General features: G+C 39.5%; 3 protein-coding genes and 1 pseudogene across 6 annotated transcripts; 2 read left to right on the top strand and 2 right to left on the bottom strand.

Moving 5' to 3' along the window:
* The first annotated feature begins 8,661 nt into the window (after positions 1 to 8,661).
* Positions 8,662 to 26,476, top strand: mfrp (membrane frizzled-related protein). The gene is made up of 13 exons (XM_026283051.1): positions 8,662 to 9,139; positions 9,245 to 9,350; positions 9,504 to 9,635; positions 10,799 to 10,939; positions 12,322 to 12,541; positions 14,062 to 14,192; positions 15,417 to 15,542; positions 21,758 to 21,834; positions 22,045 to 22,193; positions 23,959 to 24,089; positions 24,176 to 24,310; positions 25,847 to 25,974; positions 26,045 to 26,476. Exons 1-13 carry the CDS (start codon positions 9,074 to 9,076, stop codon positions 26,267 to 26,269), a joined length of 1,767 nt encoding a protein of 588 aa, XP_026138836.1. The 5' UTR covers positions 8,662 to 9,073; the 3' UTR covers positions 26,270 to 26,476.
* A 793-nt stretch (positions 26,477 to 27,269) lies between these two features.
* On the top strand, positions 27,270 to 29,846 carry LOC113115466 (transmembrane 4 L6 family member 1). Of its 4 annotated transcripts, none has more exons than XM_026283047.1 (6): positions 27,270 to 27,440; positions 27,994 to 28,181; positions 28,285 to 28,353; positions 28,806 to 28,951; positions 29,186 to 29,372; positions 29,487 to 29,846. In XM_026283047.1, the coding sequence occupies exons 2-6, from the start codon at positions 28,011 to 28,013 to the stop codon at positions 29,502 to 29,504; spliced, it is 591 nt and encodes a 196-aa protein (XP_026138832.1). In that variant the 5' UTR covers positions 27,270 to 27,440; positions 27,994 to 28,010; the 3' UTR covers positions 29,505 to 29,846. The 4 variants fall into 4 exon arrangements, with proteins under 4 accessions (XP_026138832.1, XP_026138834.1, XP_026138835.1 ...); XM_026283049.1 differs by having other exon boundaries at positions 27,270 to 27,527; positions 28,005 to 28,181; XM_026283050.1 differs by having other exon boundaries at positions 27,271 to 27,440; positions 28,005 to 28,181; positions 29,490 to 29,846.
* An 11,625-nt stretch (positions 29,847 to 41,471) lies between these two features.
* LOC113115464 (uncharacterized) lies at positions 41,472 to 42,588 on the bottom strand. The gene has a single exon (XM_026283045.1). The coding sequence runs from the start codon at positions 42,570 to 42,572 to the stop codon at positions 41,892 to 41,894; it is 681 nt and encodes a 226-aa protein (XP_026138830.1). The 5' UTR covers positions 42,573 to 42,588; the 3' UTR covers positions 41,472 to 41,891.
* Positions 42,589 to 44,337: 1,749 nt separating this feature from the next.
* On the bottom strand, positions 44,338 to 45,074 carry LOC113115465 (uncharacterized; annotated as a pseudogene).
* Positions 45,075 to 53,270: the final 8,196 nt, after the last annotated feature.

The following is a 53,270-nucleotide window of genomic DNA, read 5'->3' as shown; positions in this document are numbered from 1 at the left end:
TTAGATGGAGCAGAATTTCCTTATATGGGTCCTGAGGCACTTCTGCCGGAAGAGCGCGCTCCCGTATAGCAGAGCACTGAGAGCACAACAGACTTCACTGATCAGAGCGAGAGCGTCGCCTAATGTCACAAAAGAAGTGTGTTTTTGGTTGCCAGGGCAAGACAACCCTGCACAGATTACCAAAAGAGAAACAGCATTAAGGGACCAGTGGATGGAGTTTATTTTTACAGAGCATCAACGGAGTTGTGCAAGTGTTTGTGTTTGTTCCCTGCATTTCGAAGATGTTTGTTTTACAAACAAGGCCCAGTTTGACGACGGATTTGCACATCGTTTATTTCTTAAGGATAATGCAATCCCAACGAACAAGGTTCACGATTGTGTGTTGGAACCGCAGGCGGTGAGTAAAACTGCTTCAAATATCTCTGCCTCCTTGTTAGTGCGTCTGCCTCCGATGCCGGAGACCCGGGTTCGAGCCCCGCTCGGAGCGAGTCGTTGCTGCTGCTGCTCTCATTCAGTTTCAGCCTCTGGATCTGATTCTGGATCATAAATATACGCTGAATCTGACTGTTAGCCATGGTTTGTTTTGGTTGGTTTTTTCCTCAAGGTAATGTCACAGCTTCCAAACACTCTCAACGCAAAAGCTTACTCACGCTCGTGATTCTTTAGCTCCGCCCACACGTCACGCCTCCAGCCGGTCGTGTTTTTCCGGGAAAAATCGGTACAGACTATCTTTCTCTTATGATTATAATAAAACTAAATACTTTTTGGAGTTATGAAGGATGCAGTACTACTCTATAGGTACTCAAGATTAACAGGAGATTGAGTGAAAACGAGCATTTCACCCCCCCCCCCCTTTAAATGATTCTGAAAGAGTAAAAAGATACTCAATTTTTATGATTTATACAATAAACAAATGCAAATATTAAATGTTTTCGTAATCATTTGTCGTAGCACAAAGAGTAGAAAAATTCAGATTTCTGGAGCAGTGTAGACAAAAAATTAATTTTGAGAAAATGCCCTTTTTAAATGTTTTGTAATTGAAATCTATTGACACAAATATATAAAGTGCTATAAACAAAACACTTAACAGTGTGGAAAAACACAGGTCCCAGGGACTCAAAAATTCAGGTGGAGAAGGTAAATGTTAAGAAGCCTTTATTGTGGTATAGCCATTATCAAAATTAAAATGCTGACATGTTTCGACCGCATTGGTCTTCCTCAGGGCAAAGTGTCTTGGAAGGTTTTTTTCTTTTTATAATTCACTAGTCTGAAGAAGAAAAAAAAAACACTTTTATGATGAGTCTAAAGGCCCAAAATCTCAAACTTGACAGGTGCATGAAAATACTGTGTTTTTGCCTGCAGTGTCTCCTCTTTATGCTACAATTACGATTCAAGGGACTGATGAAACGTGGGACATGTTCTCGGTCTGCGGCGTGTGCTCCAGTGGTCACTGTACCTGGACACAGTAGATGCTGACCGGCAGTGTGTCCAGGCCACTGGCAGACGCAGACGACATCAGATGGAGAAACTGACGGAGGCCTGCAGGAGCTGTCTGCAGAGCGTGCTACACCTCAGTCAGTTACTCCATCTAGCGTCTCCTGCGTCTGCCAGTGTACGAGCAGGACAGAGAAGAGACAGAAGCACACCCAACACATTGGATCATCCATCACGGGACAAACAGCCCGAGGTCTGCCCTGCAGAGAGATATTCAGATGGAAATCAGTTATAAAGTGCCAGTGGTTTATATTCAGAAAGAGTGGATCAAGTGCCCATGAATCATTCAGAAAGGTTTTGCTCATGTTCATCTTCAAAACCGTTATTTTTAAAGATACCTAAGACTTTCCTCCATAGAAAGTTCATTAGCCAGATGTTTGTCACTTCAAACTTGGTAAAGCAGAAGTGTTTCACATTCATCAAAGCACATCACACGGTCAAAAGATGCTTTACACTCGCTTTCATTAAAAAATAATGAAGTCTTGTGGGTTTGAAACAACACAAGGATGAGTTATTGATGGCAGAACTTTTTTATTTTGGGTGAACTATCCCTTTTACTGATTTCTGTCCGTCAGGAAAGCACCATATTTAATTTTTGAAAGTAATGAAAATGAGGACTAAAGAGATGGTTTCGAAAATTCAACCAAAAAATGAGGTTGAGTAATTGTTCATTTCTGAGTGAACTACGCCTTTTGAGTACAGTGCCTTCAATGGATTTAACAAACTGATTATTCAGCTGACAAAAATAAATAGAATAAAAATATAGCTGCAAGTAGCGATGACGGGCCCAAGCCCTCAGTGCAGTCGACACCCGGGTTTCATCAGGAGAACGCTGCACAGCGGGCACATGCATTTACAGTAACCCTCTGATAGGATGGATGTCAGGGAAACCACAATCAAATACTGTAACATCACACACACACAGAGAAAACAACATTTAAAACTTTGAACATTTAAAAACTTAGTTTCCTTTGATAACATTAAATATATTTGTTAACATGAGCAATAATTATATGGTATTTATTAATATTAGTTAATATTAAGCTAAAAAATTAAAATCTAACGTATCTGTACATTAGTTAATATACTGCAAATTAGCATGAACATTTTTATTAAATAACATTTAAAAAGATTAATAAATGCTGTAAAAAAATATATTGTTTACTGTTATTTCATGTTACTTATTGAATTAACAAATTTAGAAAAATTAGACATTATTGGAAATTATTAACCAAAACTTGTAATTATCTATAAGCATTTGTGAAATAATTATATAAAATATATTACCAGTACATATACATAAGTATTTGTTTTTCATTCTAATTGAACTGAGCAAGGATCATGCTTAAAAGATTTCTTATCATGAGTAAAGGGTAGGATATATAAAACTTTAAATTATTTACACAAAAAAAAAAAATGCTCCATAAGCATTTCTAAAATAATTTAAAAGTAACCTATGCAATTGTTTTGTCAATATAACAGATGAACTGAGGAGAGAAAGAATTAGGCTTAGATGGAGACTGAGCTGAACAAGGTTATGCTTAATTAAAAAGATTTCTTATCCTTTGATAATACTAACAACATTAGTATTAAAGCCTGAAATGTGAGCTGAAAAGTCTAATAGTTTTTAATTTTCTTTTAGCCATGGACCATTGTAAATTCATGAAACTATGCATTTTTCCTAAGAATGACTTGTTCTCCATATTGTAGTGTTAAGGGATTTTATAGGACACATGATGTAACGTGGCCCCCTTGTGGTTAGGTGGAGGCATTGGTCAACCAAACGCTGTAATAAAGTCATGCTTTGAGAGCACACGTTGGACATGCGTCTCTGTGTTTATTTAAGTTACAGCCACTTAACTCTACATGGGGTAAACATGAGATGTGGTTTTGTCGATTTAACTGGAGAGAACTCACATTAACTTTAGTTAGTAAGTCTGAAGTTTAGCTAGCTTGCAAAACTAACGTTACTTGTAATTAACGTTCGCGGCGGACTAGAGGGAAAGAAAATGAGCGATTCCAGATTCCCCCACCACCGAAGTTTGACTTCACAAAGCCAGAAGTGTGGCCCAAGTGGATTCGAAGGTTTGAGAGATTCCGGATAGCATCGGGTCTAGAGCTACAGCCGGAGGAAAACCAGGTGAACACTTTAATCTTTACTATGGGGGACGAGACGGAAGAAATCATGGCTTCACTTCGTATGACGGAGGAGGAGGCAAGCGTGTACAACACTGTCATAGAGAAGTTAGAGGGACATTTCATGGTGAACAGAAATGTTATTTTTGTGCGAGCCAAATTCAACCCGAGACAGCAGGAACAAGGAGAGACTGGACAGTTTTATCACTGCACTCCACTGCTTGTCAGAGCACTGCGGCCATGGACAGCTTCACCACGAAATGGTCCGTGACAGACTTGTTGTAGGCTTGCGTGATAAAAAGCTGTCAGAGCAACTGCAGATGGACTCGGAGCTAACGCTGGAGAGAGCTGTGATGCGCTTGTGTCAGAGCGAAAGTGTGAGAAAACAACAGGATCTGTTGAAGAGTAACTTTAAGGCAGAGGCCACAGACATGGACAGCATTCAAACAAAACACAAGTTTGACAAAGGCAAAGGAAGACTGCAGAAGTGCAGAAATTGCAGACTCACTGGAACAGATGATAAAAGCAGTTATAGGCACACAGGCAGGTAACCAGACACGATGCATGTGGCGTAGTAGAACATCAGCACACAGTAAAAATCAGTGCCCAGCTAGAGAAGTAGCATGTAACCGCTGTCAGAAAAAGAGTCACTACGCAAAAGTGTGCAGGTCAGGGGCTCTTAATGAAGTTAACACAGCAGAGTCAGATGAGGAAGAAATGGCTTTCCAAAGCACAGTCTCATTCAGGTTGATTAGCCAGGTTTCACTATCTGAACTGACTGAGCACAAAGCTGTATTCAAAATAGATGTAGGAGCAGATATAACCCTCCTATCTGAAGATGTATTTCAGAAAGGGCAGTTTCCAGAGCTAGAGAGATTAAAGAAAATGCTGCAGGGTCCAGGTCTGACGCCTATCACGGGGAAGAGGAAGTTCACGGCCACTATAGGAACAGAGAGTAAAAGCACAACACAGGAAGTGTATGTAGACCCGGGACTGAAGTTTAGTCTACTGGGACGTGCAGCTATCCAGGCATTAGGGCTAGTGGCTAGAGTAGACACAGTTGCACTGTATTCAGTCGAGAGATTCAAGGAGCAGTTCCCCACACTGGCTAGGCAAGGCAAGATGGAGGGTGAATACTGGATCGATCTTAAAGCAGAAGCCAAACCATTCTCCATATCAACCCCACAACAAATCCTGCTGCCTCTCATGTCAAAAGTAATAAAAAGAACTCACGTGCATGGAAGAGATGGGGGTGATCTCGAGGGCTGAAAAACCCACAGACTGGTGCGCCGTTATGGTCACTGTCCCAAAACCAGGCAAAGACGAGCTGCGCATCTGCGTGAATTTGACCAAATTGAACAAGTCAGTCAAGAGGGACAGACATATGCTCCCAGTATGCTCTCATATGGTCTCAGTCGAACACACACTTGGACAGCTAGAGGGTGCAAAAGTATTCTCAAAAATGTATGCAAACTCAGGGTTTTGGCAAATTCCCCGTGCCAAGGAGTCTCCTCACAACGTTCTTCACTCCCTTTGGTTTTGCTTCAACGAGGCTGGGGAGGCTGCAGGAGGCAGGCGTCACGCTGAGAGGTGAGAAATGTGAATTCTCAAAAGGCCATGTCAATTTCTAACTTGTGAATCACCAGGGAAAGTACTTACCTCATCTTGCAGAAAAGACACAGCCACTCTGGAACCTGTTAAAGAAGCAAAACGTGTTTAGGTGGGGGCATGATCAACAAAGGCATTCAACAGCATCAAAGAGGATCTGATCACGCCACCTGGGCTGGTGCTCTACAACGCAAAAGTGGAGACGGTCATCTCAGCTGACACATCATCATTTGGACTTAGAGCTGTGCTACTCCAGAGACAAGAGGATGGCCACCTCAAGCCAGTCGCGTATAGCAGAAGAGCACTCACTGACACTGAGAAAAGGTACGCACAGATTGAAAAAGAGGCTTTGGCTATCACACGGGCGTGCAAGCGTTTCTCAGACAGGAGCCTGGATGAGCTCCCGCCACGCATTCAGAGACTCAGAATGAGACTGATGGCTTTCAGTTTCTCCATCTCCCATGTGGTTGGTAAGAAGTTTGGGCAAGGGCACCATTGCGAGACAGAGGGCAGCAGGAGCAGGAAGAGGAAGTCAACCTGTATGTGAACATGATCATGTCAACCCCTTCCAGCTACAGAAAAGAGGCTACAAGAAATAAGGGAACATCAAGATCATGATGAAATACTGAGCCTACCCTTACAAAAAAGAAGTTTATTCAAGTGTGCTATTAGTATACTTCTTTTAAACTAAAAATAGGAAAGTATACTTTTAGTTTACTTTTTATGTACTTCTCAAAAAGGCTCTTTATGTACTTCTCAGAAATATAATTAAAATTACGTTTAAGTATACTTGACTTGTACTTACAAAAAGTCTAAATATATTTGAGCTATACTCCTAGAATCTGTGTTTTCATTGTTTTATGGTAGACGGTGCTAGTATGCATCTTCTGTACAAAAGTTTCAGAAATACACAAGTGAAGAAGAAAAAGAAACACCACCCAGCAGGCACAGTACATCAATGTGACGTCAGGAAGACGTTGGACTCCAACTAATCTAACGTCAGTCAGACGTCATATTTTGGTTGAAAATGAAAGTCGGGTTGACGTCTAAACCCAACTTTGTTTGACGTCAAACTCTGACATCAGACAGACGTTGAATTTTGGTTGGAATAAGCACCACACTGCAACAAAGGGTGAAATGCATAGCAGCACATTAAATATCTCAAGATCTCAGCAGAGGAGGATTAAACAACTCCACAAACAGCATTATCAGCTTCACTTATTACTAACCAGACTGACTTTATTTCTGTCAGACGTCTACAAAAGCTCTTATTGAAAATTAACAGGGGTTTGACTCTAATGTTTTTAATTTCCATAAAAGCATATCAGTTAAACACCATAACAGTGATTAGTGTTTCCATGAGCAATGCATGCTGGGAGCCATGCGTTTTATACTATCCCAGCATGCATTGCTGCATGAAACGTCACCATTGTTGAGATTCATATACTGATTATTGATGTCTATGTGTCTCGAAAGCTTTTTCTCCCAAAATGTATTTAAAAATAAAAATTCAGAATGTCTGATCTGAGTGAAGAAAGTATTGTCTGTTGAATATTGTTCATTAATAGTAAATAACCACTTTCGGTCAATGACAATAAAAATAATTTTCTCAATCACTTTTCCTCCTGATGATGAAAACTATATCACCTTATCTTTGTTTGTGGCTCTTTTTATAACAAATAATGTGTTTTGGTAAACACTATTACAGGAACCACAAACTTACTAAGCCAAGAGTCAAACCACCCAACTAAAGCAAACACTGATCACAATAATGGTGACCAAACATTTTCAAATAAAACATCAACATCTAAACCTCTGTAAATTCTCAAACAGAAGTTCTGTAGACGTCTGACAGAAATTAATGTTTTTTGGGGTGGGGGGTGTTTATTCCAGCCAAAAATCAGCATCTGCCCAACATTGGAGCTTTATGGAGGGTTGTGGATAATTTCCTTCACCCTCGCCAGTCCTCTTCCTCGGGGGCGACAGGGGGCGCTCCTCAGGGGAGGGGTACTGTCATGAGCCAGGTTTGATTACTCTCATTTCTGGGTGTTTTTCCTCCCGTATTGTTAATCTCTCATTGGTTTCAGCTGTTCCCTGTTACCGCTGGTGTTCACGCACCTGTTCTGTGTCTTCATGCTGATCGCGCTGCCTACTTCTCCCTGTTCTCTGTTCTTGTCTGTGTCTGGGAATTGTTTAATGTGAGTGTGACGTGCTTCTCGCCCTCTCGCTTGATGCAGCTTGTGTGTGTGTGTGTGTGTGTGTGTGTGTGTGTGTGTGTGTGTATGTGTGTGTGTTAGCAGCTATTATTCTGAATCTGAGTCCCAGTCCAGAGCCCGACCGTGTTCCTGCGGTCCTGATCTGCTGTGCTGGGTTACCTGTCTGCAGGTGTGGTTGCCTCTATCTGCCTGCCTGACCATCTCCACCGGTCTATGCTTCACTCCAGTTGGACGGCACTTCAGTCGAGGATCTGAGACTCGGAAGACTGCTCTACAATCCTTAGTTCTCCAGCTGCAGCGTGTTTTCCTTATCATGCCTGAAATTCAGTTTGTGTGTGTTTTGGGACTGAATAAACTGTGCAAACTTCTTTCTTCTTTCTTCTGGGTCATCTTGTGTAACCTGACATATACATTTAAAAGTAGAACAAATAACATTTTAAAATTCTATCAACAATATATAATTCTGTGTGTGTGTGTGTGTGTGTGTGTGTGTGTGTGTAGGCGCATCAATGATTTGTTGACTCCTCCCTCTTTTTGTGACAGTCATCAATGTATCGTGCATTTAACATTTTGAAGTCTTGCAAATTTGGGATAGAATGTCTTTCTAATTTCTTCATAGTTAGAGCAGCTGGTGAGGAAGTGTGTGTCTGTGATCACAGTAAGGTCAGATACGGTCAGTGCTGTGGATATCTGTCCGTCTCTATAGTCAGAGTATGACTGCTCAGTCTGGACCTCGTCATCTGTCGTCTTCATTTACAGTCTTTCACTGTACTCAGATATTCTGCAGGTGTGTAGTCTCTATTTAGGGCCAAATAACATTCAAGTTTACGTTGTTTTTCTGTTGTTTCTGTCCTGTAGGTTAGATAATTTTCTTTTTGTGCTTTTATAATTTGGTACTTTTAAGATGTTGAGTCTGTGTGTGTGTGTGTTTGTGTGTGAGAGAGAGAGAGAAAGTGAGAGAGTGTGTGTGTGTGTGTGTGTGTGTTTGTGTGTGAGAGAGAGAGAAAGTGAGAGAGAGTGTGTGTGTGTGAGAGAGAGAGAGAGAGAGAGCTTGTGTGAGTGTGTGTGTGTGTAAGAGGGAGAGAGAGAGTGTGTGTGAGAGAGTGTGTGTGTGTGTGTGTGTGTGTGTGTGAGAGAGAGAGAGAGAGAGAGAGAGAGAGAGCTTGTGTGAGTGTGTGTGTGTAAGAGAGAGAGAGAGGGGGGTTGGGAATGTGTGTGTGACTCAGGATCATTAAGGAGCTCAATCCTCTCAGCTGACTTGGCTTTGGGAATATTGGGATGAAAGTTCTGTTCCACACAGCCAATATCAGACACTTTCTTTCAGCTGCACAACATGCTGGACCATAATATCATAGCACTAATAAGAGACAAAAATACATACATTTAATTAACAAATATTCTACCGAATCTAATATTCTATTAAAATTTTCTAATATTTAATGCATACACTTTAATGGATTTTAAAACAGCTTTTTATTTATTTATATATGTATTTGTTTTATTATTATTACCATTATGTCTAGGCATTTCCTTTTATGGATAACAATAATTCATTATCACAACCAAAGGACTGAATCAATAGCGTTCCTCTTGATTTTCAGACAACTAAACATATGTGAATGGTTTCGCAAGACGCAAAGATGATGGACCCTGCCCTTTCAGCTGAGAGCCCAGATGCATATGAGGTAAATTATTATTATTATTATTATTATTATTATATATTCATTGATGGCACTAAACCAATCATCTGTCTTTATATATAAATTAATCATTTGTCTTAATATTCACAGAATGTTTTCTGCAACCCAGTCTTCCAGTTTGATGAAGAAAATGAGGAAAGCAAAGGACATTTAAAAATAGAGATCTACCTTGAGCCTGCTAAAGCACCAGCTGCAGGTAAGTGTGCAGGCTGTTTGATACAGGATATTCCTAGCATAAATGCTGCATTGTATAAGCTATTTGTGTTATGTACAGAATTAGGTGCCTTTGCAGTGCATCTGATCTCTATCTTACATGCTCTGTATCTTTGGCTTGATGTGATCTGTAAAGGCTCCGGTGTGGTCAGGGACTGTGTGATGACTGTAAGAGGTCAGCTGGCTGGTCATGGAGCAGTAATCGTGTCGGCCGGTGTGCTGTTGACCGCAGCTGTGCTTTGCCTCATTCTGCTCCTCGTTCTCAGACGTGAGTCAGCAAAACACTTTTACTCCATCTGTCTGCTGTTGCTGTTTTGTTTTGGTGAAATTGTTGTAAAATGAGAATTTGACTGTTTCAGTAGTTTCTGCTGCTACAGGCCTGTATTTCTAACTTTTTTATGGGTCTGACAAAGTCTGATATTTCTGTTTGCACACAAATCCTTTAGTAGCATACTCCTTGCATTTTTAAATGTTATCCTCATTCTCTGATTATTATACATTTTTCTTCACATTGACAATAGAATCATGTTAAATAACATAAGCATGCAATACAACCTCACTGTTTGCTCTGATGAATTATTAAAGGCTTACCTGATAGCTTTGGTAGTGTAACAAAGCATTTATAAGAACAACCCTAAACAAGTTTGAGGTAGGCTTAAGAAGAAACCGTAGAGGGACATCTTGCCTCAACCTCTGGGAAAGAGAAGGTTTTATCAAAAGAAAATGTTCTTGATGGTTACCATCTATGATAAAGGAACTGTTCAAGTAGGGAACCTGAAAGAGCGGCTCAACCTATACATACCAGAGGAGAACTGCCTACTTAAAAACCCCTAAAGACAGAGAGCAGCTCAATCTCAGAAGATCACCTAACTTGAGAAACCTTAACCATAGACGAGGCCATCCAACCCGGCTTCTAACTAGAGAAACGGGAGAGACATCTCAGTCTCTGTCCTTAAAGCAGATACAGGGCTGAAGGACAGGTGGATGTTTTTCTTTCTCTAGTTTAATAAAACTTTCCACAAAAGAGTTGTTAAGTGTGGCACAAGTCAACACAATTAAAAGCATGTAAAGATGATTTCCAGCTGCTGTACCTTTATTTAATGCCAGAAAGGTAACACAAGTGTTTTTTGCTAGCCAGATATAGCTTCATACAGGTCCCAGAACATTCCTAAAAGTCTGTTTTATTTACATAAGTTTATTTGCCGTTGAGCCTGCAGCACATTTACCTCCGCTCAAAAACAAAAAAAAACTTCAAAACTTTGCAGCTATTAGCCTCATTGAGAGACCTGACAAGTATTATTATTGTTGCTTTAATTAGTTATGACATTTATCTCGTAGCTGTTATGTACCACATTTAGAAATGATTTAGCAGTAGAGCAAAAAGAGAAAAGTTTCTTTGTCACTGTTCTACTCTTTTTTTTTTTTCCACAGATAATACAGGAGAGATTTTCCCTTTAGACTCTCGGTTTGGAGACAGATCTTCACAGAATCTTTCTCTGAGTCCCACTTCCCCTCTTCCCATGAACACTACCACACTCTCACCGCCCGGAAAAAAGCCCACCTTCTTTACAAGTCAGTTCGTGCTCTTCTAACCGCATGCAACATTTCATGTCAAGGTGACCCCAAATGACTTAGCCTTTGCATTTCATTGCAAAAAAAATGAAATTGGGACATTTTAAGTGTGACTCAAATGTTTAAATACAGTCAAACCAAAATTATTCAGACATATACACTGTAAAAAATAAGTGTAATTTTAACTGTAAAATTTTGTAAAAACGCTACGGAAAAAAACGGATAATAGGTTAACAGTAAGTTCCCGTACTATATACAGGGAAAAACTGTAAAAGATCTAACAAAGCATTTAATGTAAATTTACAGTAAAATTCTGTTAATGATACAGCTTTTAGAAGTAAAAAAAGAACAAATCAATGTATAATTTACAGTCTAAAACTGTAAACTGATATTCCCAGAATTCCCTGCGTGACACTCCACGTTTGAAAGTATTTTGTTTAAATAATCATGTTTTTAAATAGTTCTTGTTATCAGTTATGTACATTTGAGCTTTATGTTACATCTTCTGTTGCTTAATGAAAGTTTTTTGCATTATTTAAGTATCACGTGTGTTACCATGATGGTGTTTTGTGTTTCCATAAATGTGCACCTTCTATATGTTAATATATACTTCTGCTTGTGGTGAAGCTACTTGTGATGAGCTTTGATACTTCATGTGGCTTTCTCTTATACAGTACCATCTTTATTATTATGGTGGTTGTCAGTATTTTCAAGGTACAAAACAGATTTAATTTTGTGTGTTGTTGAATTTACTGGTTTATATTCACATTTTCTTGTTTGTAAATTACAGCTTTATATTGTAAAATTAACAGTTTTTGTCGTAAATGTGTTTACAGTTTCTGTATTTTTACAAAATTATTCTGGCAACCACAGCTGCCAAAAAGTTTTTGTAAAAACAACAAGAAATTTTTTACAGTGTATATATATATACACACTACTGGGTGGAGGACACTATAGTTCATTAATGTAAGTGAGAATATCATAATAAACTGTGACATAATACACCCAAAATATCTTTAAAAAGTGTGGCCTGCCGGTAAAACAAAATCAAGCATTGTTTGGTAAATTGTTGTGCTTACATTGAACAGCTGACAGCTATTCAGCCAAATTCATTACATACCTTTCTATCAAAGTTATCTGACATTATCAAGATCAGTTTGTTCTGACACAGTTTAACTCTGAGTTCTTGTCATATTTCATTACCATTTTTTAACTATAGCGACTAAACTGTCCAATGTTGAAGGTATCTGAATACATTTTGGTTTGCGTTCACAGTCAAATGCATGCTACTGTAAATTAAAATTGCACTAAAACTATTTTAGATGCATATGTTTTTTTCACCTGTCTGTTCAATATAACTGGCTTTCCATCTGTTTTTCCAGGCTGTGGCGGTGAGCTGACAGACTCCTGGGGGACGCTCAGCTCTCCCAATCACCCCGGCCCGTATCCTCCAGACTCTCACTGTGTGTGGGTGATCAGGGTGTCTCCACCGCTCCTCCTGCAGATACACGTGTCTTCTCTGGCCCTCGAGGGACCCTCTCCTTGCTTATTTGACTGGCTAGAAATCAGAGAAGAGACAGAGAAGACATCTGCTGTCACAAGGTTTGCTCACCGTTTAATCACAAACGACTATCAGAGCTGACATAGGGCTGCATTTAAGTTTAAAAAGCCCCCAAAAATTCTTTTTAATAGTGGTTTTATTTAGTTTTTAATGCAGTTAAACAACCTCTGTGTCACATGTTCCCTATTTTCTGTGTTGTTTTGCACTCTTTTGGTAAAGTCTTGGTTGTTTGATTTTCCTGTTCTCATTTTGTAGTCCTTTTCTTCAGTGATTCTGCTCGTTAACAGCAGCTGTTGATCAGTGTCTGAATTCACTCATTAGTGTTCATTCTCTCTGTCAGGTGGACTATATTAGTAAACTCATGTAGGGAATAGTGAATGAGGGTGTAGGGTGTGATTTGAGACACAGCCGCTGAGTGTCGACTTTGAACGTTGTTAATTTACGAAATATAGCAGCAGGCTACCTTCTCGAAAATGATGAATTTTATCCAGAATGCAATGTTTTAATGAAAAAAAGTTTGTTACTGTCGAAATTTGGCCATTTTTACAGCGATTTTTAACAGTGTACACATTGTTAATTTACATAACTACTGACAAATACTAAAAACATCAAGACAATAACCAACAAAACCAAAGGGAGAACCACAGGAGTAAACGAGACACTAAACAAGACACAGGTGAACATAATCAAAAACAAATACTGGAACTTCCACAAGAAGTGGAAACACTGAAACAAATATGAAGCAAAATAAGAGTCTTTGGGCTGGAGTATAGGAAAGGAGGGTGGAGCAAAACTCGTTCAAGTGAATAATTCATTCTGAATATTCTGTCATCATTTATTTGTCCTTAAAATTGCTTGTTTTATTCTTGTTATTATTTTTCTTCATTATTATTTTACTTTCTTTGATGTAAAGCACTTTGAATTACCATTGTGTACGAAATGTGCTATATAAATAAACTTGCCTTGCCTTATGTGATACTTTGGTTAATCTTCGAAACACAAATAAAGATAATTTTTTAGGTTTTTGTCCCTCCAGCGAAACTCCAGGTAACTGAAAGTTAAAAGAATATGAAGGTGCTGTATCCATATGAATATGTGATTAAAGCCTAAAGGGATCATATCTCTCACAATAATTAAACCACTCGTTTAATATTTATTCATTCATAACATAATGACAGAAATATTTTTTTTTTGGGTGAACTATCCCTTTAAGTATATTGGCTTTAAATATTTTTTTGTTATGCTAGAAAGTCTTGCGAAATCTTTTCTCTTTTTTCAAAGAAAACTAAACAGATAAAAAACAACTGTTACATACTCCAGATCAATGGTTCTCAAGTATCAATACATATAGTTTCAAAACAATAGTAATAGCTCTGTGAGCAAACCATCAATGGTTAACATCTCATGTGTGTCTTGGCTTGTAAAAATACACAACCTAACCTCTTAAATAGGTATCTCATGAAGTTTTTGTGAAACTGAGTTATTGAATAATTTTGCTACACATGGCTGTTCTTGGGACTCGCTCTCAAGCTGTGAATAATTAAGACTGATTTCTTCCTAGATTCTGTGGCAGCGTCGCTCCACCTACACTGAACACAAACAGCAGCACTGTGCTGGTGTCCTTTCATTCTGATGGGAGTATCAGCGGCAATGGCTTCACTGTACAATATCATTCTGTGTTACCGGGACAGAGTAAGTAAAACTTTGGTTACACTTTAGAATCCTGTTCCATCGTTAATGAATAACTACGCAGGAACAAATGAGTAATGCACTATTAACATTCCAACTACTATTAACTAACAAGAAACTCTGATTATTGATTTATTAAGTAATAGCGCTCAGTTGAAACTGGAAGTTCAATCAATAACTTTTTTTTTTTCATATATCCTGGAGTACTACTAAGAACCACTGTATGCTGGTTCATAATTATTGTGAATTATGCATAATGTATAATTAATTCTAAACTGAAGATCATGGTAACCCAGAAGTAATGACTCAAGCATTTCCAAATCTTCTAAAGGAACTTATGATTTACGTGTTACTACCTCCTTCTTAAAAGAAAAATACTAATTATTTGAAACAGTATTCTCAAATGAAGATCACGGTAACTCACTAGTAATGTCTTAAGAGTTACCATATCTAGCCAAATTAGTTACTAACCAAAAACAATAAAAAACTCAAAAGCTTACAATGATTTCAGTAATTTCTAAGGAGTAGTAACACTTAAGTCATTAATATAGAAAATCTTAGACGTATCTCAAAAACTTACAGTGACGTCAGCCAATATTAGAGAGTTGTCGCGCTCTTCACTTTAGAATACTGATCCAAAATATTAATTATTCCTTTAGAAGAATTTGGTTATACTTGAGTCCTTACTAGTGGGTTACCATGACCTTCACTTTAGAATTAATTATATATTATGCATTATTCATATTAATTATGAACCTGTATACAGTAGTTCTTAGTAGTTCTTGGAGAGGTATGAAAGAATAATAGTTACTGATTAGTTAATAGTAAGCTATCACATTAGACTAAGCACTATTACGTAATAATGCAATAATCATAGTTTATTGATACACAATAGTATTAATTAGAGTGCTGATATTGTCATATAACTCATGTGTTCTTGTGTAGTTATTCATTAATGATGGAACAGTGTTCTAAAGTGCTACTGACATGTTTATATTTGTGTATAGTAGTCTGTATTGTAGGGTGACAATAATAAAATAGACTTCATTTTAAATGTGGTTTAGCCACGTAGTACTATTTTTTTCCCATAGAATTTATAAATATGATGCAAATCCAAGCGGTGAATATATCTATGACATTCTGATCAGAGATTATAATAATGTCACATGGTGTGTTTTTTTCTGCTTGTATGTACTGTACTAAAGGTTTCTTTCTGTCTGCGATCAGAAAGCTGTTCCAGAGAAGAGTTCATGTGTGATGGTGGTCGTTGTTTGCTACCCGTTTCTGTTTGTGATGGCCAGCCAAACTGTCAGGACAGGTCAGATGAAGCCAACTGCAGCCAGAAACACAAGGGTAAATATAGCTGCAAGAAGTGATGACGGGCCCAAGCCATCAGTGCAAACGCCTCCCCAGTGGCATCCGGTGCAAATAGTGCATTTACAGTAACCCTCTGGTAGTCTGGATTTACAGCAATGAAAGAGTTACACTATAAAATCAAGAATGTGAAACACACACACACAAAGTTAGATTAGCGAGAGAGAGAGAACAATATTTAAAACTATTAATAGTTTACAATACTGTTTCATTTGTTAACATTAACTTTAATAGCTATATAATTATTGTTTATGTTAACTGATAATGTTAATTAAAATTAATTTTGAAATGTATTAATACATTATTAAAATTTAAAGTTATATCTTTTAACATTAGTTTATGTTCTGTGAATTAACATGAACATGAATATTTTTATTAAATAACATGAAAAAGATTAATAAATGCTGTAAAAATATTTTGTTCATTGTTGGATCATGTTAGTGTCAATGCATTATCAATTAACAATTCATTTCTTAATAAACTGAACTGAGCAGTAAAGGTTCAGACTTAAAAGATTTCTTATCCTATCTGTAAGCCCATGTATGAGCTTTTGCCAGTGTCTAACTATTATTAATGCTGTTGTGTGTGTCGAGTTTCATGAAATTCCAAGCCTGCCTGAAAAGCAGAGGAAAACATTTTTTTACATTTGAAATGTAGCTGTGGAAACATTAAGTTATCAATAATCCTTTCACAGTTTTACATCTGCTATGTTTTGTCATTATTCTGATTAAGTTTGAAACAAACTGATTAAAAATAAAATGCAGAATTCAAAGCATTTTGAAAATGACACACTTCCTCCTGCTAGTTATCATTCCAGTGATAATTTTCCATCATGTCAGGAAAACTATTCCTATTCCTGAACGGTAAACGTCAAAGTGTTAGCGTTAGCTTGTGGACAAATGTTGATCATGGATCTAGTCAGAAAGAATCATGAACAGAAACATCTTTATTTTGGGTATGTAATTTCTGTCTCCATGCCAAAAATGGGGGGTGTCTGGTAAGGGGTTAACGTTACTGCTATAATCATGTCTTTCGGTACAACGTCTTACAAGACTAAACATGCTCAATCGTTTCCAAAAGCCTCTGTTTCCACAGTCCATAATACAACGTGAAAACAGCGTTCCAAACGTATCCGCTCGGGAGACCGTCTAAAGAGCCCGGGGACCACATGAGAGGAAATATGCTTTTCCAACAGGAACATAATAAGGGGAACAAGGCTTGAGGAACTGTCAAATCAGGCAACCAATTGCTAAGCTGGTAACACAGTAGGCTACCCATTCATTTTTAGCTTGCCCCATCAAATGTTACTAACCCTTTTTACTCTTCCCACAGCCAAAATCTACAGCAGCCGAAGCAAGTAGCCTTTCATGTACCTCCTCACTGCCACGCAGTGTCTGCTCCCGCAGGAGCCTTTCCCACTCATCACCTCCGCTTAAAGGCATGCCATGCATCCAAGGTTGCGGTGATAGCATCATGTATCGACAATTGCCAAGATGATATTAGGCCCATTCTCCAACCAACGTTTTTTATAATAATCATTAGGCGGCTTACCATAATTCGGCTATCAAACCGCTCCGTTATCCCATCTCAGCACTGCATTTCCTGCTCGCCCGTGCTCTCAAAGGATGACGTAAGCCTGTAGGTGGCAAAAAAGTCTCCATCCACAAATAGACATACATCGTTGGCAGATATAAGGTATTCCATCATACTTGACAGGTAATCCGATACGTGCCATTTTTTTTTAAAGGAGCTCTCACTAACGTAGTTAATGCCACAGTTACGTTAGAACACATCTCATTCTGGTTTCAGGGGTGGCGCGTCGGTCCCATCATGAGGCATGTGGTCCAGAGCGCGTACGACCAAGGCATCATTCAACCGAACTCAAGGCATTAGTTACGTCCATATTAGGGTTAAATCGGACTTTAAATGGAATCTACTATCGTATATAAAAAATAAAAAATTCACAGGACAAGCGAGATGACAGTCGTGCCGACTACATGAACTAGCAGTATTTAAATATAGTATTTTATACTTAATGCCAGTGTATCAGTATGTCCGAAAGTATATTTTTCGATTATTGGTGATTCCATAGGCTCTTTTCGTGCACCTGCATGGTCAAAATGGCAAATAGTAAGCTCAGACAAGTATAAAGAATCTTTCTCTTACTCCACAGATGCACGATTACATCATCGATATGTACCATCGATCTCACGTGCTGACAATGACCACATCGCCGATACATGGCACCTATGTGGGGTACACTGGCACAGGAAATCCAATTTATTTTTGCACACTTAATTTCGGATACTATGACTGCATCAAGATTTTTCGGACTCATTATCGGAAGCAGCTCATTGGATTTGCTAAACAATTATTCAAGTAAGCCTCACAGCGTCTACCCTCGTAGACAAACAAATCATCCTTAGTATCGAACTCCCTGCCAGGCGCTGCAAGAGGGCTCCCGGTTGAACCAACCTTTGCCTTCTCCGTTCAACTATCAGCAAAGCTTACTCGTATGACATCGCAAGTATTAAAATCCTGTCAGATGCTTTCCCACTTAATCAATCTTGGACTTTCCATCCGACCACCAGCGAAGCTTACCCGATTAAAAAGGCCGATTAACCCCCCCAAAAAAAAGAAAAGAAAATTTAAGCCAGCGACATTTACCTATCGAACACCTACGAGTACATCGCAGCCAAAACAAATTTTCCCTCCGATGGCAAGATGTACCCATCCAATACCGCAAGTTACGCTTTTGCCGAACACTAACGGGTGCTTCGCAGATAAAACAATCTCAATTTTCCCTCCGATGGCTGGAGAGACTACCCATCTGGTGTCGCAAATTTTAATAAATAATAATAATAATAAATAAAAATAACCCCCCCCCCCCGACCAGATAACCTTATAAAAGCCTCCCGACCAGATAACCTTACCTTTTTCAATCCTATGGCTGGCAAGGCTTCTCTCTTCGATGTCAAGAGCTTGAGCTCCCATCGGATGCTGACGAGAGCCTCCCGGCCAGACAACCTCACCTTTTCCATTCTTCGGCCAGCAAGGCTTACCCGTTCGTTGCCAGGAGCTCAAACTCCCTTCGGACGTAGGTGAAAGCCCCCGGCTACCTGCTTTGCCATTCTGTCTTACGTACGGAGAGGTTTACCCATCCAATGCATGGAGTCAGGGCTCCCATTGAATGTAGGTGAGAGCTTCCCAGCTAGACAACCTTACCTTTTCCGTCCTTTGGCCAGCGAGGCTTAACCGTTTGATCCGGGAGCTAAGCTCCTGTCGGACGAAGGTAAGAGCCTCCCGGCTGGACAACCTTTCCCGTCCTTCAGCCAGAGAGGTTTACCCGTTCGATTCCTGGAGCTAAGCTCCTATCAGACGTCGGTCCGAGCCTCCCGGCTAGACAACCTGTCCTTTACCATCCTTGGCCAGCTAGGCTCAACCGTTCGAGAGCCTCCTGGCCAGCCAACCACGACCTTACCACGTGGTTTAGGTTACAAACCTACAAGCAAGCTGTTCGATGCCGCAAGTACCAAACACACAAATAAACCCTCCCTCCTTCCTATGGTCGCCAAGGCTTACCCATCTCTTGCCGGGAGTAGCAAACTCCCATAAAACGCTGACGACAGCCTAACGACCACACAAACTTACCTTTTCCATCCTACGGCCTGCGAGGCTCACCCAGTTTTGGGGAACAGGAAGTCCCCGCTGGACGCTGGCAAGAGCCTCCTGGCCACCTATCGTTACCTTTTCTGTCCGCCATCCGGAGAAGCTTACCCGTTCGATGCGTGTGCTCCCTTTGGACGTCGGCGAGAGTCTCCCGGTTAGACAACCTTACCTTTTCCTTTTCTATGGTCAGCGAGGCTTACCCATTCGATGCGTGTGCTCCCTTCGGACACTGGCGAGAGCCTCCTGGACAGACTTGCTTTACGTTTCCACTCTATGGTCGGCGAGGCTTACCCGTTCGATGCGTGTGCTCCCTTCGGACGCTGGCGAGAGCCTCCTGGACAGACTTGCTTTACGTTTCCACTCTATGGTCGGCGAGGCTTACCCGTTCGATGCGTGTGCTCCCTTCGGACGCTGGCGAGAGCCTCCTGGACAGACTTGCTTTACGTTTCCACTCTATGGTCGGCGAGGCTTACCCGTTCGATCTGTGTGCTCCCTTCGGACGTCGATAACAGTCTCTTGGCCACACAACTTACCTTTCCATTTGACGGTAGGCGAGGCTTAACCGTCTGACGCTACGAGTCTCGTTCTCTCGCCAAATCCTGAAAAAAAAAAAAAAAACTTTTAACCCCGTCTGGCGAGGCTTACCCGTTCGATGTTCTGAGTTAGAGGCCCCATCGGATGCCGTGAGAGTCCTCCCAGTCGGGTTTTCCTTTCCAACTCTCCCCGTCTGCCGAGGCTTACCCGCCTGTCGCGTGTGCTCCCTTCAGACGTCTTGCGAGAGTCTCCCGGACGGGCCTATGCTTGCCGGCCGCAAGGGAGTCTCATCCATCCGATGCCGTGAGTCGGGATCTCCCTTCGGATGTCCCCAGAGTCCTCCTTGTCGGCCAGCCCAAAGCTTTTTGTCTGCCAAACTGAGAGGACCCAGACGTCCGTCATCCTGAGTCTCAATCTCCTGTCGGAGGCTTCATGGGCCCTCTCGGTCAGCGTTAGGCCCTTCACCCACTGAATAGTAGGGAATATCAGCCAGTAGGGCCCGTACGCCGACACCGTGACCTATTCCGGTCGAGGCAACTCGGGTCCTCCCGGTCGGGCACCACAACCACGCTGCTCCTCCTCATCGGCCAACAACCACGTAGTTCAATAGCTGCAGCCAGTAGGGCCTACTCTCCCAATGCCCAAGTCGCTTCCTCCGGAGTATGTAGGCCCTTCCAGCCTGCCAACGAGATGACTTCTCAGAAACCAAATCAGCCTCCGCCAGTACTCTGCTTTTTGGGGGGGCATTCTTTAAACTGGCGGCTGTCCTCTTGTACATTTTCCTTTTTGGGGGGTACTCTAGGTTCGGGCCATTCCCGAGCTCGGATCCCTTCCTTGGACAGCATGCCAAATACGCATACCATACCTTAGCTAATTATATGTAAGCGTGAACTAGTGAAATTTAATTATTAATAAGATTCGGGAGGAGCGCGTCAGATACTGTGCCTAATCAACACAGGTGGACAGGTGGACTCAAGATCACAAATCCCTTCGCAATTTAGCATCCCCAATGTTTTGAGGTCATGCTGACCAAGTTTGGTGGCAATTCATTGGAAAGCTTGGAAGGAGTACATAAAAATCCAGAGCATGCACTTATTACACAGCCCTAAGTAGCCAACTTCCTGTTGGGTGGAGCCTATTACATGCAGTGCAAAAGTTGTTCAGCTGAGATATATATGTACAAAAAATTGTACAGGAAATAAAAAATTACATACTTCCTGTTGGGCTTATGTGTAACGCAGTACAAAGGTCATAATCATCGGGAAGAAGGAGGCGGGAATCGGCGGACAATCAAAGAACTTTAATAATAAAATAAAGATAAAACAGCGCGGCAGCCCCTCACGGACGACTGCCGTGCACAAACAAAAACCTAAAACAATTAAAACCCAGGCCTGGTCCTCTCTCGTCATTCACTGTCGTCGCTCCTCTTTTATATCCTTTCATCTCTTTCGTGGGACTCGAGACCGGTGAGTGGAGCAGGTGTCGCTCATTTCCAATCACTCCACCGGCCTCGCTCTGTTCGCATGGCTCTCGGCCCCGCCCCACTCGCCACAGTAGGTATTGGTGTGTTACATGTGTCTACCAAGTTTCATACATGTATGTGAAACATAGCTTGAGGCGCAGTCCGTTGAAATTTTATATGTGGCGCTATCAAGCCATTTTGCCACTTCTAATTCTGAAACCCATATCAGACGTACATTTTTGCCACCTGTGTGTGTAGTTTTGTGAGTTTTTAAGCATGTTCAGATCCTCAAAAATGTGATTCATTTTGGAGAAGAAGAAGAAGAAAAAATGGAGCAATTCCAATAGGGTCCTCACACCATTGGTGCTCGGGCCCTAATAATCCTAGGAAGAACAAGAGGGCCCTGCACCTTTGTGGCTTGGGCCCTAATTACACTACACAAAGTTTGACACTTCAGTCTTTGATCTCGCTTGAAAGTATAGACTATAATCGATATCATTATGCTGTCTTTCAATCTTCTGATTCTTAGAGTGTGGAGGAAAAATAACAGGAGAGTATGGATCGTTGTCCAGTCCAAACCATCCAAAGCCTTACCCACATAAACAGGTGAATGGTTTTGTCAGCTGCTATTTCTGTCAATCACTTCCTGAATCTAAATGCTAAATTGCATAAATTTACATACAGTTTTATATAAATTGTCTATGCACTGATCTATTAATGTATTAGGCAAGCTGTTAAAAACTAGTATTTATTTTTGCTATCGTTACTGTTTCTATCATACTGTATTAATTGTAGTTATCTCTACCGCTCTCATAGCTGTGTTCCTGGCAAATCTCTGTGGAAGATGGACAAGTGATTAGACTGAGTTTTCAGAACTTTAGTCTGGAAACACAGGATGTGTGTGAGTTTGACTATGTGGAGGTGTATGACGGCGCAGACACAGATGCAAACACTCTGCTGGGCAGGTGAGAATACTGCACTGCTGTCTCTACAACACTAATGAGATTTAAAGGCAAGGCAAGGCATGTTTATTTACATAGCACATTTTAGATACTTAAAGGGGTCATAAGATGCTGCTTAAAATAATATTATTTTGTGTATTTGGTGTAATGAAATGTGTTTATGCGGTTTAAGGTAGGAAAATCACATTATTTTCCACATACTGTACATTATTCTGAAACGCATCGATTTTTACAAAGCTCATTGTTCTGAAAAGTGAAGTGTGCTGTGATTGGCCAGCTGTCCAGTGCATCGTGATTGGCTGAATACCTCAAGTGTGTGAAGTAAATGTTACACCCCTTAATATTGTGAAGCCTTGTCCGGCCGGAGCAGTGAAACATAAACATTAAACCCCATTATAAATGTGATATAAACATGATTTCTAGTCGTGTCCTCTTTTGGAAGGCCAAACAAAGTAGTTTAGCTTGGGGGCATGTTAGAAAAAGCCGTCTTAAGGCGGTGTACATGGTGCAATTTTTTCTGTCGTATGAGTTTGCATGCAATTTTTTTCAATCGTGTGGAAATCATGTATGCTCGTATACTCGCAGCTGGTATCATTTGCGAGGAATTACGAGCCGAGCAGAGTGGCTTACGAGCACTTCCCGACCTCCCAATCATTTTTAAACATGTCTAAAAAGTTTGTGAGCTATTGGTTTGAATTCGTGACATGTGTGCGGTTGAATGAGCCGATTTGTTGATTTATCTGAAGCCGACCAATCACGAACTAGGAAAACCACAGAAGAAGAAACACGAAGACGGCAGCGCCACAGCGAATGTGGACTATTGACAAGGAGGATAAACTCGCTGAAGTCTGACAGGAACAGCGAGCGCTGTATGATGTTTCTAGCAACGTGTACCATGCTTTTTAATTAACCCGCTCTCTCTCACACACGCATATGTAGTCTACAGGGACTCTCCATAGACGTAATGGTTTTCTATTATGTATAGTCTATCCCCACACACTACGTCTATCCATGTTTAAAATTTCAAGTAAACATGGTTTAGTATTTTTTTTAAAGCCATTTGGTTTACGAGGGCACAGGAATTGTCCTCATAAACCATGTTTACATTGTAATACATATGTCAGATAGTTATAAACCATATACAAGAACACACACACACACACACTAGGGGACCAGACCAGAGAACCTGTGTGTAGGAAACATTCACGGCTTGTATCAATATTTTATATGCAGTTATGAGAGAGGGAGCGCAGTTATATTAGGCGCGTTTGACTTGAAGCAGCGCTGCACAGAATGATCACTTGTATGACATCAAAGTATCGTGAGAGCAAGTCGAATGCATTTGATCCGTGTGCTCTCTTATCGCTCTCGCTGTACTTTAATGTCATACAGTGATCCTTCTGTGCAGCGCTGCTTCAAGTCAAACGCATCTATCAACTTCGTGCAATTGTTTCGGAAATTGGCAGGTCAAAAAATCGTGTCGTATATCACCTCGTCATTCCGATTTTCAGATAAACTCACTCGTGACATATGCGTGGACAAACGATCTTCCGACCATCCGAATTTACACCGTGTATGGCCGCCTTTAGCGGGTTGTGGACTAGTCTTAACTTTTATAAAGAATACATCTTCGGATTTGAGACTCTAAGTCTTTGCAACTTTACAGATCTTCTTTAAATCCTATCATATGACCCCTTTAAAGAGAACTATTGCTTTAAAATTACAGAAAGCTTTCTGCTGTTCTTCATCCCACTGTCTCTCTGAGCAGATTTTGTGGGCCAGCTCTGCCTCCTGATCTCACCTCCTCTGGTCCTGTGATGACCGTGCTGTTTGTGGCAGATGAAGGTGTTGCAGACAGTGGCTTTTATGCATCGTTTATGGCCATATCTCTTTCAGAAAGTGAGTGCTGAATGATTCATGTGGTGGATTGTGTGAGTCTCTGTGAGATTGTGACTCTTCCCTGCATCACTGCTTTCTGCCTTCAGGAACATGCGGTCCAGCAGAGTTTGCGTGCGGCTCCGGGGAATGTCTGCACCAGGACTGGCTGTGTGATGGATGGAGCGACTGCGCAGACGCTGCAGACGAGCACCACTGCATTAACTCCACCTATCCTCCTTTCAGTGAGAACACGCTGCAGTTTGAACAGGACTTCCCGGCTATTTTGATTCCTTTCAATCCCTTCCTGAATAAATTATTCAGCCAGTTAAATCTATAAATCTATTGCACTAATAACCTCATGCATAATCATTTATCAAATTATATATTATAAAGTGGTCATGAACTGAGAAAACAAAATTCCCTTGATCTTTTGACATAAGAGTTCATTCTAAACTTTCTAAAAACAGCTTATACTGTATTCCAATTTTACTTTATGATGTAATAGTGTGGATAAGCATCGCCTCCTAAGAAGATCAACACCTGAATCTACATCACTGTTTAGCCCCGCCCATCGATTCCACATCACTGCCTGTTTAGCCACACCCACCAATTCTACAGCACAGTCTGTTTAGCCACACCCACCAATTCTACAGCACAGTCTGTTTAGCACCACCCTCCAATTCTACAGCACAGTCTGTTTAGCCACACCCACCAATTCTACAGCACAGTCTGTTTAGCACCACCCTCCAATTCTAAAGCGTTGTCTGTTTAGCCCCACCCACCGAGTCCATATCACTGCCTGTTTAGCCCCGCCCACTGACTCTACAGCTCTGTCTGTGTAGCCCCACCCACCAATCCTACAGCACTGTGTATTTAACCCTGCCCACCGATTCTACATTAGTGTCTGTTTAGTCCTGCCCACCAATTCCACATCAACCACCCACTGATTTCCCATCACTGCCAGTTTAGCCCCGCCCACCGATTATACAGCTCTCCTTATTTAGCCCCGCCCACTGACTCTACAGCACTGTTTAGCCCCACCAACTGATTCTACATCTCTCCCTACAGTGGTGTCTGTGTAGCCCCGCCCAGCAATTCTCACTTGTAGTGTTTGTGAGAGAGGTGAATATAGAAACCAAATGATAAAGATGCTCCGAAGACCACAAGACAATGTTCAGTGCCAAGCTGTGGAAAAACAGTGTTTGCATTGTCTTAGGAAAGAGTGAATGAACTTTATTTTTAATGAAGATCTAGACTGCGTTAGTAAGAACTCATTCCTCAGATTAGTTTACAAACAATTCATTATTCGGCATGGGCTTTTCAAAAAGATAGAAACTAAAAGATGCTGCTGTGTGACTGTATTGGATCTATTTTCCTTCCACAATCACTGTTGCTTTGTCTCTTCTTACAGATTGTTTGCATTTTCAGCCTAAATCACAGCAGTGTCCATTTGTATTGAATGTACTCTAACTGTTGAGCATTTACAACCAATTCAGACCGTTCTGACGAGGGGGTCAAAAACAGGACAATAATAGCCTGTTTCTTCTAAATTATTATGTCTGATCAAATATTATGTAATGGCATGTTTTTTTTTTACACATTCCATACAGTGAGGAACAACATAAAGGCTAAGCAGTGTGTGCAGTATTTGTTGACTCTTTGTAAATCTACAGTATCTGCTGAAATCTCAGGCTCAAAAGTAGCTTTTTAGTTGTGTTTTCTTTATTAGTCACAAGTGCATTTCACATTCTAATTTTTATCTTTTTTTTTCTTCTCAGCTTCATCTTGTGAACCCATCCAGGTTGAAATGTGCAGAGGTCTGAGCTATAATCTCACGTCCTTTCCAAACATCTGGCTGTCTATTTCTGACCAGAGAGAAGCTGCTTCTATTCTGCACAAGTACAGGGTGAGAATGAGAGCAGAGACTCTGAGCGACTCGTCCGAACCCGTCTGACATCTGTGTGATGTGACCGCAGGTGCTGATGGAGTTTGGCTGTTTCGAGTCCTTCCGTCGGCTGGTGTGCGGGCTGTTTGTTCCTCACTGCAGCGCTCAGAGTGGAGTCCTGCAGCCGTGTCAGTCCGTCTGCTCCAGCGCTGAGCAGCAGTGCAGTCAAACCCTGACCCTGCTCAGTCTGACCTGGCCCTTCAGCTGCCACCTGCTGCCCGCCTCACACGACCCCACCGACTGCTCCCTGCCATAGACATGGACTAACAAGTCTTGTTCATTTTATTTTTTACTCTTCAACCAAAAAAAACAAAAGCACTTTGTAATCATAATCTGAGTCGTCTCTGTGGGATTAAAAGATTTATAAAGTGTGGAGAGTGTCCTAAAAAGTGTTGACAGATTACCGCTGCTTAAGATACTGTGAGATTTCATTCAAATAAACAGTTATCTAGTGTGTGTTTCAGTTTGTGTCTCTGCTCATCTCGTCTTCATTTCCTGTCATCTTTCTGTAGTAGCACACATTTTTGCATCATGGCAAATGGTGGGATTGTTATAGGAAAGTGTATGGCCCAGATCAAGCCTGTGATTGATTGACTGATTTGATTGACTTTTAAAGGACATTTAGACATCGACTTTCAATTCCGTGTTCTTAGTTGAAAATATTACCACATTTAACGTCTGAAGTAAAACATGGAGGTTCATCAGTAAAACTGGAAAATTGAATCTACAACCGCTGGAGGGAATAAGGTAAGAAGTTATATGGCATTTGATGATGCAATTATATCACATTAACATTTTTAAGTATCTTTTGATTTTGTCCAAAATCACTTAACTTTAAAGTGAAGTTTTATTTGTTAACATTAGTTAATAACTACATTAAACTAACAATTAAAAATACTTCTAATGCAATTATTATTCTTAGTTAATATTAATTCCGACATTTACTAGTACATTATTAAGTTCAGAAGTGTAGTAAATGTAGTTAACAGACTTGAGCTAACTATGAACTAACTATGAACAGCTGTATTATTATTACCTAACATTAAAATAGATTAATAAACATTGTAACAAATGCACTGCTCAGTTTTATTGTAAGTTAATGTAATCTTATTGTAAAGTGTTTCCATCAGGTGTTGTTCTGTTCCTGAGTGAGTCTCTGTATGTGGGACACATGGACAGAGGCCGTTACTGATAGTGAGATGTGTGTTTGAAAGCGGGGTGATTGACCGCAGGGACAGATGTGTGTGTGTGTGTGTGTGTGTGTGTGTGTCAGACGTGCTCACACTAACATTACCTCTCATCACTTCACAGCTCATCGCCAACACTCACTAACCTCCACTAACTTCCAGCCTCAACAGAAACTAGAAGAACCGTCTTTCAGTCGTCCTCACTGAAGTCAGCGAGTGGAGAAGAACTGCAGAACTCAGGTGAAGAGTTGTGATATCTGTGCTAGGAGCAGTTTGTAGACTGAATATGATCCTGCTGTGAAGAAAAGGACTTTTAAGACACTAGCAGTTAAGGAAATGTTGTTCTTCATTCATATGCGACCCTGGAGCACAAAACCAGTCATAAGGGTCAATTTCTCTCCATTGATGTCTGGTTTGTTCGGAGGACAATATCTGTCTGAGATACAACTATTAGAAAATCTGGAATCTGAGGGAGCAAAACAATCTAAATATTGAGAAAATCATCTTTAAAGTTGTTCAGATGAAGTTCTTAGCAATGCATATTACTAATCAAAGTTTTGATATATTTACGGTAGAAATTTTACTAAATATTTTAATGGAACATGATCTTTACTTAATATCCTAATGATTTTTGTCATGAAAGAGAAATGTATAATTGTGACTCATAAAATGTATTGTTGTCTATTTCTACAAATATACGTCTGTGACACTGATGACTGCTTCTGTGCTGCTGGGACACATGTTATTATGTAACTGGTTCATGATTTCAATGAAAGACACGTCTCTTTCACAACTCTAAATCAGGTCATCATGTGTACGGGTAAATGTGCTAAATGCACCGCAGACCTTCTCTTCCCGCTCGGTCTCTTAGCCGTGGTCGGGAACATCCTGCTGTTTTTTCCCAACGGTGAGGTGTGGAGGACCGAGGAGATCACAGAGAAGATCTGGTTCTTCCCCGGGGTGATCGGAGCAGGACTGCTGGTGAGTGTGTGAAGGACAGACGAGTGAGTGAGTGAGAAGGTGTGTCCGCTGACTGTGTGTGTGTGTGTGTGTGTGTGTGTGTGTGTGTGTGTGGTTCCTGCAGGCGTTTCTGCCGGCGTCCATCATGAGGGCCGCAGGACGGGAGGGCAGCTGCTGCGCAAACAGATGCGGGGTGAGGAACTCACTTCATCTCAACAGATAACACATGCACTTTATATGTGTGTCATCTTTGTTAAAAAGCTTCTTCTATGGTGCTCTTTTCAAACTTCACTTGCAGTAAATGAGTGTCAGATTGTTCAAGCACACTTTGCAGTAATGATGGGCAGCACTACTGCTCTACTGGTGCATGCAAAAGATAACATGCAGTCAGCCATTTAACTAATTACAAACACATATCATTAACAAATTAATGCGTGACATATTGATTATAGTTGGACTGAGCTGCAGAGACACAGCGATGCAGGAAAGATATGTTTGCTGTAAGAATTCCTTTATACAGCACTAGACAAGAGTCTTATTATTTAGATTCTACATTCTACAATTGAACAGTCAGAGAATAGAAACATGTTTTAATTTTATTATTATAGCATAACGTGTGTGTGTGTGTGTGTGTGTGTGCTGCAGATGATGCTGTCCATGCTGATGTCTGTGTTGGGTGTTGCTGGAGCTCTGTACTGTATGATCATCTCTGCCGTCGGTCTGCAGGATGGCCCTCTGTGTGACACAGGAGACGGGATCTTCATCTATCCCTTCTTCAACAGCACTACAGAGTAACAGCACTCACATTTACCTGTTTGTTTGTACACTATACAGTGTGTATAATGTGCATCTGTGAGGATGCAGGGGAAACAAAATCTCATTCTCAGAAACGCACAAAACTCTCTGGCAGAACTTGATTGTGAAAACCCTAAACTGTGTGGTTTGCTTATAGCATGTTAGAACATACTCAGTTTTCACCTCATTTTGATACTGACACTTTAACATCTGTGCTCTCCTCCGTTCAGAGAGAGTTATCTGTCTAACCAGACGTCGTGGACGGTGTGTGTGCGGCCGCAGAATGTGGTCATGTGGAACGTGGTCCTGTTTTCCATTCTCTTGAGCATCGGGACTCTGGAGGCTGTGCTTCTGCTGGCACAGATAGTGAACGGACTGATCGGGTGTCTCTGTGGGACCTGCATGAACGAGAACCAGGTATGCTTGCTCTCCATGTTTAACGTTTATTTTAAGCATCAAAACAGCAAACTATTGCTTTCAAAAGTGTGTTATCCCAGCATCACAAAAGATGTGTTATTGCTTTGGCTTCAGCAGACACGGATGGAATGAAACCCAAGAGCACACTCCAGCATGTGGGACCTGTGCAGAGATATATATGAACACAATGACATCCACACAGATCTGCAGAAACACGCGTGTGAAACACACTGAGTTTTCATAACACACATATGATGAATATCATGTCTAGTTTTTGTGAATCATGCTCTTGTCTTCTGTAAATGAAGCCTTTGACAGGTAATGAATCTATAGAAGGTCAAATCATCTCATGGCAATTCGTAGGTGATTTTACATTTTAGTGAATATTAGCAATATTTCAGACACATGATGTTTAAATAACCCTGTAAAATTCAACCATTAAATATAATAAACTTATTTTCCATGTTTTGTAAAGCTGCTTACATGTATCTGTTTTGTTAAAGTATGTAAAGCGGAGTCAAACATCCACTAGTGTAAAACCTACACTGTAAAAAAAGCATTACCAGTAAAGTACTGTTAATTTACAGCCCTCAACCATTAATTTACAACTCTTATTATTTTTACAGTGTTTTACCGTAATTCTACCATGGAAATTAACTCCACTCCCACTGCTTCAAACAGTTCGAGTTTAAAAGCTAGCATTCCTACGATGTTAGTACTATGAACTTATTTCATTTGAGTCCACTGAGAAAAAATATATCTTAATATAAAAATGCAAACACTTAACGTGTAGTAGTAAAGTAACTAAATACATGACTTTTACTCAAATCACTGCAACTCATTGTCAGCTATAGCCATACATGCCAACCCTCACGATTTTTCCAGGAGACTCCCGAATTTCAAAGCCCCTCCCGAAAATCTCCCGGGCTGACCTTTCTCCTGAATTTCTCTCGATTTCCATCAGGACAACAATATTGCTACACCATCCGTCACTGGGTGCTGTTTCAGACCGAACAATAGGGACTTAGCAACAGCCTCTGGTGGAACGGCAATGCCGTTATATTGCGCATGCGCGAATTTAACTGCTACTTAACTGTGACGTTCTACTTTAACGGTCTACTACGGGAGAACAGCTGATTTGCCAGAGTCGCTTCAACGTGAGAGATTAGGTAAATAAATGTTATGGCATATGACACTGTAATTTGCATCAGTTTATGATTGTCTGATCACAAACGATCTCATTGGGAATCCAGAGAACATCTGATCTAACGTTATATAGGTAATAAAAAAATATTTTATTTTACCATGATAGGTAAAAAAAAATGTAAAAAAAAATGATAGCCTGAATGCACTAAGTCGCTTTGGATAAAAGCGTCTGCTAAATACATAAAAAAATAAAAAATAAAATCTACCAGAATTGGTAGGTCACATTTTCTGACACGAAATTTATTTAAACATTCGTCTTCCTCCATGTAATCAAGGTTAAAAGTCAAGTATTGCTTACATGGTAAATCTAGGTTTTTATACTTATTTACATCATACAATATTAAAAACTCCTCTTCTGACAAAAGATTGTCATTTAATGCCAAAAGCAATCCTTCTCTTGCTTTTTTAAATCACATTTTTTTGTATCTCAATTTAATTGAAATGAATTAATGCCGTGTTGCGCTGTCCTGTTTACCGGTGCTTAGTGATTTTTACGTTCTTGGCTATGGCGGTGTGACAGCAAACTTCCGGTCGCTGTAGCCGTTCCATTCGCAGCTGTTGCTTAAAGTCCATAATAATAAAGGTTACACCTCGAAGTCAAGCGCGGCAAATTCAGAACAGAAAAAGAAGAAGAAGAAGGGGAAAAGGAAGAAAGAAGAGACATGGCGAATAAAAAGAAAAAAATATGCCTGAAAATTCCTAACTAAATGGACTGGGTTGGGTTGGGTTTGCATAAATGGGGTTGGGTTGTGTACATAATATGTATGTATAAATTATGTACAGATAAATGAATTATATTCTTCTTTACGTTTGTTTGTGTGTGTGATTATATATGAAAAAATATTTAAAACTCAAACTGTCATTAAAAACATATGTTCTGGTTATCACATTACTGTTCAATCTTATAAAATTTAAGGAACAAACAAAAAAAAGTGTAATTCACACATATTTCCTCACCAAATTAATACTTGATTACTGTAGCAACACTTTAAATCAGTCTACACTGTTAAAAATCGCTGTAAAAAAACGGCCAAATTTCAACAGTAACATACTGTTTTTCATTAAAACAGTGTATTCTGGGTAATATTCATCAATTCGAGAAGGTACACTGTTAAAAATCGCTGTAAAAAAACGGCCAAATTTCGACAGTAAAATACTGTTTTTCATTTAAACAGTGCATTCTGGGTAATATTAATCGTTTTCGAGAAGTAGCCTGCTGCTATATATCGTAAAATAACAAAGTTCAAATTCGACACTCAGCGGCTGTGTTTCAAATCACACCCTACACCCTCATTCACTATTCCCTACATGAGTTTACTAATATAGTCCACCTGACAGAGAGAATGAACACTAATGAGTGAATTCAGACAATGATCAACAGCTGCTGTTAATGAGTAGAATCACTGAAGAAAAAAAAAACATAACAAGACAAACACATGAAATACAACTGACTTCAGCCACAGCCTTAGATGAAATCAACTGAAGATTTAAACAATAAACAAACAGCTTTACCAGCGTCACTCATTAATAACCAGACTGACTTTATTTCTGTCAGATCAGAGATCAGAGATCAAAAAATCTTATTGAGAATTACAGAGATTTAGATGATAATGTTACTGTTTCGTCTGACGTCACCATTGTGGAGATCAGTGTTTGCTTTAGTTGGGCTCCTGACCCTTGACTTTTGTACTTCAACTTTTGTTTCATTGTTATATTTGTATCTTTATGATACATCTGTTACAGCAATATTAATCTTCATGGTCAAGTGACTATGACGGTTTCTGTCAAGCATGATCTACTAGACTGACTTATTGCTATAATAGTCAATTCATAATTTGGTGTTGAAATATATGAGTGAATAACACTTTTCTTTTGTTTGTTTTTTACATTTTATAAGATTGAACGGTAATGTGATTATCTGGATATGGATTTAATGAAATTTTGAGCTTTAAATATTTTGGGCAGCAGTCCTCACAACACTGAAAGAGAGACATCAACAATCAGCATATTAATCTCAACAATGGTGACAATCAAAAGGTTCATGATGCAATGCATGCTGGGTACCATCATCATCATCATCACCTTTATTTATATAGTGCTTTAAACAAAATACATTGCGCCAAAGCACTGAACAACACTCACTTGGAAAACAGTGTCTCAACAATGCAAAACGATAGCCAAAGGCAGTTCACCACCGAATCTAGTCATGCCATCTCTGTTCAGCCGAAATAGTGTCTGTTTTAATCTGCAATCAAGTCAACGACATCGCTGCAGATGAAGTGACCCCAACCAAGCAAGCCAGAGGCGACAGCGGCAAGGAACCGAATCCATCGGTGACAGAATGGAGAAAAAAACCCTGGGAGAAACCAGGCTCAGTTGGGGGGCCAGCTCTCCTCTGACCAGACGAAACCAGTAGTTCAATTCCAGGCTGCAGCAAAGTCAGATTGTGCAGAAGAATCATCTGTTTCCTGTGGTCCTGTCCCGGTGGTCCTCCGAGACAAGGCCCCCACAGGGCATCTGCATCTGGGGCTCCAGTTGTCCCGGTCTCCGCCGTCCCTCAGGGATGTAGAGGTCCTTTCTACCAGCACAGGATAAAACTCATCCATGACTCCCAGCATGCATTGGGGCATGAATAAATTATGCCCTTGAATTATTCACTTATTTTCTTGAATTCTTATGTGCTTATAATTTTGCATTTGTTTTAAGTTTTAGTAGCATGTGTTGTGATGTTCAGAACTGATCTGTTCATTTATTTTGTGGATTGTCACCATTGTTGTGATTCATACGCTGATTCTTGATGTTTCTGTCTAAATTTCAGCAAAGGTTTTTTTTTTATTATGAGTGAAATTTTCTTAACAGTCTTTTATAACTTATGGCTCAGCAGTGTTCCTTCTCATGCTGTAGTATCAATATTCAATAAGAGAAGAGACACAGGATTAGTTTAGAAATAATAGTTTTTGTTCTTGTCAATATATAAACAACAATATCAGATTTTTTTTTCTTCTGTGTACTTTTGTTTTGCTATAACAAGATCCAAAGACGCATTGTTAAAGCATGTTAAAAAAAAACTTAGTTGTTGAAAAGTCATGTTCAAGAGCCCAACTAAAGTAAACACTGATCTCCATCATGGTAGTGAAAAAAACACCTAAACCTATTTAACTCTCCATAAGTTCTTCTGTAGACATCTGACAGAAATAAAGTCAGTCTGGTTAGTAATGTGAATCTGGTGAAGCTGTTTTAGTAGTTGTTTAATCAGATCTTGAGAGATTTGATGTATTCTTTTATTCAGTTGATTTCATCTAAGGCTGTGGCTGAAGTCATTTGTAGTTCTTGTGTTTCTCTTTCCTTCAGTGATTCTGCAGGTGTTTATCACTAATGCTCAATCATCAATTAATCACCGAATTATCTCATTAACTTCACTGATTCAGTGTTACTCTAACACTCTGTAGTGTGCACACATTATAAGTGTTCATTTAAAACTGAGGATTTTCTTGTGGGGTTTAAAGGGTTAAAGATTTAAGATGAAGAAAAAACAGCATGAAACATAATTTAACAGTAATAAACTGTAATTAATTTACAGGAAACAAACTGTAGAAAAACAGTTATTTACTGGCGCCCCTGCTGCCAGTAAAAAACTGTTTTTCAACTGTTTCTTGCCGTAAATTAATGGTTGCCAGCAAAAAAAGTGTTTTTCTACAGTTTGTTGCCGTTAAGTCAAGGAAAAACAGTAATATACTGTAAAATGTAAACGTCAGATTTACCAAATGAAAAAAAAGTTAATTTAACTAAAATATTTGTGAACATCCATAGAAAAAAAACTAGGCAAAGTCATACACTGATAATGAGAGTAAATACTGAACTTGGCTGTATTAATGTGTGTTTGCACAAGAGAAATCGTTTAATGTAGTTTTGTTGTTCACCATTGTGCTGGAGAGTAGAGCCGGTGCTTCAGTCAATGATGAGCCACAAATTCAGATTTTTTGCTGCTTTATATAAAGACAGTAAATGTGGAGTCGCTGATACAGTGGTGATCTCTGTGTTAAGTACTTCAGCACATACATGTGTAATACAGCTGACAATGAGCTGCAGTGATTTGATTAAAAGTCATGTATTTAGTTACTTTATTACTGCACATTAAGTGTTTGCATCGTTATATTAAGAAATATTCCTTCTCAGTGGACTCAAATGAAATAAGTTCATAGTACTAACATCGTAGGAATGCTAGTTTTAAAAACTCGAACTGTTTGAAGCAGTGGGAGTGGAGTTAATTTCTATGGTAGAATTTACGGTAAAATACTGTTAAAAAATAAAAGTGGTAAATTAATGGTTAAGAGCTGTAAATTAACAGTACTTTACTGGCGCCCCTGCTGCCAGAAAATTACTGTTATTTAACGGCAATTTTTTTTACAGTGTAGCCTGCTGCTATATATATGGTACATTAACAACGTTCAAAGTCGACACTCAGCGGCTGTGTTTCAAATCACACCCTACACCCTCATTCACTATTCCCTACATGAGTTTACTAATATAGTCCACCTGACAGAGAGAATGAACACTAATGAGTGAATTCAGACACTGATCAACAGCTGCTGTTAATGAGTAGAATCACTGAAGAAACAAGACAAACACAAGAAATACAACTGACTTCAGCCACAGCTTTATATGAAATCAACTGAAGATTTACCAACTTCACTCATTACTAACCAGACTGACTTTATTTCTATCAGATCAGAGATCAGAGATCCAAAGATCTTACTGAGAATTACAGAGATTTAGATGATAATGTTACGGTTTCGTTTGATGTTACCATTGTGGAGATCAGTGTTTACTTTAGTTGGTCTCCTGACCCTTGACTTTTACACTTTACATGTTGTTTCATTGCTGTATTTATATCTTTATGATGCATCTGTTACAGCAGTATTAATTTTGATAGTCAAGTGATTATGGCTGTTTCTAACAGGCATGATCTACTAGACTGATTTAATGTGTTGGTATAGAAATCAAATTTTAGTTTGGTGTTGAAATATTTGAGTGAATGACACAATTTTTTTTTTTTTGTTTCTTAAATTTTGTAAGATTGAAAAGTAGTGTGATAACCAGTATTTATGGATTTAACGACTAGTTTTAGTTAAAAAATATTTCAGGCAGCAGGTCCTCACAACACTCAAAGAGAGAAATCAACAATCAGCATATGAATCTCAACAATGGTGACAATCAAAAGGTTCATGATGCAATGCATGCTGGGTACCAGCACAGGATAAAACTCATCCATGACTCCCAGCATGCATTGCGGCATGAATAAATTATGCCCCTGAATTGTTCACTTATTTTCTTGAATTCTTATGTGCTTATTGCATTTGCATTGCATTTGTTTTAAGTTTTAGTAGCATGTGTTGTGATGTTCAGAACTGATCTGTTCATTTATTTTGTGGATTGTCACCATTCTTATGATTCATACGCTGATTCTTGATGTTTCTGTCTAAATTTCTGCAAAGGTTTTTTTTTTATGAGTGAAATCTTCTTAACAGTCTTTCATAAGTTATGGCTCAGCAGTGTTTCTTCTTATGCTGTAGTATCAATATTCAATAAGAGAAGAGACACGGGATTAGATCAGAAATAATAGCATTTGTTCTTGTCAATCTATAAACATCAATATCAGATTTTTTTTTTCTTCTGTGGACATTTGTTTTGCTATAACATGCTCCAAAGGCACATTGTTACAGCATGTAAAAAAAACCAAAAAAAAACTTAGTTGTTGAAAAGTCACGTTCAAGAGCCCAACTAAAGTAAACACTGATCTCCATCATGGTAGTGAAAAAAACACCTAAACCTATTTAACTCTCAATAAGATCTTCTGTAGACATCTGACAGAAATAAAGTCAGTCTGGTTAGCAATGTGAATCTGGTGAAGCTGTTTTAATAGTTGTTTAATCAGATCTTGAGAGATTTGATGTATTCTTTTATTCAGTTGATTTCATCTAAGGCTGTGGCTGAAGTCATTTGTAGTTCTTGTGTTTCTCTTTCCTTCAGTGATTCTGCAGGTGTTTATCACTAATGCTCAATCATCAATTAATCACCGAATTATCTCATTAACTTCACTGATTCAGTGTTACTCTAACACTCTGTAGTGTGCACACATTATAAGTGTTCATTTAAAACTGAGGATTTTCTTGTGGGGTTTAAAGGGTTAAAGATTTAAGATGAAGAAAAAACAGCACGAAACATAATTTAACAGTAATAAACTGTAATTAATTTACAGGAAACAAACTGTTGAAAAACCTGCTGCCAGTAAATAACTGTTTTTCTACTGTTTATTGCCGTAAATTAATGGTTGCCAGCAAAAAAAGTGTTTTTCTACAGTTTGTTGCCGTTAAGTCAAGGAAAAACAGTAATATACTGTAAAATGTAAATGTCAGATTTACCAAATGAAAAAAAAAATAATTTAACTAAAATATTTGTGAACATACATATAAAAACATTTATGCAAAGTCATACACTGATAATGAGTAAATACTGAACTCAACTGTATTAATGTGTGTTTGCTCAAGAGAGATCTGTTAGTTTAATGTAGTTTTTTTGTTCACCATTGTGCTGGAGAGTAGAGCCTGTGCTTCAGTCAATGATGAGCCACAAATTCTGATCTTTTACTGCTTTATATAAAGGCAGTAAATGTGAGTCGCTGTACTTCAGCACATACATGTGTGCTATAGCTGACAATGAGCTGCAGTGATTTGAGTAAAAGTCATGTATTTAGTTACTTTATTACTGCACATTAAGTGTTTGCATTGTTATATTAAGAAATATTCCTTCTCAGTGGACTCAAATGAAATAAGTTCATAGTACTAACATCGTAGGAATGCTAGTTTTAAAAACTCGAACTATTTGAAGCAGTGGGAGTGGAGTTAATTTCCATGGTAGAATTTACGGTAAAATACTGTTAAAAAATAAGAGTTGTAAATAAATGGTTAAGAGCTGTAAATTAACAGTACTTTACTGGCACCCCTGCTGGCAGAAAATTACTGTTATTTAACGGCAATTTTTTTTTACAGTGTGGATCATGCCTGACAAAAACAGCCAAAATCGCTGTAAAAAAACGGCCAAATTTTGACAGTAACATACTGTTTTTCATTAAAACGGTGCATTCTGGGTAATAGTCATCATTTTCGAGAAGGTAGCCTGCTGCTATATATCGGAAATTAACAACGTTCAAAGTCGACACTCAGCGGCTGTGTTTCAAATCACACCCTACACCCTCATTCACTATTCCCTACATGAGTTTACTAATATAGTCCACCTGACAGAGAGAATGGAAACTAATGAGTGAATTGAACTACATGAACTACAACTGACTTCAGCCACAGCTTTAGATGAAATCAACTGAAGATTTACCAACTTCACTCATTGCTAACCAGACTGACTTTATTTCTATCAGATCAGAGATCAAAAGATCTTAATGAGAATTACAGAGATTTAGATGATAATGTTACTGTTTCATTTGACGTTACCATTGTGGAGATCAGTGTTTCCTTTAGTTGGGCTACTGACCCTTGACTTTTGTACTTTACATTTTGTTTCATTGCTGTATTTGTATCTTTATGATACATGTGTTACAACAGTATTAATTTTGCTAGTCAACTGATTATGGCTGTTTCTGTCTGGCATAATCTGCTAGACTGACTTAAAGTGTTGCTACAGTAATCAGATATTCATTTGGTGTTGAAATATGTGAAAAACTGACACAATTTTTTACATGAATGTAATAACCAGAATTTATGGATTTAACGACAGTTTTGGTTAAGAAATATTTCGGGCAGCAGTCCCCACAACACTCAAAGAGAGACATCAACAATCAGCATATGAATCTCAACAATGGTGACAATCAAAAGATTCATGATGCAATGCATGCTGGGTACCAGCGCAGGATAAAACTCATCCATGACTCCCAGCATGCATTGCGGCATGACTAAATTATGCCCCTGAATTGTTCACTTATTTTCTTGAATTCTTATGTGCTTATAATTTTGCATTTGTCTTAAGTTTTAGTAGCATGTGTTGTGATGTTCAGAACTGATCTGTTTATTTATTTTGTGGATTGTCACCATTGTTGTGATTCATACGCTGATTCTTGATGTTTCTGTCTAAATTTCAGCAAAGTTTATTTTTTTTTTATTATGAGTGAAATTTTCTTAACAGTCTTTCATAACTTACGGCTCAGCAGTGTTCCTTCTTATGCTGTAGTATCAATATTCAATAAGAGAAGAGACACAGGATTAGTTTAGAAATAATAGTTTTTGTTCTTGCCAATCTTTAAACAACAATACCAGATTTTTGTGTTCTGTGGACTTCTATTTTGCTATAACAAGTTCCAAAGATGCATTGTTACAGCATGTAAAAAAAAACAAAAAAAACAAAGCACTTAATTGTTGAAAAGTCACGTTCAAGAGCCCAACTAAAGTAAACACTGATCTCCATCATGGTAGAAAACACCATTAAAAACACCTAAAGCTATTTAACTCTCCATAAGATCTTCTGTAGACATATGACAGAAATAAAGTCAGTCTGGTTAGTAATGTGAATCTGGTGAAGCTGTTTTAGGAGTTGTTTAATCGGATCTTGAGAGATTTGATGAGTTCTTTTATTCAGTTGATTTCATCTAAGGCTGTGGCTGAAGTCATTTGTAGTTCTTGTGTTTCTCTTTCATTCAGTGATTCTGCAGGTGTTTATCACTAATGCTCAATCATCAATTAATCACATAATTATCTTATTAACTTCACTGATTCAGTGTTACACTGTAAAAAAATTTGCCGTTAAATAACAGTAATTTTCTGGCAGCAGGGGTGCCAGTAAAGTACTGTTAATTTACAGCTCTTAACCATTAATTTACCACTCTTATTTTTTAACAGTATTTTTTAACAGATAAGGGTTGACTTGTCAGTGTTGTTCTTTAATTGATCTCATCTTTATTGTGGCCAAAACACCAAGAGAACATGTGGTTAGATGATGCTGGTTTGCAGATGATTGATTTATCATGATAAATGTGGTCTGGATACCTGTTTTCACCCAAGCTAATGTGTGGTGTTAGTTAAGTATTATTTATTAAAGTGACTCAATGGGTCAACAGCCTGACGCCCAGCTGAATTTAAAGCAGATAATATCAAGGATAAAAAAATTAATAAATAAAAAACAATTTCTTTGTCACAGATCAAGGCTGCATCTCATTTCTAGTCTTACTTGATCTTAGTGCTGCATTCGACACCATAGATCATGACATACTCATAGATCGATTACAAAACTATACAGGTATTCAAGGGCAGGCTCTAAGATGGTTTAGATCCTACCTGTCCGATCGCTACCATTTTGTTTACTTAAATGGGGTGTCATCTCATTTATCATCAGTAAAATATGGAGTGCCACAAGGATCCGTCCTAGGTCCCCTTCTATTTTCAATATACATGTTGCCCCTTGGTAATATTATTAGAAAATGCGGAATTAGCTTCCACTGTTATGCTGATGATACTCAGCTATATATCTCAACGAGACCAGATGAAACTTCTCAATTATCTAAGCTAACAGAGTGTGTTAAAAAGGTTTCTTGCGCGTTGCTGTCTTTCCTTTCATATAACGCAATGATTTCAGATTAAAAACATTTTTCTTACATGTTTACCTCTTTTATTCATCTGACTCCAAAAATGAAAAGGGTTAGAAGAGATGTTTGATATATATTACATTTAAGTGTATGTTTGACAATCCTGTTTTACTTTCACAATTATTTTACTCGTTCATTAGGAATCTATGTCGCTCAGGGTGCACCACGACGGCAGTTCTTTTGCGTGTGCCCCACGATCACAAACTCGCCAGTTCTCAACAGCAGTCAGTGTTTATGACTAATACTATTTAATAGGTTACCCATACTTACCATATTTTAAATAGTATTTCAGTTTAGTCCCCCTCAGCTACCCATGTACAACTTGATTAAAGCTCCAACAATAATCAGCGGTTTATGCTAGCACTACCTGTCTAGCCCCCAACAATTATATAACGCTGTACAACTTAATTAAAGCTGAGACAATAACCAGCGGTTATGACCAGTACTTTTACTAGCCCCCCATAGTTAATGCAACTGAGTACAACTTAACTAAAGTCAAGTGGTTTAGCCAGAAATCTAAAACCTCACCTGATGTGCCCTATGCTCCATCTAGTCTGAGTTTTAGTATGCACTTAACCCTGGACGCAGATTTGCGGAAACATAGCCTTCACTTAATCTACTTGAGAAAATAATTTCAGGACAACCAGAATAAAATCAAACATAACAATTTATTAATCAGGTAATCAAAGTAATAATTCAAAATCCAATTCAAACAATATAAAAACACTAATCAATCACAAATAAACATTCAATAATATCAAGATGAGAGAATGCAAAAGTTACCTGATAATTGATAAAATGGCATTTATTGCAGGGGTTTAGCATATTACCTTTTGAGGATTAGTTTCTTGGTTTCTATGGGAGACTGTATTTACATACAGGAGGTAATTTGTGTGAAAAACCTGGGAGTAGTCGGTTTATAATATTTGCAGTTACCTGTTCTATTGTTAAGTGAAAGTGACGTGACATTCAGCCAAGTATGGTGACCCATACTCAGAATTTGTGCTCTGCATTTAACCCATCCGAAGTGCACACACACAGAGCAGTGAACACACACACACACACACACACACACACACACACTGTGAACACACTACCGGAGCAGTGGGCAGCCATTTATGCTGCGGTGCCCGGGGAGCAGTTGGGGGTTCGATGACTTGCTCAAGGGCACCTAAGTCATGGTATTGAGGGTGGAGAGAGAACTGTACATGCACTCCCACCCACAATTCCTGCTGGCCTGGGACTCGAACTCACAACCTTTCGATTCACAACCGACTCTCTAACCATTAGGCCACGACTTCCCCATTAAGAGAATGAGACCCCTTTTACCAGACCTTTTGTAAAACATGACACATGCTTTACTGCATTGTTAATAAGAAAGGTAGTTTCAGTGTTTCCTGTTAGGAGAGAGTGGGCAAAAGGAGTGAAATGATTATGCATATGGTGTGGGCCATTTGTCTGTCCCTCTCAGTTGGGTGCGTTGCTTTAGACTTGCGAGACAGGATCTAGGTGTTGGTTCTCATAAAAAAGTTCCTTGCTGTGATCTTTTATCTGATCCAGTCAAAATGGCATCAGTAACCTTACAGTTAAATCTCCCTTTGGCCCCGTGGGCTATTCAGAGTTTCCTGCGGGGACACAACTGTTTGACTTTGGCTGGATGCTTTCTGTCAGACTTTCTGTAGTGTTGGTACCTGTAATGGGCTAAGGACCATAGCCATGTTGGTTGATGTCTTTAGAGCTCTGATGAGATATCTGAAATAACAGCATTGAAACCGTGTAAAAGTGAAGATGAGGGCACTGCCGACGGCACATCCCCAAAGTATCCAGTCCCACCACGTGTAGACACTCAGGGCTGAACGGGTAGAAGAGCTGGACAGGATGTTTGCAGTCTTTTGAGCCAGGTTCGTCTCTACCTGTGCTTGTGAGAGATGATATTCAGTCTGTGTGATGATTCTTTGCACCAAGTCCATCGTGTCAACTAGGGCCTGTGTTCCTTGTTCACAGAAGGTGTCATCCCACCATGGGGAAATTTCTGCATCCAGTGGCATCCTTCCAAGGATGTTAATCTGGCCCATTGAGAAGTCCTCAGTTGCTTCTAAACAAAACGAGTGTTTAGCAGGACAGGTCAGTCCTCCATATGTAAAAGAATTCATCTCACTGACGACACACCACTGTGTGTGAGATACCTGAATAGCATCAGAGTGACCATGCAATGATTGAACATTTACAAGTTTGCTGTCATTGGAGGAAAAAGGCTGTAACGTGTTACTTGTACAGACAACATAGTTATGGGTCTCATGACAACACTTGTGACTGGTAAACAAGGTCTCAATACCCTTTAAGGTCATGTATCCTCACTGTAAAACCCGACAAGTAAACTTAACTCAAACCGTTTGAGGAAACCGGTTGCCTTAAACCATTTAAGTTGAAAAAACTAACAGTTACGAGTACTCTGAACTTAATTCAGTTGAGTTCATTGAAAGAAGATATACATTGCAATTAAGTAATTAAGTGATTAACTAAGTGCTGATTGAGAATTAGTGATGAACAGCTGCTGTTAACAAACAGAATCACTGAAGAAAAGAGAAACACAAGAACTACTACAACTGACTTCAGACACAGACTTAGATGAAATCAACTGAAATAAAATACATGAAATCTCTCAAGATCTGATGAAACAACCCCACAAACAGCATCACCAGCTGCACTTATTAATAACCAGAATGACTTTATTTCTGTCAGACGTCTACAGAAGATCTTATTGAGAATGAACTAAGGTTTAGATGTTGATTTATTGTTTCATTTGAAGTAACCATGTTAGAGATCAGTGTTTGCTTTAGTTGGGCTCTTGACCCTTGACTTCTGTCTTAGTCTTTTCTCTGGTTGTTATAACCGTGTGTTTCTAAAACACATTTGTTATTACTCAAAAGCCCAGAAGAAATGCCATCAGGTGTTAACCTGTACCAAGGTGTAGGTTGTTATACTTCATATAGGTGATGATAATTATTCATTATTATTCACAAATATTGATCTGTACAGAGTCTAATCTCTGAGGAAATAAATGTGTAATTAGTAGAAGTGGATCTAATACAAGTGACCCTAAGAGTCTGTGATAATCAGTTAATATAAAAATGGCTTCATAAACATTTTGTACACATACATTTGTATTCCATCCCAGTAGTTGGTCAGACACAGACATCAATAATCAGAATATGAACCTCAACAATGGTGACAAAAAAACATGCTGCAATGCATGCTGGGTACTATTGTAGTACAAAACTCATCCATGGCTCCCAGCATGCTCTGCAGCCTTTTCTTTTTTTTTATGGTCACCATTGTTGAGGTTCATATTCTGATTATTGATGTCTGTGTGTGACTGTTTTACACCGTAAAAGACCACACTGTTTGGAAAGTCTTTGTATTAACTGATTATTACAGAACCACTGGCTCTTAGAATCACTTTTACTATAATCAATCAAATTACACAACACCGATTTCATCAGAGATTAGACTCCTAGCAGTTCAATAATTGATGATTATCATCACCAATATAAAGTATATCCACCTACACCTAGGCACAGGTGAACATCTGATGGCATTTCTTTTGGGCTTTTGAGTTACAACGAACATGTTTTAGAAACACACGGTTATAACAGCCAGAGAAAAGACTAAGACAGAAATCAAGGGTCAAGGGCCCAACTAAAGCAAACACTGATCTCTAACATGGTTACTTCAAATGAAACAATAAATCAACATCTAAACCTTAGTTCATTCTCAATAAGATCTTCTGTAGACGTCTGACAGAAATAAAGTCAGTCTGGTTATTAATTAGTGGAGCTGGTGATGCTGTTTGTGGGGTTGTTTAATCAGATCTTGAGAGATTTCATGTATTTTATTTCAGTTGATTTCATCTAAGGCTGTGTCTGAAGTCAGTTGTAGTAGTTCTTGTGTTTCTCTTTTCTTCAGTGATTCTGTTTGTTAACAGCAGCTGTTCATCACTAATTCTCAATCAGCACTTAGTTAATCACTTAATTACTTAATTGCAAAGTTTTAAAACTTACATGGTTTAAATCAAGGCAATCTATTTACTCAAACGGTTTGAGTTAAGTTTACTTGTCAGGTTTTACAGTGCTGTAAGGTGGTCCCATTTAATTACTTGGTCTTTCACTACCATGCCAATTGATCGAATAGTGGTAGAATTTGGATAAACTTGATCTGGGTGTATCAAGGATAAAGTGACAAAAAAATCCAAGGCATCCATTACATTAATTTCCAGTGTAAATCATAATAGTTGATAATAATTCAGAATATTTCACATTTTTCATTTTTTCTGATGAAAGCCACCTATGTAGATCTAGAATTTCAATCAAGTCACTTAAAACATGTCTAGGTGTTTTGTGAAGGCGAAGATCTAGGATTTCTTGCCTTGCAGTAAAAAATAAATCTTGAGCATATGATCTGCAGGCTAAGCCACGTTCGATGGTACGGGTCTGATTGAATAATGTATGGCTGATCTCAAGAAGCGCCTGCGCTTCAGATCTTACTGCTTTTATGACGTTTTCATTGCTATTGGTGAGATGTTGGAGCCCAGTGGCCATCTGGTCTGCCAACCATGTAGAGAACTGAGATTGTTGGTTTATTTTGTATGTGTTAGTTGCTGAATTGATTGAGCCAAATAAACCTGCTATATTGCCTAGTAGGTCTCGTTTTGATCGAGCAGGTGAGATTTGGACCGCAAGTCTGCCTTTGTAATCAGAGATTCAATCATCAATCATTGACTGTAGCCATGCATAGGTTTCATCATCATCATTACAGTGTTCTGTGTAAGCAGAGAGAACATTTAAAATATTGTAAGTTACATGGAGTCATTATTAAATTTACATCATGTATTAATGTCTTATTTACATTTCCTCTAATCAGTTCACCAGGAGCAATTGGGTGCAGTGATGGGCATTGTTTGGGCCTAGTGTAGCCACAAGTGGTTAAATTAAAACAATGATGGACAGTCCATGAACAGTTATGTGGGCTGGTGAAATAGTCCATGCTAAATTCAAATTTTCCCACACAATAAGTTCCTTCCTTTCGGTTGGTCCACACACAGGTTTTTGGTTTTTGCTCGTCTAGTGTAAGTGAGGTGAGGTTGTATTGCTTCTGTGAACCTTAGGTGTGTAGTATTGTGTGTTTCAGTGTGTGTGCATCTATATGTAAAAGGTTGCAAATTTCCTATAAAATAGCATAATTTTGGATCAATCCTATTGTTATATTTCTCATGTAGTGTGTTCATGATCCCTGGATCAGTTTTAAGTTGATACCAGGCAGTAATATTATGTGCAAATTTTTGTGCACATGTGTATCCTGAAATGCTTTCTGTCGGTGGGTGTGTTCTACCTGAGTTGAAACAAATTTTTGGGGTGCAATTTTGATCTGGTGCTAACCCGGGAGGCCATGTAACTCTTTTGGTACTACTGTAATTTCAGGTGTGGAAGGCCCCTTGGAATATTTCCACACCCACCTTCCGCATTTCAGGTTGTGTGTGAGTGAAACCCTTTGGCCCAGTCTGATGCACGTGGGCCTGCATATTTTCCTCTCGTCCGGTCTCCATGGGATTGCTGCAGTTAGCCTAGAAGATAGAAGAAAATTATTTGTCTTGTCTACCCTTGTATAGTTTGCACTGTGACATGTGATACCATCACAGTTTTCCTTTGAAATCTGTGGCAATGCAACGGTTGCAGGTTGCTTTGACCTCATATGGCCCATGCCATCGAGGTTTGAATGGGCCCGGTTTCACAAAGACCCGTATCATCACCATGTCACCCTCTGAGAATTTTACCTCAGAGTTTGGATTGAAATGTGTATCATCCATCAAGTCAGACTGCTGTTGTTTCAGAGCGGCTTGTGTATGTAACACAGTCGGCCTTGTAGCCGTTTCAAAATAGTCTGTTGAGTTGCAATCATGAGAGGTCCCAGATCTGCTGGAGTGATTTCTGGGTCTATTGGTAGTTTCATGACTCTTCCAGTCATGAGCTCGAACGGGCTGATGCCCGGGACTTTGATGGAGTCGCCCGCATCACTGTTAGTACCGTTGGTAATGCGTCGGTCCACCTGTTTTTGTATTGGATTATTTGTTTTGAGATGCTTTCTTTGATCGTGCGATTTAATCGTGCTACGATTCCTGAACTCTGTGGTCTGTAAGGAACGTGAAATCTCTGTTTGATATTAAGCATCTTGCACATAGATTGCATTATCTGGCCAGTGAAGTGGGTTCCCTGGTCAGATTCAACCAGGTTTGCGAACACTTATACCTCCTCTTGGCACTGGGCAGCGGACCAATAAAATCGAACTGCAAAAATTCCCAAGGTCTTTTGGGTGGTTCAGGTCGGCACAGCTTTGTTCGTCCTGGTTTCCCTTGGTTAATGGTAGCACATACAATACATGTGTCGCACCATCTTTGAATGTCTGATGTCATTTCTGGCCACCAGAAGTAATTTTGTATCAGCTGTTGTGTTTTGGGAGCTGACGCATGTGCAAAATCATGGTATAATTTTATCACTGGTTTTTGGAGGGCATCAGGGAAAACATACTTTCCATTTCTCTGAATTATTCCCTCAGTGACCTTGACTAATTGATCCTGCTGTAAAAGTGGTACAAGCTCTCCATCTGTGCTCCACAGTTCTTGTTGATATTGTTTTAAATCAATGAGAGTGGTTTGTACAGTACTTACTGCAGAAGTACTGCTAGTTTAGCTAGTTGGTCTGCTATGCTGTTGTTTTTCTCATGTTCATCTGGGTTTCGACTAATGTGTGCACGCACTTTAATGACCGAATGTTGACTCGCGCATTTTGATTGAATGCCAGATTGAGGTTATGATGTTAAAATGCTTTATTGGTGTTCCGGCTGATGTGAGAAATTTTCTCAGCTGCCATTGTTCCATAAAATCATGAACTACGCCAAATGAATAAAAACTATCAGTGTACACACACAACGGTTCGTGGTGGGACTTGATCGCTTCTAGCAATGCAATGAGTTCAGCCTCTTGTGCTGATGTATTTCTTGGTAATTTGATTAGCAATTGTTTGGCATTTGAATTGGGAGAGTGGATTGTCCACACTGCACATCCTGTGCGGAACTGACCGTCATGCCAATATCTGGAGCCATCAATGTACACCGGAGTCTGGTCTGGAAGTTTTTGGTCATGGACCAGGCTCTGTGTCTCTTGTTTGGTTTGACATGTGTGTGGTTGTCCCTCCACGTCTCCCAATAAGTGTGTTAGAATTCGGCTGTTAATCATTGTGATGTCACGGGCCTGTATATCTACTAGCCATCTTGCTAATCTCTGTGTTGATACACCTTTGATTCGTCCCTGTAACAACATTTGTACTGGCGTGTGCACTGTATGCACAACAACAGGCTGAAAACCTACAATAGGTTCTGTTGTTGTCAACATCCAATGAACCGCCAACACGTGCTGTGTGCATGGGTCGAATCCTTGTTTGACTGGTGATTTTTTCCTGCTGTAATATGTTATCGGTCTCAGTTTCCCCCCATGATCTTGAGCTAGAACGCCACTCGTTCGGGTATTCTCATTCGCATCAACTTGTAAGTGGAAAGCTTTCGAAGGGCTGGGCAAACCTAGGGCTGGCACGAAGCATAACTGTTTTTTTAAATTTGTAAAAGCTTTTTCGTGCTCCTCTGTCCATTCAAGAACGTCAGAGGGCTTTTGATTTACCTTTTAAGAGTGAGTACAATGGCTTAACGATGTTAGCGAAATCTGGAATGAAATCTCTTAAGTAATTTGCTGTTCCCAAAACCTTCTGTAACGCATTTAATGTGTGTGGGCAGGGGCAGTTCGGCAATGCATTTTCGTCTGTCATCTGTTAACGCTCGGTGGCTTGGCGTGATTGTATAGCCCAAGTACTGGACTTATGTTTGTGCAATTTGGGCTTTTTCTTTGTTCAATTTGAAGCCAGCCTTACCGAGTGTCAACAGCACTTCGTCAAACAATTGCAAATGATCATCAAATGATCCTTCAGTCGCAACGAGTATATCATCAACATAATGAATCACATTTCCTGTCCCTGTCAGCGGATTTAACGCATCTTCTAATGCTCTGTGAAAATTGCAGGGCTGTTATGCAGGCCTTGTGGCATTCTTTCCTGTGTATACCGAATTTGGTGAAGGACAATTTCCACTGATATTCGCGCCTGTCTTTGATGGACCAGAAACCGTTCTTTATGTCGAGCACAGTAAACCACGACGCATTAGTGGAAATCTGCAACAATAACATTGATGGATTTGCCACGATAGGTGTAGCCTTGGGCAAAACCTTGTTAAGACGTTGATAGTCAATGCAAAGGCGCCATTTACCATTCGATTTTGGCACAGGTAGACACGGGGAGTTTGTTGTTAAGCTACATCACCTAACTATTCCCCTAATTTCAAGTTGTTTCACAATCTCGTGCACAGCTGACTCTGCCTCTGGTTTGATGCGATATTGTTTTTGTGGAGGAGGGGGCTCCCCTTCAAGACACACAACATAATCTATCAGACTGCAGTCATGTTCATGTGTAGCCCAAATGTCGTTGTTTTTGTTTATCATTTGTTGAACGGGGTCTGTAGTGGATATGGACATGATGTTGGCTTTGTTTTTTGATAGGCTTTTCTTTACGGTTTTACTAGTTCTCAATTCAATCTGTTTTTCAAAACAATGAATCACAAAACCATGTTTCTGCATGATGTCCATTCCCAACACAGTCCCTTCACTATTATCTGGTAGATACCAGAATGGTTCCTCCAGGACTACAGCGCCTAAGTCGAGTTGAATTGGTTGAGTTTGGGTTGCCATCATTAATGTGTCGCCAATGCCTTTGATCTGAATTGTTTTGTTTGTTATGGGTAGTGGAATATTTGTACAGGAGCAAGAAGCACCAGAATCAATAAGTACGTTAGCTAACCGGCCTCCTAGATTAGCTCTTATTTTGATTCGGTTACCGCTATTGACTATACTCCCTACTGCAACGCAGGCCACGTATCCCTATTTTGAATTATGGTTTTCTGTATTTCCGCTCATGCTGCTAGTTTTACCATTTGGACTATTATTTCTCTTGCATTCAGCAATTAAATTTTCTAATTGTCTTAGTAGTTCTGTAACGCCATGAGATGGGTCCCGTTTACTCCATTCTTGCTGTCCTCTGAAATGTCTATCTCTTTTTCGGCAATTCTTAACAAGGTGATTATCCCTTTTGCAATAATGGCAAAGTTTGGTTTGAGATTTTTGATTGAATGATTTTGGGCTTCTCCCTTCTGTCAGCCACTGTGCGGATGCTACGGCACGGGGTTTTGATTTCCATCTATGTTCTATTCTGGATCCCCATTCGACTATTGCTCTAAATGTATTTTCGGATGGATCTACACCGTTTAATAAAGCTTTCTGTACCGGGATGCCGGCGTGATTCTTTAGAAGCTGTAATAGCGGCTCGTGATCACGGCTTGCATTTTCTAGGCCTGCATGTTCCTTGAAAGTTACCCATAAACGCTCAGCGTATGTCTCAAACGACTCGTTGCTTGCTTGTTTGATTTCTAATATTTTGCTCCAATCTGCTTGTGTTGGTCCCCTGAGGTCTAGCAGCGCCTGCTTTAATCTCTCAAATATATACTCGTCAGTTTCGTTATTGTTTCGCTTGATTACGTCTCCAGATTTCATTTGAGTGGTTAATTTAGCTCGGAGTTCTTCAGGAATGGTTAAGAGTGCGATTTGCCATACATGCTAGTTTCTAATTTATACACCGTGGCCTGTAACATCAGTGTGTCCCAATATGGTTGAAATGGTCCTTTTTTGGGCATCATTCCTACGATTTGTTTATGTTTTGAACATTCGTTGCATGTTAATGGGTGGCTAATTGTGGTTATATCAACGTTTGCATTAGTCATGGTTTTGAGTACAGCAACTCAGACTGATTTGGATGGTTTTTCGCTGAGTTTTGCTGGTTTTTATCCCTCCGTGTTTGACTCTCTAATGCGGTGACATCATCATCGTCACTATCGCTGTTCCTATCATAGTCAAAAGTTTCATCCAGTGCTGCTTGCTTAACTGCAGCCACTGGGAAGCCTGCATTATCTTTTGCATAGACTTGAACACTTTGTTGGCATCAGTGGAAGTGCATTAGCATGGTTTAAATCGTACTTATATGACCGCCATCAGTTCGTAGCAGTGAATGAAGATGTATCATATCGATCACAAGTGCAGTATGGAGTACCTCAAGGCTCAGTTCTAGGGCCTCTACTCTTCACGCTTTATATGTTACCCTTGGGAGATATCATCAGGAAACATGGTGTTAGCTTTCACTGTTATGCTGATGATACGCAGCTCTATATTTCCTCGCAGCCCGGTGAAACACACCAATTTGAAAAACTAATGGAATGCATAGTCGATATAAAAAATTGGATGACGAGTAATTTCTTACTGCTAAATTCAGAAAAAACAGAGGTGTTAATCATAGGGCCTAAAAACTCTACTTGTAATAACCTAGAACACTGTCTAAGACTTGATGGTTGCTCTGTCAATTCTTCGTCATCAGTTAGGAACCTAGGTGTGCTACTTGATCGCAATCTTTCCTTAGAAAGCCACGTTTCTAGCATTTGTAAAACTGCATTTTTCCATCTCAAAAATATATCTAAATTACGGCCTATGCTCTCAATGTCAAATGCAGAAATGTTAATCCATGCATTTATGACTTCAAGGTTAGACTATTGTAATGCTTTATTGGGTGGTTGTTCTGCACGCTTGGTAAACAAACTACAGCTAGTCCAAAATGCAGCAGCAAGAGTTCTTACTAGAACCAGGAAGTATGACCATATTAGCCCGGTCCTGTCCACACTGCACTGGCTCCCTATCAAACATCGTATAGATTTTAAAATATTGCTTATTACTTATAAAGCCCTGAATGGTTTAGCACCTCAGTATTTGAATGAGCTCCTTTTACATTATACTCCTCTACGTCCGCTACGTTCTCAAAACTCAGGCAATTTGATAATACCTAGAATATCAAAATCAACTGCGGGCGGCAGATCCTTTTCCTATTTGGCGCCTAAACTCTGGAATAACCTACCTAACATTGTTCGGGAGGCAGACACACTCTTGCAGTTTAAATCTAGATTAAAGACCCATCTCTTTAACCTGGCATACACATAACATACTAATATGCTTTTAATATCCAAATCCGTTAAAGGATTTTTAGGCTGCATTAATTAGGTAAACTGGAACCGGAACACTTCACATAACACCGTACTTTCTACATCATTAGAAGAATGGCATCTACGCTAATATTTGTCTGTTTCTCTCTTGTTCCGAGGTCACCGTGGCCACCAGATCCAGTCTGTGTCCAGATCAGAGGGTCACTGCAGTCACCCGGATCCAGTACGTATCCAGACCAGATGGTGGATCAGCACCTAGAAAGGACCTCTACTGCCCTGAAAGACAGCGGAGACCAGGACAACTAGAGCCCCAGATACAGATCCCCTGTAAAGACCTTGTCTCAGAGGACCACCAGGACAAGACCACAGGAAACAGATGATTCTTCTGCACAATCTGACTTTGCTGCAGCCTGGAATTGAACTACTGGTTTCGTCTGGTCAGAGGAGAACTGGCCCCCAACTGAGCCTGGTTTCTCCCAAGGTTTTTTTCTCCATTCTGTCACCGATGGAGTTTCGGTTCCTTGCCGCTGTCGCCTCTGGCTTGCTTAGTTGGGGTCACTTCATCTACAGCGATATCATTGACTTGATTGCAAATTAAAACGGACACTATTTCAACTGAACAGAGATGACATAACTAAATTCAATGATGAACTGCCTTTAACTATCATTTTGCATTATTGAGACACTGTTTTCCAAATGAATGTTGTTCAGTGCTTTGGCGCAATGTATTTTGTTTAAAGCACTATATAAATAAAGGTGATTGATTGATTGATTGACAGCAGTCTTCAAGCTGATATGTAATTATTGCCGTTTTGGAGCTTGTAATGAAGTTCTTTGATTTTTCTAGACATCATCTCACTCTGTCTTGCCCAACCTTGTCTTTCGAAAGTAAATGCCTCGACCTGTGCTCTTAACTTTTGCAATTCTTCAGAGCGCGCCTTTTCAATTTATTTTATGCTTGTTATCGCGCATTCGTTTTCAGCTATTGTCTCTAGGCAATTTTTGCGAAGAAGGTAGACGATGGCAGTCAAGATTTTTTTATATTTCACTTTAGACGTCAATTTTTTGCCCTCGGCCAAAAACCAGGATATGATTTTGTTGTTCTTCCATTCAAGGTTGAATCCTTTATTGTTTAAATGAAGAAGAGTGTCTTTTATTTGCAGGGCTTGAATTTCCATGATCTCCTGATCTACACTGTCGCTGCCATGTTTTCCCAGTTAATTCCCCCCCCCCCCACCGGATTTCTACGATCTCCGGTCTAACAATGGGTATGTCGACCCGTTCTAAAAATGTGTCTATATGTGAGGTGCAAAAAACTTTCCCTCTACACTTCTAATAGGAAAAAGTAATGAACTTACCACAGCAGTTGTAGACAGGGAAGAAGGAGCTCAAACCTCATATTCTCAGTGAGAATCAATCTGAAAATTAGCGCTGGAAAGACGTCACTCGCCTAAGTAGGGAGATCACGGAGGCTGGTCACCACTGTAAGGTCCGCCCACTGGTCCAATGACGGTAGCCAATGATCCGGTAGAAGGATTCTTGCGCGTTGCCGTCTTTCCTTTCATATAACGCAATGATATCAGATTGAATACATTTTTCTTACGTTTACCTCTTTTATTCATCTGACTCCAAAAATGAAAAGGGTTAGAAGAGATGTTTGATATATATTAAATTTAAGTGTATGTTTGACAATCCTGTTTTACTTTCACATTTATTTTACTCGTTCATTAGGAATCTATGTCGCTCAGGGTGCCCCACGACGGCCGTTCTTTTGCGTGTGCCCCACGATCACAAACTCGCCAGTTCTCAACAGTAGTCAGAGGTTATGACTAATACTATTTAATAGGTTACCCATA

This window comes from Carassius auratus, chromosome 15, assembly GCF_003368295.1.
Source record: "Carassius auratus strain Wakin chromosome 15, ASM336829v1, whole genome shotgun sequence".
Lineage (NCBI taxonomy): Eukaryota > Metazoa > Chordata > Actinopteri > Cypriniformes > Cyprinidae > Carassius > Carassius auratus.
The sequence above is the reverse complement of the archived record's forward strand: the minus strand, read 5'-3'. Positions and strand labels throughout refer to the sequence as shown.

What these genes read in the sequence shown, in the direction of transcription:
- mfrp (XM_026283051.1), top strand. Translation starts at nt 9,074, where the DNA reads ATGGTTTCGCAAGACGCAAAGATGATGGACCCTGCCCTTTCAGCTGAG. An exon ending in CTGCAGCCAGAAACACAAGG is followed by an intron (nt 15,543 to 21,757) that starts GTAAATATAGCT and finishes TCTGATTCTTAG; the next exon opens with AGTGTGGAGGAAAAATAACA. An exon ending in CTCCACCTATCCTCCTTTCA is followed by an intron (nt 24,311 to 25,846) that starts GTGAGAACACGC and finishes TTTTCTTCTCAG; the next exon opens with CTTCATCTTGTGAACCCATC.
- LOC113115466 (XM_026283047.1), top strand. Translation starts at nt 28,011, where the DNA reads ATGTGTACGGGTAAATGTGCTAAATGCACCGCAGACCTTCTCTTCCCG. An exon ending in GCTGCGCAAACAGATGCGGG is followed by an intron (nt 28,354 to 28,805) that starts GTGAGGAACTCA and finishes TGTGTGCTGCAG; the next exon opens with ATGATGCTGTCCATGCTGAT. An exon ending in TTCTTCAACAGCACTACAGA is followed by an intron (nt 28,952 to 29,185) that starts GTAACAGCACTC and finishes TCCTCCGTTCAG; the next exon opens with AGAGAGTTATCTGTCTAACC.
- LOC113115464 (XM_026283045.1), bottom strand. Translation starts at nt 42,572, where the DNA reads ATGACCTTAAAGGGTATTGAGACCTTGTTTACCAGTCACAAGTGTTGT.